Source organism: Fringilla coelebs, assembly GCF_963513975.1.
Source record: "Fringilla coelebs genome assembly, chromosome: 4".
In the NCBI taxonomy this organism is placed as follows: domain Eukaryota; kingdom Metazoa; phylum Chordata; class Aves; order Passeriformes; family Fringillidae; genus Fringilla; species Fringilla coelebs.
In genome coordinates this window covers 48248198-48313189 of record NC_140032.1, presented here as the reverse complement: position 1 = coordinate 48313189, position 64992 = coordinate 48248198, and the positions used below count along the sequence as shown (strand labels likewise).

At 40.6% G+C, this 64992-nt stretch overlaps 1 protein-coding gene across 2 annotated transcripts; it reads right to left on the bottom strand.

Annotated features, from left to right (window-relative positions):
• Positions 1–27294: 27294 nt before the first annotated feature.
• On the bottom strand, positions 27295–62225 carry PPA2 (inorganic pyrophosphatase 2). Of its 2 annotated transcripts, XM_084203760.1 has the most exons (13): positions 61966–62223; positions 60262–60326; positions 58550–58594; positions 50159–50212; positions 47569–47688; positions 45137–45223; positions 43746–43872; positions 35995–36122; positions 34084–34169; positions 33006–33075; positions 32269–32302; positions 28521–28560; positions 27295–27475 (listed from the first exon to the last, which is right to left on the bottom strand). In XM_084203760.1, exons 1-11 carry the CDS (start codon positions 62093–62095, stop codon positions 32270–32272), a joined length of 945 nt encoding a protein of 314 aa, XP_084059886.1. In that variant the 5' UTR covers positions 62096–62223; the 3' UTR covers positions 27295–27475; positions 28521–28560; position 32269. The 2 variants fall into 2 exon arrangements, with proteins under 2 accessions (XP_084059886.1, XP_084059887.1); XM_084203761.1 differs by lacking the exon at positions 32269–32302 and having other exon boundaries at positions 61966–62225.
• Between the last annotated feature and the right edge of the window lie 2767 nt (positions 62226–64992).

Below are 64992 nucleotides of genomic sequence, written 5' to 3'. Positions count from 1 at the left end.
TTGCAGAATTTGGGAGATAAGTCAGCTCAATGTTTCATTTGCCTCACCTCTAACCAGCGAAGGGAGTATTGCCATTAGCACAGAAAGTGCTGCTTAAAGAAACAAAAAATGCTCATTCTTAGAGGGAAGCAAAATCTTGCACTGGGGACAGGAACGTGAGAAAGAAGGAAGAGGTGTGTTAAAGATCTACTGCTGTCCTTTCCGATGGGAAAGGACAACTGAAGATGGAAGCTGCTTACTTGACTTGGATGTTGCAACATGGGGGCACTTAAGCCTCAGACAAATACCACTGCAGCAGAGTGGGGGCCAGGGGCCCCTAAAGGAGGGATCCCCAGATGCTAGGCAATGGAGAAGGGAATTACATACTCCTGCAACATGCTGTAAAAACATCTCCAAGCTTTACTGTTGACTTCAAAAGGTCTCTTCCCTTGCAAATTTGTGAGAACAAGGCACCATTCCATCCTTCTCCCCCAAAAACATTTTGCCATTGCTTCAGGTGCTTGGAATACTCACAGCCTTGGCACTCAGGTCCTCCATGTCTGAACAGATTCAGATCATCATCGTCATTCTAGAAGGCTTGAAGTACTCTGGGATTAACACAAGCACATCCCTCCAACCCCCCGCATCCCACATCACAAAGAAACACTTCCCACCGATATATGAAGGAGTGATGGAAGCCTGCTATCTATTTCATTTTAAAATGGGGTTTAATCCTCAGTGTTAAAACCAGTGCCACCCTCTTATTTCATGGTCCCAGCAAGAAGCAGAACATCACTGCTGGAGGCAGCCACAGGAAGGTTTGCAGGGATTTTTCTTTTACAACCCAGCCAAGCCAATCTACGTTAACCCACTCAAGATTTGCTTCAACTACCACACTAAATACTTTATCTTCATAGTATTTTACACAAGGAAAACCATCCCAGGGTAGGTACATTTCCTCCTAACGTCATGGCAACACAGCTGTACAGTCCTAAATCACAGCAGAAAAGCCAGCCTGGCAGGAACAGCTTGCGATTGTGGTTCAGCTTCCTTTTAGTTTCCACTGCATTAGCAATTGGAGCCTCCTTGCATTTTCAGGCGTAATCATCTTCCTCTTATTTTTTTGCTCCCATTGTGATTATTTGTAAAAATGACAGCACCATTATCTTCTTGTATGTAAGGCTTCATACAGACCACTTTGGTAAAGAGATTTAACTGGAGGGGATGGCTTAAACTGCAGTCTGCTCTGAAAAGGGCTGGGTAAAGTGGCATCCTGGGGCTCCCAGTCTGCATTTCAATTATTGTTGTAGGCCAATGTGCCTGATTTGGAAAGGAGGGGGTGGCATTTCCCCCCCTTCCCCTCCATCTATCCCTCCCCAAACAGATGTACCAGATCTCCTCTGACTGGCTCTTCTCCCCACCTGTGTAGTCCTGGCTCTGTTGACATTTGTACAGGCACAAAGCTGGTCAGATGGCAGCAATCCAGTTATAATTAATGGGAGCAAATGGTTTGCTCTAAACAGAGGAAGGGTTGGCATGGGGGAAGGTGACAGATGTCAAGCAAAGGGAAAACATCTATTAGCTGTTCCATCCTCCACTGCCACCCCAGTGCATTTGTTTTGCATGACAGCCCTTCAGTTCAGGCCCTGGTTTAAACATGTAGACTCCAAATACTGGGTCTGTATTTGAACATTTGCAGCATCCACACAGCCCTCCTAAGCCAGGACACTGGAAGGGACTGTATAAGGCAGAATTTTAAAACCTCAGGCTTGCCTGCTCTTCAGGAATTTATACAGTCTTATAATCAGTAACCCTTGCAAATCTCCCCTCTCTTTGTCTCTCTCCATGAATGCTCTCCATACCCAGAAGCAAGCAAAGCTTTTGTCAGAGAGGTCCTCTCTCTGTTGTTTCTTCTCAAGGCTGAACAGACCCAGCTCCCTCAGCCTTTCCTCACAAGAGATGCTCCAGTCCCCTCTAGAGCCCTTGTGGCCTCTGCTGGACCCACCCCAGGAGCTCCATGTCCCTCTTGTGCCGAGGAGCCCAGAACTGGACACAGCACTCCAGATGTGCCTCACCAGGGCTGGGCAGAGGGGCAGGATCACATCCCTCGACCAGCTGGCAATGCTCTTCCCAATGCACCCCAGGATGCCATTGGCCTTCGTGGCCACAAGGACACTGCTGGCTCATGGAAGGCTCGTTCTCCACCAGGACACTCAGGTCTTTCCCTGCAGAGCTGCTTCCAGCAGGTCAGTCCCCAGCCTGTGCTGGTGCCTGGGGTTATTCTTCCCTATGCATATGGTCAGGTACAGCTGACATTTAACCAGCTGGGAATATTAGAAGCCACTTTCTTCTTCTTCCTAAGAAAGCAGCTTGCTGACAGTTGATAGGCACAAGTTACATGTGGCTGTTAAGTTACACTGTGAAGATCTTTCTACAGAGAAAGCCATGGATCGTCACTCTAGGAAAACCAGTGCTCTCTTTTAGGAGTGTTATACTTGTGCTGATAAACAAACCAAAGGATTGCTGCATATGTGGGGCCTGCCTGCTTGCCTCTAAAGCACAGACCAAGCAGGGAGCAGACACTGTTTGATCCATGGAAGGTCCTGCTGTTAGCAAGTATTCACAAACAACTCCTGCAAAAGAGCAAACAAAGTGCTTGCCTGCTCAGTTAACACCGATCAATCAACTACAGTTAAGAAGAGATTACATATTACACAACCTCTTGCCACAGAGGCTGGAAAGAGATCGCTTGCCTATCACACACACAAACACCTTCCAAAATGCAGCTGGGTTCCTGTTAGGAGGCATGGTTACTGTTTTTAAATGACTACCAGAAGAGATTCAAGCCTTCAGTGCAGGTGAAAGAGCATTAGTCCAAGACACAAACGTCCTCGAGGAAGGGGATTCCTCCTGCCACTCAATCCAAATTATAATAATGCATGTGCTGGGCCAGAGGGAGAGAACTATGCCTAAGGGGAAGCATGACTCTGTAGTATGGGAATGAAGAGCTTTGCTGCCTGTTCTCATTTCTGCTTATGGATGTGATGTTAATATTAAATAGCACATTAAAAGACAGCGCTCAGAAATAGCACTTGACCCCTGCCTTCCTCTTCAGAGGCAAGCACCTTCCCCTGTAGGCTCTCTCCTTTCCCAGCTACAATTTAAAAGCAGCCAAAACAGAGGTGTGATACTTGTCAGGAGCTTGGCTCCCCCGAGCAATGAATCTACTTTGATCACAACTTAAGCAAAGAAACTCTTCATTTGGGGGTCAGGTCACATTTCCCTGTGAGCTGTGCTGTGGGACTCCCATTCTAAGCAGTCCTGAGGGGGTACGAACAGAAATTCCAGCTGGTCATAGATGTCAGGGAGGTTCCTCACCTCCAAGGGTAAGTAGGTACTGAACAGGGAATAGACAGACTGCAGTCTGGATTTCAGCACCTAAACTCTGCTTAGAACCTACTTTAGATATTCAAACCCCTAAACTAAGTTTCTAGGTCACAGCTGACTTCCAAAAGGTTCTGCTCCAAACCACATGGGAATGTTACAGTAATAAACATATTATCAAGTGTTCAGATACTGTGGTAACAGCACCTGATTTTTGTATGCTTGAACTGGGCGAGCTCAACTGCTTTTTTTCTATTAATGTTAACTTTCTTTTTTCCTGCTTTAAACTTCCACTCTTATGAGGTAAGCCCTATTAAAACACTTGGCTTTTCCTCATCTTTGCTTTAAAAGTACCTCCTTTAGAGAACTGTTCTATTGTCAAGCAGTTTATTTTTTAAAAAAAGAAAACGAGTGGGTGAGGGAGAATGAATGAGACAGCTTTCTGTAAAATCTTCCAGCTCATCTAGTCCACCTCAAAGCAGGTATAGACAAGAATAGCTGCTCAGTGTGCGTGTAAAATTGTTTTACTAAATGTGGAAGGCAAAGCATTGATTCAGTCCCACAGACACAAGAAGTCAGGATTGCACAGAGCTGCCATTAGCGCTCTTGCTGCTGTGAAATCTGAAAGGAGTGGAACGGCCACTCGCTCAGAGGCCGACATAAAGGCAATGAAGGAAGCCAAAATTACTCTTCTGAATTTCCTCTCACTGCTGCTATAATTGGGCACCCCAAGGTATTTTCTTCTTGTTCACAATGCTGAACAGTTAAACCCATCACTGCATACATAGTAGGCAGCACAAAACTGTCAGCTTTTTCATTGATTTTTCATAATATGATCAATCAAATATTTCACTATGACCCATAAAATCCTATGTGCATCATCAAAAGATGGGAAAGATGCTGAACAGAAAAAAACCCAATCCAAATCACAAAAAAAAACCCCCAGAAACAGAGGTGCAGATCTACTTACTGCTTTTTCTCCAGTAAAGTCCATACAAGATGGTTTCCTTTCCAATTCTAATCACATCAAGCACTGGTGAGGGGGAAAAAACCAAACCCCATTGGCCAGAATCAACTTTCAACTGGAGAAGTGCCATACAATTCAACAAACATGCTTGTAGTTGCCTCAACAGCCAGAGCAGTGTAACAGGACTGGCTCTCAGCACTACAGGCACACTGTATTCCTTTGTTTGGAAATAACAGCATGAAACACTAAACAAAGCAGCCCCCCATGCAAACTTTACCAGCTGGCAGTGAACTGCCCCAAACAGCAAGCTGAAAAGCGCATCTTACCGCTGGCTGACAGCTCTACAGGCAGAAAGGCCCTATCCCAACTCATCAGCAGTGACCTCGAATGTAGGGAAGACATTCTGTGCTGTCCCTGTGAGCTAGCAAAGGCCTCCAGAAGATAAGGAAGCCCTATATCTCTCCTGAAGGAAGACACCAGGGTTGTCACCATGGAGACAGGATGAAGGAGAGAAAGTTAAGAGATATGGACTCTGGCTAGCTCACAGAGTGACGTGGCTCCCTGATCACCTATCGGGAATTTTGTTTCTCTCTTATGACCAATGGGCACTGAATGTGTATGTTGGATGGGTGTAAGTGTCTTGAAAAAGTATAAAAGCAACATTGCTAAAATAAATCTCTCTCTTGCACCTTTCTGATGGAGTCGTGTACTTTTGTACCGTGTCTTGCTCTAGAACGACACTCAAAGAGCTAATGGGGACTGCAAATGGCCCAGGGGCAAGAGGTGTCTTCTACTCAAGTGTATTCTTTGGCCCATTGGGGTAAGATAATTAGAGGTGAAGACACTGAAATTCTCTTCCTTGAATGTAAATCAGAAAGCAAAACCTCCCACCACTGTGGCTGAAGGGCCATTAATTTTAGAGCTGGACTTGATGATCACTGTGGGTCCCTTCCAACTCAACATTTTGCAAAATAATTAAACAAATCTTGAAGTCTATAGAAAATACATGGCCAAATACACTACAAACTCTTGGAACCTTAAAAGGTTTCAAGCTGTGCATGCTGAAAACCTTGAAAAGCCACCTGATTATTGGAATATAAACAGGTACTTCAACTTCTTTTTAACATCTCACATTAACTAGCCAACACTCAGCTGGTCACTTTGAGAAGTATTTGAGTGCAGACTAACTGTGGATCAGACTACAGTAGCATCCATTTCCATATTTTTTGAAACATTTTTTTTTCTTCCCCCAATTGTAATTGGGGGAAGAAATCTGTAATCTGTAAATCTAAAAAGTAAACCTTTCTTTAAAAAAATTTTGATTGCTCACAAAGCAGTCCAGATACACTGCAAAACTTAAATTTTGGAATAAAAGTAGTAGAGATTCTGGGAATTGGTTATGAAATGCAAAGCTTTCTCAGAGCCTTGCTTTACAAGGCTGAGTTCAGAGAGTGAGAGCTGTTTCAGACAGTGCTGCTCTGACCCTCTTGCCTTTTTAAGATCCAAGAAACTCTCACAACAGCCTAGTTCTCCAAAGGTCCTTCCCAAAAGACAATTCATAAAGTGTGAAAGCACGAAGATGACAGTGGATATGGGACTTGTGGGAAAGCTCAAGGCAAGACAACGCAGCCACTCTGCAGAGTGCAGCAGAATAACCACAAAAGTGTAAGAACTGACAGAGAAGCAAGTGAAGAGCACACACCTTCGCCCATCACTCAGCAGTACAACAGCTGGGCAGAGTTTGCACAACTCCAGCCAGGCTCACCACAGCTTTTACTCCAAGATGCACACAAGCTACACAGAACCAGAAGCACCACCTGGTAACTGCTACCAATCACAGTAAGATGTGGACTGGGATTTCTGAGTGGATCATATGTGACAGAGGAAAGGCTGGCTTGAAAGAAAGAAAAAGGAAAATGCTTCATCTTATTCCAAATTCTCCTTATGGAAAAAGAAAAAAAATTAACAGAATTAGTGAAAAACAGCACAATTCCCGCACAACACAGAAAGAGGAAGGAGAAGGAGGACAGTCCGAGGAGAGAAACTGTGACTGTTTTTTGCTGTGGATGTGACTGCACCACTGCCTGTTACAAGCTGCAGGAGTCAGGCTGAGACAAAGAGGATCATTCACACTGCAAAGACAACCTCCTGAGTGTCCAGTTTCTCCATGAGCCTCATAAGCAGGGACCTGAGCTTCAACCATGACCAGACAGCACTACCTACAGAGCAGCCCCTGGGAACTGAGCTTGGTGCATCCATGGGAATGGCAGAGAAATTGATCCTGGCAGCCAGAATTGTTTTCAGAACTGCAGCACAGGACTACCAGGATGCCAATAAAAACCACAAAAAACTCAATTCTGTGCAGGGCTCTGGAAGTTTCTGCAGCTTGTAAATTCCTTCAGGGATTTTGAAGATTTCCTTCTTTGCATCCATTTTCAGGTGCTGAAGAGATCTATTTGCACAATACATTGGAAACAGATTTCTCCTAAGACAGAAGGAGGGTCTTTTGCAAACACCATTTCCCAGGCTGTTACTTCTGCTTGGGACACCCAGACTTTTATGCATCAGTTACAAGATCTCTTACATCTTCTAAGAAATCCTGCTTTCCTCATCCCTCAATAGTCTGACCTTTGGATCTCATGGCACTGTGACTGCAGCTTTGCAGGAGCCTTTTGGAGCTGTCCCCTCTGCTACGAGGATCACCACTCCGACTCAACAGCATCAGCTGGCAAAGAAATTTTAAGAGCAAAAATAAAAAGCAATTCTGAGAACTATTAGGTGAATTCTACTTGCCATTGTGCTATTTCTGTTCACAGTGGAATATTTTAATAAATTGTGTGCTTGTGCACTACCTTTCATCAGTCGAAAAAAAAGCCCAAACCTGCTTATGCCTTCATGACATTTTCCTGCAGTGGATCTTTAATACTGTGGCCATCGATGCTAATGCCAGGAAATTAACAAAAGCCTTCAGCCATCAACAGGCACTCACATAGGACTCTACAAAGGAACATCATACCAGCTTTTGCAGCCACCAAAATGCTTGTCAGTCAGAGTTTCCAGAAGAATCATACCTTTGAGCTCTCTTCATTCCCCTCCTCTCTTTTTGTTTAATCCATTCTACTTCCCTTTCACAGCAACTCAATGACATGTTTACCATGCCTACAGAAAACATCATCATAAAAAGAATACTCATGACCTATAAGAAAATGAATAAAAAAGCTTATCATGCAAAGTGGCAAGGAATGGGATCTAAACCAAGATCTAAACCTCAAAATTCATTGATATGCATTGTGACCCTTTCACATCTTCCACTTTAAGAGAAACAAAAAATATGAACAATCAAGCCCCTCACTTCAGATACTTTGAAAGGAAAAGTCAGTGCACAACACACTCTTCAAGGACTCCCACATGGGAGCCACACTCAAACTTAAAATTTTTGATTTTAAGACATCTTGAAAATGAGAAATTTAAAATGGACCTGGGGATGACTAATTCCCTTGGGCTGGAAGATGGCGTGATGACTGGATTGCTAATAAAAATAAATTATATTCAGAAAGTCTAGGAAACAAGTAATACAGTCTAATGTAACTAGCAAACAGGAGGTAAGGAAACCCAAGGAGCAAATGCTAGAACTTCCTCACACATTGGAAGCAAGTCAGTCCCACTCTTTTTCAATGTCTTTCACAGGAAGAAAACACCTACAACTTCTGTAGCCAAAACAGACCTCTTGTAAAATGGCCTGACTCATTCTGGATACAGTCAGCAGGCAAGTTTATTTATTTGGTCAACTGGCAGTAGGTTGTGTAAACAGTGTAAGATCACCAGGTTCCTTCACCTGCTCCATGCCAGCCTTGCTCACACTGGGCTTGTCCCTATTGGAACGGGGACATTCCACTGCTAATGAGCACTCCAAGCCTCCACCCTGCCCACCTGGGAGCTGTCTCAGTTCCAATAGTTACACTTCTAACACAGGGTGCTCCTTATCAGCTGAAGGGAGAGGTTTCAGCCTGCAAAGTAAATGCTTGCAAGCTCCACAGGAAGAGAGCCTAAGCTGTGGTTCCTTCTGTAAGGCACAGAAAGCATTAACAGTGTGAGTAAATAGAGAGAAAGGTCAGTAGCAGCCAGTTAATAAACTAATTCATGCTTCTTAACTGGAACTCGGTCCCAAAGTTAGTAAAGATCTAGCTGAAACCTGAAATTTTTCTACATGCAGGCAGCATCTCAGATTTCTCTTTGGTAACCCAGGATTCAATGGCATTGTTCCCCTTGACAGGAGGTTTTACCTGTTTGCTTGGGCCCCAAGACACTAACCTAACTTAAACACACAAGCTCTTGTGCTCAATCACATATTTACTTCCAAAATGTGCTAATACACTAACAAAATAGTCTTACCAATGCTGTATTAAAAACAAACAAACCAACCAACCAGACAATCATTACTTTTGAGAGCATTTAATCACAGCCTGAAAAAGGTTAAATGCAGGAGCAGACTTGTCCATAAATCACAGAAGTCCTTTTCAATGTCCAGTGACAACACAGACAAGCTTTTCACTTTCTCACGGCCCATCAGAAGAGCCTTAATCACAGCCTCACACTCATTCCCTCGCCCATCAAACCAGAGCAGCTGCCACACCCCTCATCACGGCCCATCCTTGCGTTTGCTCACCCCTCCAGGCAAGGAGCCTGGGACAGTATTACAGACCCTCTCCCAGGCTATTTCATCAGATGTGGAGCACAGAAGGAACATGGATAGTTACACCACAACACTACCTAGAGTGGTTTTATCATTTTCCAGCTGGGTTGTGTTTATTTAATGGGTTTTTTAAAATTTCTTTTTTAAAAAGTCATATAGTAAAAACAATTAACCAAAAAATACAATCCAACTATCCTTTGTCAGTTACCAGTTGCTTTATTACACACAGTATTTTCACATGTTTCAGTGATTTCTTTTCTGACAGTGCTGAGGGCTAACAGCAAAGAATTTAGCCACAGTGGGACTTGAGCAGCTCCACAAGTGGCATTGCAGGGTCTAACCAAACACGAGGCCTTGGATGGAACTTGGGACTGTGTCAACAGAATCTTGAGCTCACCCAAACTCCAAAGACAATCAGGTTCCTCAGGAGATGCAGGCAAGCGGCAGAGCCCAGCCTTCCTGAGACCTTCAGGTCTTTATGAAGAAAGAAAACACCTCTAGTCCTCCTTTCAAGGCAGGAGTCATTGCTTTTAGACCACAACTAATTGGGCATTTAGGTGAGATGTGGTAGATTAGGCCTTAAACCCTCTCCATCTGAGAGGAGATCCAATTTCATAGTTCTTAGCTCCCAATAAAACATCCCAACACTTAAGCTAACAGCATCCCAGAGCCTGAGCTTTCTCCACTCTTCCAGTGGCTGCTCATGCATATGGAGAAGAGCATGAAACACTAAAGCCTCCCTCTTCACTTCAGATACAGGCACTCAGACTACAAATCTCTCAGGTTGCAAGATAAATTCAAAAAGTTGGATGAAGGCTACTCCCACTGAACAACCAATTGTTTCCACCTTACTGGAAAACTCAACTGTAATGCAGAAGGTGGGAACTCCAAGCCCTGAGCCCAAGGAAGGAATTAAATTGCTGCCTCCTCACAATTACCTACTACCATAATCTTCTTTCCCCTTTTATTGAGCTTTCCATTTCAGCCACAGCTACCATTTCACAATGGGAATTACACTTCCACAGCACCAGAGCAATGATACCCAAGATGGTCATAAAGAACAAGTCTTGCTAAATCCTGTTAGAGCAGTCACACTGCAAGGAAGAGTAACACATACTCTGAGGTGCAAGCATGGTGGGAAGGGTAAGAGGCAACAGAAAAGACAGCTGGTACTGCTCTGCAACACACTCTTAAAATCCTTAATATTTTAAGCTTCAAGACTTCTTGCCTGTTACACTGCTCAATGCCTTCCACATACACCAGTAGTAGGTATTAAACTGAACTCACCTTCTTGTTTTCCCCTAAAAGCTGCCATGATCTACCTTGGAAAGAGACCACTCCTCCTCTGCTCTTATTTTGAACCTCACTTAAGAGGCAGCAGGTGTACCCTGGGAAGGGAAAACCCTCACTGCTGCAGAGCAGCCCCCAGCCCAGTGCTGGACGAGTACCAGTCACACCCACTCTGCCCAGCTGCACACCCTCTCAATCAGCTAACGGAGAGCAGGTGAACACATCACTAAAAAGATGTAGTATTGTGTCAAAACCAGAGCAGTTTCAGCTGGGTGCTCTTCTCACCAATGCCTGTCATTTTCACCTACAAACTGAAGTACTGTGCCCTTGACTGATTCTGTCTCATAGGTGTGCCAGTTTATCTTTTAAAAAGTGGAAATTACAAAACCTGCTCTTTGCATTCCTCACAGTTAATTGGATTTAACTGGGTGGGGAGGAAGGGAAATCTCTCTGCCCTGGTTTGGTTACTTTCCGTGTAATGGTGTAATTCAGCTTTTCCCTGACACTACAGAACCCAGCTATGCCTTGCTTAACAGCAAACTCCCATTCTGGGAGTCCAGACAGTTTTTGTGGCTCCACAGCAGACTGTCTGAGACTGCTGTCTGGGGCACAGAAGCATAATTATACTAATTAAGAGAGAGAAAAGATAATAGATACAGAAGTTCTTTTCCCTAATCAGCTCTAGGTCAAAGCTTTACCTACAGCTAACAAGGAAATAATCTATTAATGAGCCAACATCAGGAACCGGCATAGTCACAGCAGTGCAAACACAGAAAGTCATAATTTGCAACAAATGGGTTAGAGCTACATTTTAAATAATTGCAGTCTTGGGCTTATTTAGCTAAAGACATTGTTATCTTTAAACTGCAACTGCCTTTGTGCTTGGCCTTAGCTTAGAAATAATGGATCCACCTAAAGCGATGAATACAATATACTGACATTTCAGAGCTAGGGCTACCAGAACAAATGCTGAAAGTCCAAATCAACCTCTGAAAATGCCAATGCATTATACCAGGTATTTGGAAGACAGTTTTTCTTATTCCTCCTACCAAGCATGTTGTTTATTCAAAAGAAAGATGCCATCTATTCTTGATGCTAATGCATATATCACAGGACTCTGGGTGTTAGACCATGATGGGCAGCTTAGAGCTTTCTAGAGAAAGGGGACTGTTTTTTTCTTGTAGAACTATTTTATTGTGTACTCTATATACAGTATGTTGTGTACTGTATATATATGTATCTATTGTGTACTCTATATACAATCTTTCTTAATAGAAGACTAAGAAATTGATTGACAAAAATATCAGTGCAGACTTTGGATATGCTACAGCTGGATTTTTTTTTGTAATAGCTGGTAGACGTCCCACTAGCAGCTGAAGTGCAACAGGATGCAAGGAACTGATTGTCAGTGCTGTGCTTGTAAGAGCATGGTGATGCACACATTAGAAGCTATCCTGGCTATGTCTCATAGCTGTTGCTGTGAATGATAATCTTTTCAGGGTAGCTGGCTGGAAGCAAGCCTTTTTTGTTGTTGTTGTTTTTTCTTTCAGGGAAGAAACAATTGCACAGATGCAAATCACAACTGACAGGTGCTTTGCCGGCAGCCTGCAGTGAAGGTGGGACATGGGGTCTGGGCTTTATGGTAGCTCCTCTAATTCTGTGTCAACTGTCATAATTGTGTAGCTATTGGGGGAGTTAATGTATATTTCATATGTAGCCTGCTGTGAGGAAGGTTTGGGAAGAAAACAGTGCAAAACGCTACCTTTTCTCTGTACAAGCACATACTTCCAGAGTATTGTGGTGTTAATGTCCCCTAAGGAACAAGCTGTTAATCTTTTTGTGGACCTAGGTTTTTGGCACAACAGGGCTGCACAAAAGGACATAAAACTATTGCAGTCTCCAGATTTTGCAGCAGAAGCAAGTAAGTTCCGCATGCAATGTGCAGGAAAGAGCACAGCCCATGTAGACTGCTCCCTGCAGCACGAGCAGGTTCAACCAGCACTGGGGAGCACTGAGGAGGGGAAGCTCCTTAAATCCCCCTCTTCAGGGGCTCAGGCTGTTCATGCAAGGCAACAGGAGGCCCTGCTTTTCATCTGCAGTTCAGCATGCTGAGCTCTGCCCTGCCTACCCCTTTGCTCTCATGAGGAAGGGCAACATTTCTGCTACACAGCATGAGCAGAGGAAGCAGCAGTTTCCTTGCCCTTCCTCAGCAGTTACAGCACTCATTCAGGATGTGGGAATAAAACATAGTTCCGTGTCTATATGCTGGAACTCAGATCCATCTGTTGAGTTTTGCAAGGGCTGAATTTCCTCAGAAATTGGAGAACTGAACACTCTGAACCATTGTGTAAAATGACCTGTCTGGAAGCTGCTTGGATGGAGCACTGCAGGGAGAGCAGCCTGTGTATGGCTCAGGTGACACAGATGTGCCACGGCACTTAGCCATGAAGAAAAAAACAGAAGTGTTTCTGACAATGGCAACAGCAGGACTGTCTAAGTCCAAGGATTTATGTATGAAAACCAAGGATCATACGATTTCCAAATTTGGATGGCCACAAGCAGGCTGCAATAGGAGCTGTATTAGTTCTGCCTGAAGGCCAGGGCTTGTGACTTCCATGCCCCAGATCAGAGGCTGGATAAACAGCATCTCCTATCCATGATAATCAGGCCCACCAAAATAGAGCCCAAGCACCCAGACATAAATAAATCATAGGACTATCTATTCATTCAGAAAATTAAACAAACCATATCCAAGGCCACACTTGCTTCCCTGTTACTTATTATAGTTTCCCAAAAAGAAACAATGCTAAAACTGTGTACCTGCTAATGATTTGCCTGTAATTTCCCATGTTTTATGGCTGACCAGCAATCCAGGATTGCAGCCTGAGAAACACCTGGACAATGATGGTTCTTTAAATACTAACATCCTTTTCTAAAAAGATTTAATTTCTGACGATAATGGGGAACAACTATCCAGAGCCAGGCAAGGCAGTATGTCATCTTGTGTTAAGAAAAGTCTGACAACCTCATGTCAAAGACAGAGGTCATAGCTGCTTTTTTTGTGATCACAGTTCCCAGTTCAGAGACAAATAAGGAAAGCACTCACTGTAATGGAATTGTTAGGTTCAGCTGGGAGAATGGGAGAACTAGCTTACACTCCAAACAGGATAAACCAGCTCCTACCGGTTTACATAAAACACCCTAAATAACAATGCCAACACCATGTGTCAAATCACTGAACCAACAGAGCATAAGATCAAATTGCTGTTGGATAATCAACAGGGCCTCTGAGCCAGAGCGTGCTTATCTTCAAAGAACTGCTATTCACCTAGTGATTCTTTAAGGCGTCTCACGCTCTTACACCCTAGTTTTCTTTATAAAATCTTAGAATGCCAAAAAGATGGCAAAAGGAAAGTGCAAGCATGGAGATATTATGGAGAACTTCTGATCTTCTCTGTACAAATACACCTTTTGTGCTACCACAGGACCCTCAATATACACAGGATGGTCCTAAGCACTGCACTCCTCCCAAGTCCCCTCCTCACAACCCTGCATTTCTCATCTTCTAGACTCTCATCCAGCTGAAGTGACCTTGGCTGGTGTGCAGAAGTTACTTTATATTGCTATATACTGAATTTAAACATCTCTGCAGTGCACTGTGTTTCTGGTCTGTCTGGCTCAGGCAGCTCTGCCTCAGTACGTTCCTGTGTTTTTATTTCTGTACTGCAGCAGCCATTCAGTCACTGCACCATTCTTAAATATGATTCTAAAAATGAAGTCCATTTTTATTTGTACCAGCAATTACTGATCACTGCCTGCTTCTCAGATTTTCGGGTGGTTTGCTTGTTCTTGAGTTTTTGGTGCTTTTTAGGGATAGGAATTCTGTTTTGATTTGAAAACAGGAGAAAGAGAAGGGAAAGTAATTGTTAACCTTAAAAATCTGTGTACATGAAAGCTTTGTGTTCTTTTTCAAGTAATGCAAGTTATTTCCTGCCTTTTTATTTGTGAGTGTAATTATTCTTATGCTGATAATGTAGGAGTCAGAAGCCAATCTGCTTGCTTTTAACTATGTTGACCATGCAAAGCAGATTTTAATCTAAACAATAAGCAGATTGAAGCCAGAAATAAATATTGGTCTCCAAGTAAAGGAAGCCTACAGGATATTCCCAAAGTAATATTTTTCAGGATTGGTTCCACTGATACTTGTTAAGTGAAATAAATTGGCAACAGTTCCCTTATTGACAATAACAACAGAAACCACAGTAATTCTATGATTTCCATTTCTTAACATTTATAGAGACCACTAGTTTTTTGGCTTTTTGGCTTTTGGGGTTTTTTTTCCTAAGTGATTCCACAGCATAGATGTAGTTAAACAGAGGATCCAAAATGCATCTGACCACCTTTGTCAGTGCTGCATTTCCCCTGACTTATTTAGTAAAAAACAAATTACACTCCAGATTTATGGGGTCTGAAAAAAAGCCATTAGTGAGAATTTGATTTGCATAATTGAAGTATCACCATGGAAAGTAAATGTTATTTATTATCACAAAAAAGCAACAAAATTGAAGTGGTGTTATTAGGTGTTCACTTGCATTGCAATGGGGAGAAAGGTCAAAAGCATTTAGCATTTTTAGAAAGCAAAAATATCTTCAAAGTCGCTCACTTCCAAAAACCTAATTCATTCCTAACAATTCACTATAGCTCCCAAAATGTATGAATCCCAAAGATGCACTTAAACATCTGCAATTTCATTATTTCATATTTTATACCATTAGCTTAAATTTTTGACGAGTCATTGTGCAGGTAACAAGTCGAGAAGTTGAATATTAATACTGCAGGAGAAGCAATGAACATGACTGTTCAGCATGATCAAGAAAGGATTATTTCCTGTGACAGGTCATAGCAGAGGATTTTCTTGCTGTTGTTTAATACCTGCAGCAGCTGAAAAAACAGCTGCTTGGTTTGAACATTTCAAAATCCCCCAATGAGAAAATAACCTTTGTTTTTAATGTCTTTTGTGTTTTGAGGAGGCTTGTTTGGTGTGTGTTTTTCAAGCAAAACTGCAGAACTCACAACCAACTTGTCCGAGATCTTTCAAATTCATAAAATCCCACTCCTCCTATACCAAAGCATAGCTTTCACAAAAAACAGCAGAGTAGATGTATCATAACAGCTACATGAAATAAACAAACAAGGCTGTTTTATATATACATTCAGCAAAAAGTACTGAAAGTTTTGAGCATTTCCAGAATGGCAGTGAAATATTATGCAGCCAGTAGTGAAGAGCCCCTCATTCCTGCCCTTCCACAGAAGTGGCCACAGCCACTGGTAGGGCAACATCCCTTGAGGATATCCTCTGCCTTACAGGACTTGCCTTTAGCCAGAGTCTAACCCCTTATTCCAGTTTTCTCTCCCCTTGTAATTACAGGAAGTGAAGCTGATGTCTCAACTACTCTGTGGCTTTCAAATTCACACACTTTCTCCAGGAGTTGCTCCATCACAACCCATAGGTGCCTCTCACATCCTTTTCTGATGTGTTCCGTGAAGCCAAAGAATTACAGGAACAGAACTAAATTAGCCACTACCCTGTCTGCTTCTACCTCCTCTACCCGATTTCTGCACTTAGTGTTGGACTCAGTTTAGAGAAACTGATTCAGCAGTTCTGCTAATGATCACACAAGGAACACCACCACTGGCTTGCCACACCTAAATGGTAACAACTCTTTTTAGAAGCAGCATTCCCTTGTGGCACTGGAGTTTCAAACTGAGAGCAGTAATTCACCAGCTTCCCTTCATCTAGGTCAGGTTTCCCAACCTGTGGTTTCCACACCACGCATGATGTGCAAAGCCAGTTCGAGAGATATGCACTAAAACCAGACCCGCCCACAGTTGCTGCTGTGGAGGAAATAGGAGCAGTAAATACTGCCCATGCAGCTCAATACTTCTTCCTCTTGTGCCTGCCAGCAGCCCCAGACTTGCCACCATGTCTCTTCGTGTGAAAAAAGTTAATGCTGAAGGTGAAAGTCAGCAATCTTTGAGTGTTTACTCATTTGGACAAGACTACTTTTGCTGTCCTCTAGGTCTGGTTTTGTGCACAAGGATATTTATTTCACTGTTTTCACTACCCAGCATGAAGTACAGCACCAGAGATTCTCCCATGCCACATGACAGTGGGTCCCAGCAGTCTCTCTGATTTCCCCTTCCCTGACTTGTCCTTCTGAAGTAACCAAGAAATTACTTAGTGAGGATGTGAATAATGTGACCATGCAGCCATGCAGCTGTGCTCAGTCATCTGACTGCCATGTGGCATTAACTTGGAAGCTAATCTGGATGAAGCTGTCATTTGCTTTCCCTCAGCTCACCTTCCTTCTTTCCCTACCTCATAAGCCTCCTATAAGTTCAAATGGCTTTTTCCGCTCAGGGTATTGCAGCATTAGCCACAAACTCATTTCAACATCAAGAAAGCAAACTTCATCACCAAGTCCTGCAGGGGAGTGAGAGAAAGAAAAAGCAACGGCAGTAACTCCCATCTCCATGCACATTTCCACAGGCAGCAGCATGCTCCCAGAAAAGCACTCCTCTGAGCCGACACCCTGCACCACTTCCCCTTTCCCGTCGCCGTCCCAGCGCAGGCAGCGAGGGGAGAAGCTCTGTGGTTGCTGCCTCGGCCCCTTCTGCCGGGGGGGCAGGAGCAGGCAGGGAGCGGAGCGGCTGCCCGGGGAGCAGCGGCGGAGCTACCCCTGCTGCTGGCGGGCAGAAGTGCGGGGCGCGCCGGCTCTGCCCCTGGCCGGGAGCACCGGGAGGCGGCTGCCCTTCCCCACTGCTCAGGGCCACGCTCCCCGTGTGTAGGTGTTTAACCGAGAGTCACCCAAAGGTCACTAAATGACTCTGTCTGCAAAAAAACTTGAAAGTCCTGATGCTGTAAATCTGCCACTTGCTGAAACCACTAAATCACGTATAGAAATCGACATCTGTAGTAAGTCTTCGGTTTCACAAAGCGTGACCAGGCTTCAAATTTGAGATCTGGAATGCAAGAGACAATTTTCCAAGTACTTCAGGAGGGAAAACTAGACCAAACTTGAGCCCGCTATTTGTTTTTGATAGTTTTAAATTTTACTTAATATTTACATGGCTACTTCCTTTTCATTTACCTGCACCACTGAACTGTGCTCTCCAACCAACTTCCATAAGTGATCACCTTAATGAAATAAACCATTGTCTGTTCTAACTTGTTACAAGGAATTGGACCAGGTGACTGGATACAGGGCAGTAAAAAGAAGCCATTAACAAAAATTTGAAAAAACATGGTGAATGCATGGATCAAAGGTTTCCGCAAACATGGAAGTACTACTTCTGTTCCACCTGACATTTCCAACTGCCATTTTTCTTCCTGGGTCAGTGCATGCATCCTACAGGATCTTTTCTTAAGACACTGTAACAAGGAAAATAACACAAGATAGATTGAGAGCTTGACAGCTTTTAAGAAGTGAATGAATCAACTGTTCCCTCCTAAGATCATGCTCTTTTCAGAAGTGGTTGGGGCCTAAAATAACTGGGGAAGTTGAGGCTACCACCTCTCTAACCCCTCACCACAGTCTGACCATGTTCTCAGAATGAGAAACAAGCTGCTGTGGTCAGTGTGTGTCACAGTGTTTTGCAAATGATACAGAAAAGATGATGGGCTCTGAGACACAAACCCGGGCAAAAGGGCCATCTTTCATTCACTCCTGCTCACAAGTGTAAAATCAGAACTGTAATGCACAAGGTGGGAAAAAAGATCCCTCACAAGAATCTGCTCCTTTCAACTTCACAGTCTCTCGTTTTCATATATATCACTTTCTTTCACCTTCAGCACCCAGACAACTCCAGTTCCAACACTTCCTACAAATCTATGTTCTCCAAAAAGGAGCACACAACCCTCACCTATCGCCCACTATCCCCAGTCTCAGAGAAAATTCTCTAGAGCTCTACTGCTGCCTAATCCACATGGCAGATCAATTTTTCCTCTGTGTAAATTCCTCAGCTTTTCATTCTCCACTGCACAGCTCTTCTGCTGCTTTCTTGTCTCAAAAACAGTCAGCATGTCTCTGAAGGCAGACATATTTCACATGGGATGCCAAAAGTCCATCTTCTGCAGAAATCACTAGTGGCTGGATCATACTATGATGCTAAGTCCTTGTCAGCCCTCTCCATGAACATCTGAAATGGGCCTAACTAGAATTAACAACTTTGGAAGGGGAAAAGGGAGGGAGAAAAGAAAGAAAAAAATTGGCCTAGTGTTTGCCAACAAACAAACCATAAAAGTTCCGTTGAACTTCTCCTTTCTGCCTTCCTCAGATGGTTCTCTTTTTCAGATGGAAAGAGGAACTGTATAAAGAAAGACCTTTCTGATCCTCTTTCCAAACTGGCTTAATGATCATCCAGGGTTTCAGGCTGTTGTTAGGAGTTGGGTTTTAGTGATTTTTTTAAAGGCTGAATGCTTATTCAAATTCTGCACTTCACAGTCACGTCACCCTACCACTAGCTGGGATCCCACCAAGTAATGCCCTATTCCCTACTGTTTAAAGCAAAGTACAGAGATTTTCTTCCTGCATTGCAGTTCCACTTCTGACATAATCTATGAACAGACCATTTCCTCTGGCTGCAACAGAGATGTCCATCACTAACTGTTCATATCATGCTTAGCTCAGTTACCACTTCCTCAGATCTGCTACTTGTTTAGTCTGGTTATTCCTCTGATAGACATTTCTATCAAAATGCCCTTGCTCCAGTTAAATAATCAAAACTATAAAACTTTGAAAGCCTGATCTGAGAGGTGGAAAGCTCATGAGGCATTTGCTACAGTTAGATATTGTGCATCAACAGCCTTTTAGGGACAGTGTACTCAACTGCATCAGTCTTACCATAAAATCTTTCTTCCAGAACTACTGCTTAATATAACATAGCTCAATTGTGCATTGTCAAACGAAAGACATAACATTTTCTAGTCCCCTAAAAAGAGGGAGGGAGGATGGAATAAAATTTTGGATACACTCACCCTCCTATCCCTCACTCTCATGAGCTTCAGGTTCAAGCAGACAACCTCTTGGCATTCCCTCTCTACACTGCTGCACAAGATAAAGTAGTGATTAGAGCACACTTCTAAAAAGAACAGATCTGCCTCAGCCCATTCGAAAAATTAGAGGGGAAAAAAACCCAAGATATACTCAATTGATTATCACAGCTGTTTTTTGCTAATAATACTGTAATTCAGTTAATAAAGTTGCAACTGAGTTTAACTTGGCTCCATGTCCTTTAATGTAAATAATCTGCAGCTGGCATTAAACATGTTAACATTTGAGCATATGGTCAAAACACCACACTTCTACTGAAACAAACATCATCAGCTTGAATAAAACGCCAAATACACAGACTCCTACACCAGAACATCTTATTAATGGAAATCTGCTAACAAATATAGCTACTTATTAGGACTCTATGAATAGTTCCACTTGGATGAATACAGTCTCATCATACAAACATTTTCAGCCACCCTGCCAAAGGGACTGCCTCTAGTTTATACTTTCATTAACATACAAGATTGGAAGTAAGAAGAAAGGAAGGACTACATTAGGTCTGCATTATGTGCAGAAATTTCTTCATGTATTAAAAGATTTTAGCTTCCCACCCCTGCCATCATGTGTGAGGTGAGAGTTCTCAGTCAGTGCTATAGAAGTATTTTACAGTAACACAGGCTAGGTAGGTCAGTAATCGCCAAGCCAGCTCAAAGGTTTTGTAAAAACAATTTAAATGATGCTAGCTTAACCCCTGAAAGGCAGTGACTCTTCACTCACAAACTCTTCAGTCTGGTCACATTAGAGAAAGACATGAAGGTTGGTGTCATTCCTGAAAGCCTCAGGATTCAGCTGACAAAAGGACATAACAGATAGGGTTTAGATCCAGGGAAAAGAACTTCCCTGAGGTAAGTCACACTTTTACCTCCTCTGTGAACACAAGGCTTCCTTTTCTGGACCTCTGCAACATGTGGTACGCAGGTGAGCAAGACATTAAGATACACCACCATGCATTTAAGGTCCCAATATCCTACATTTTTACTATGTAGTGTATGCTAAATTTATCCTGCTTACATGGCTGTTTTGTGTTACAAGCAGCCACTCTCCTCCACATAACACAGAACTATCAAACAATAGCACCATGACGTTGCAGTATGGAAGGTGAGGGGTCAGGGTCTGTATAAACCTCACCTCTTTCACATACCAGCCAGTGCCCCTGAGTAACCAACAGGTGATCACTTGCTCCTCAAGTTCTCTTCATGGCATAACACAAAAAGCATTTAATTCTTCTACCATATCTTACCTTTTTTTTATGCTTATGAGTGTTAGCTCTTTGAGGTGCTATGTATATTTTGATGTACCTACTACAGTCTCTCTGATCTAGTACTAATAGATGCAGAAAATTGTTATGGCTGCAAAATTAGGTTTCTCCATTATTCATATTCTGGAAAGCAGCATCTTAAAAATCAGAAAAAACCAGTTTTTTAGATGCTATACAGAATAAGCATTTTTATGGATACTCTGTATCATTTGATGGGTCAGAATACTTCCGTGCAACATAGTTTTGAAATGAGTAATTTAAAAATAGGCATTTTTAAATAGGAAAATGTACAATTCAAAAATTCAGAAAGCAAAACCCAAAGAGAACTGGGAATGAGTCAGCTACATCTATTCACTATGCAACTAATCATCATAAAGAAACCATTTCTGCTAAACTTATTTTAATAAACTTATATTTAGAAACAGATTAGGCTTTTAAGTTAAAAGAAAAAAATCCTAAAGTTTTAGGAGCTGCTGTGCATATGTTCACTAACTGCTTCATCTTGCTTGGTCCCTTCTTGAGAAAGGACATATCTCCCATCCTACCCCTCGTCCCTATTTCTCCCCCATCTTTGAAGAGATTTCTTTTACACGCGATCACCAGATCGCATACTCAGTGAAAAATATCACGTGCTGTGCAACTTGCATACATTACACTTTCGGGCAGACCAGAAGGATATTGGTATGATTCAGATTAGCTATACTGTGTATGCAACAAAGAACCCCCACGTCACAGAAATATCATTATGATATTTTCAAGAACTGTGTCACTTCTTCCAAGAAGTGTGAATTGAAGAGAGACATCTAAGACTAATTTGCATTTCAGTTGGAGGTATCTTCAACCATTCCAGCTCAAGATAAAGTGCTAAGTGAATCCAAGAGCAGACTTTACAAAGCAGATTAGTAATCAGGGAAGAACACCTTTACAGGGCTTGCAAGTAAGGGACAAAGAGGTTGCAGTGACACTTAGGTGCACAAAAACACGTCTCCAATCTCTTCTTGTACTGGGACAGGAGATGCCATTTCCTTTCCCACATCTGAGTCCCCTTGGTCTCTCTTGTTCTCCCAGTTGCATGACTAGCTACAACTTTCTTGTCATATGCACTTCACAATAGTGCTTATCCTGACTATTTTCTCTTGCAGGATTTCCCTTCTACGTACACACAGCAATAGAAACTTTCTTTGACAGGATCCCAAAACTCCTGAGCACTGAGAAGCTTTATGCTGTCAACCTACAGGGTTGGAGAGACATCTGTTAGTAATAAGACTTCTTTGATCTTTAAGGTTTTTAAGCCACTAATGTCCACGACATTACTGTAACATAAACAAATACTATCCCTATTTATAGACACAAAAAGTGAGGGAGAGGTTTGTGTGGTTTGTCAGTCAGAAAGCTCTTGATTCCCAAATCATAACATACAAGGAATCTAGTTATAGCAAGGCAGTATGAGGCAAAAAGTGAATTCCAGTGAACAGCTGTCAGGGGAATTTTGTCCTCACCTGACTGTAACTTCCCTCTCATCCCAGCTCTCCAAGGAAGCAGGTTTCCACTCAGATGTGATTTTTTACTACACTGTAAATTTTTAAGTAGCAGGATATTTTTACTTTAACTCTTAAGCTTTGTTCCCAGGTCTCCTATGATTTAAAGTTAAAATGCTCAAAACTCCCAGGTGGTCAGGAGTTATACTTTGAATTTGGCATTTCTGCACTCCAAAAAAACCCATGAATAGGCCCATTAGGGGACTTAAAGTCCTGCTTAAAAATTGAGTCTAGTCTCCTTAAGAACTCACAAGGACAAGACACTAATTTATACCTTGAACTTTCATCACCACTGATGCTCTTCCACTCTTAAAATACTTATGCCATCAGACATCCCTTGTGCAGATCAATCTGACTGGCAAAGCCTGCATCTTCAGCCAAATCCTGCAAAAAGCCTGTCAGTATAGCCCACTCCTCACTGCAAACAAAGCTGAATGAATCCTATGTTTTCTGAGACACTGGAAGGAGTTCCCCTCTCAATGCTGGGGCAAGTTTCTTATTAAAAATCAGACCACTCATAAAGGAAACTTTTTCTACCCATTTCACAGGTAGAATAAAGATGACTTGGCCTGCCCAAGCCCACAAGGTATGCTCAAGCCCAATATGGAGAAGCAGAATTTAACGTTAATTCATTGTAGTCCAATGTAAAGCTTCTGACTACAGGTAGATGTTTACTCTTCAGCAAATTAAAAATGTGAAATACAAAATGAGAATCCCCAAACTTGCAGTTGGTACAACAGCAGCAGGCAGATTACATAGTAGGTCAACCAGCTGCATAACATTCCAATATCCCTATCCTCACACACACACCAATAAATGAGCACAGGACTAATAACAGCTATGAAGTGCAGCCATTTCAGTGACTACACTTACTCTCTTCATCCCAAAAGAGAAGCCTACAAGACCATCCAGTGATTTTTTAGAACTGGACACTGCACAGAAAACCAGATTTTCAGGTCTGAAACAAATCCCTTAGTTTTCAGGCAGGCATTAGTACATACACAGAAGCAAACTAAGTGTGCAACTGAACACACAAATTTGCATATGTGCTCTAACACCTGAGTAATGCAAGTATTTTTCTTCCAAAGATAATGAACAAAAAAGTTAGTCTGAATTTGGTGACATCTGTAAAGGATCTACAAACTTTCTGAGGATGTTCTTAGGGAAAAAGCTGAAGGGCAGCAGTGCTCTGGCACATAAGAAATACTCTTCGTGCATACAACAGTGAAATTATTTCTAGCTTCTGCATTTTCCCTTATGAAGAAAAACCTTTTTTTGATCCTTGCAAGTAGAGCAAATCATCAACAAAAATCTTACATACTGACTTAACATTCTGAATCACTGACAAGAGTGTCTCAGTTGTAACTGAGCAGATCTAGAATGAAAATTTAAAAAAAATATGCAGCACTACTTGACTTCTGCCCAGAGCAATTTAAAACTTCTGCTACAACAAGTAGTGAAGAATTAATTAGCCAAAGCTGACAAATAATTGCAAAGTGATAAGCTGCTGCAGTGAGCCTGGCTTTTTTTGGTTTACTCTCCAGACCCCATCTGTAGCTTCAGGAAGAGAACGCAGCAGTAACAGTGAGCTGTGAGAAATCAAAGACTCTGTGTGGGTGTATCAGTCAGTCAACACCGCTGAGCACCCAGGTCATATCTGCATAACCCGAGAGACTCCCAGGAAATCAACAGTATATACAGTTGCTGCTTTCCATTATCTTCCCCCACTCAGGTGGCTAAAGATTAAAGCACTATTTCTGTGCACTTAAGGGATGCAATTACAACTTTTGCGTGGTAGGTAAATCTTCCTTGGCAAGTGCATGCTATTGACCTCTCCAGTTGCATGAAATCAGCATTGTTATGTATTGCTCTTATTTTTTAGGCATGTTTTAAAGCATTTCAGTCATTCATATTTAGAATTCTATTCATTATTTTTATTTGCCTGAACCTCTTAGATTCTTTCTGTTCTCTTCAAAAAAGTGAGCTTTTTTTCTATTTGTTCTCTAAATCCCAGAAATCTGGTCCATAGGGAATGGATCCCAGGTTTTCAAACTTGATAGGATATCACCTTACACTTTACAGCAAGGACAGAAAAAACAAACAAAACACTTTGCACCCTACTGATGTAACACTGGGTCTGCCTTTCCACCAAAATAACTGAAATACAAGCCATTAAAAAGATTCAGTCCCAGTAAAAGCAAAGGGAAGCATGAAACACTTCAGTCAGTTTAATACTGCTTTATGTTGTAGCTCAGAAGTGTTAAATACAGAAAAGTTATGGCAAGGAGCAACATCTCCTCGCATAACATCTATGAACAATTCTCCCAAACATACCTCAGAATGACTTCCTATTCTTCCAGAGGTTTTCAGAGTATATCCATTATTACTAACAGCATGAAAATAACATCCTGACAGGGACAATACCATCCTATTTCCACAGTCCTTTTATTTTCACACTTTAAAGAATAATGAACATTATTTCCACGTAAGTAAAACTCAAACCCCACTTTCAACTGGGGGGATAGATGTGTGAACTCCATGCCAGTGAACGGTACTATTTTGAGCAGCAGCTAATGATTTAGGTAAGTAAAAAGAACCCTCACTGTTACAACAGCAAGGGGAGAAAAAAAGTAACCTCTCCTTTCTCTGCAAAGAGGAAATCAGGATGAAAATGTATCTTGAAAGAAGTATGTACTTGTGAGTATTATATATTCAACACAGAAAAAAATACAGTTAGGATGGATTTATTTTCAGGAGAAAAAAAGTGATGTTTCTCTTCATGTCCTCATTTCCAGGAGATATTAGTATCAGATATTAAAAAGTTCCTTTCATAAAACTATTGAAAAGTGGATACTGCTACACTTCCCTTCCTGCTAAAATGAAACTAATTTTAAATAGAACAATATATGCAAATAAACACAAACAGAAGACCTAGCCTGTGAAAAAAGCAAAAATAAAACAAAGAAATGCTTATTTCAGACTTTTTTTCCTAGGACCTGAAAAATATATTCTAGTTTCTCGGTCCTGTTTCTCTGTCCCGTCTCTCTACAGCTTCTTCATTACACTTAATTTCTGAAAATTTTCAGTGGCATCCAGTGCATTCTCTCAGCAAAGCTACGTGAAGCAGCACATCTTTATATCCCACCTGGGAAAAATCTTCAAAGAACGGACATGAACACTTGCCTTTCCTTCAAACTACTTTCACCATGACAGTCATCTGCTTATATATTCAATATGAAAGAAATACGTCAACATTTTCAAATTTATGGTAGTATTAGGCATCTCTGATCACTTCAGTTTTCAGTTTTCCCAAGTACTATTTGTTATTTCCCTGCACAAGGCCTTATCTGATTTAGAAACTTATTTTTGCTTCTGAAATACATAACCACATTCCATAAATATACTTAGAAATTAAAGAATACTACTAAAATTTACGTGAAGTGGAAATGAAGTAACTTATGGCCTATCTTGACAGTTCAGCACGGGTGCATTTGTAATCAATATGTGGTTTTCACATGGGTACATTTTTTAATGCTATGTCTAAAAAAAAGGTAAGAAAAAATGACAGCAGTGACCATGTAGAGGGAAAATAATTTGATTTTACACAGTGCCATTCATTGTTCAGCTGTCCTTAAGCACTTCACAAAACAGCAAGCCTCCTAGGTGTACTACCATATGGGAAAATACAGCAGCTGTTCTGCGAGCTACAAGAGCTCACCTCTAACCAGAGGAATCTCATCCTGAGAGGCTGCATGCCAACACAAGGCACTCAAGAAACATTTACTCTGTTTAAGAAAATCTGGGGATATAATGCTGCAAGTACTTAGAATTCCTAAGTATAAAAAAAAGCATGGGAACTCAGTGCTGTAAATGTTGGACACAACATGTCTCTTGACTACAAAATATAAAAAGTAGCCCCTAATATCTGAGGTTTACGTTCCATTTCTGCTATCACACTTAAACCCTGAATATAAAACAATGCAAAACTATGCAGATAGGAGAACTTCATCTCTTCTAAAGTGCTGAGGCCCAGAAAGAGATCCCAAAGTGGCTGGTTCTTGTACACTAAACAATACACTAGAGGAGTCTAAAGAAGGGAAATTTTACCCTAAAATCAAAGAGACATTCCCAAAGGTGAGACCTTTCTTACTAAAAACTTACCCTTTATAAGGAAAAGTTAATTCTTTCTGGCAAGCCACAGCCTAACTTTTGCAGTTCTTTGTCTTCCATTTCCACCCTATATCAGCAGCGCTAACCTTCTGTTTCCGTCATGGGACAAAGCAGACAATGCTCACCTTTGGTCATAGTAACAGGCTGGAAAAAGCTGTCTGTCTATATTATCATTTCCTCTCTTTCTGCTTAATAGCTGCCTTTTTTGTCTTTAATGAACACTGTGGCCAGACATAATCCTGCAGTAGGAAAAAATGGCAGATATTTGTACCATGAAAGCACAAAGCTCAGTTCTGTACATTTTATTAATCTTGTCTCATTGAACAAATAATTATCAAAAGTATACACAGTTCTAAAAATGGAAGCTTTCCATAAGGAAAAGCCTTCCTGTGTGATGAAACACACAAGTTATCAAAACAGGATGTAGAACAGAGAGCACACGTGCATCCTTACTTCAATTGTTATGGCATTAGTCCTTCCTAGTCAAATTAATCTTTGGAGGAATGTTGTATTTTTTTTAAAGCAAGCATGCTCTGTTCCTAACTCTATGAAGCCTGCAGAGACAACTGGGCACAAAAGTAAATGCAACTCAGGAAACAGTCACCTATCAAAGAACATGGTAAACTCCTAAGCCTCTTACATAAAGATTACTGTCAACTTCAAATGGATTATAATCAGGGTGGCAGAAAAGCCCCGAGACAAAAATTAACACCCAATGGTTCAATTATTCCAAAATCTGGAGAACAGGGTTGAAGACAACTTATCTCTCATCTCATTTGGTATACTTCATGAGGGGATAAGAGCAGTTCTGCAGTTCTGAGAGTCAGAAACAAACAAGCAAGCAAGCCCCTCCTCTTCCCTCTGCTCCACCCTACACAGACATAGAAAGGAAACATTCATTTTATAATGACAGAGTTTATTTACATTAGAGAAGATAACACAAGTTGAAAAGTTGTTTCAACAGGAATCCAACAATCGGTGCTTTTCTCCATCTTCAAAGAAAGGGACAATTTTTAAGATTTGATGATGCACCTTCAGAAGACCTTGATGATCACTTGGGAAAAAAGTACCAGGAATCAACTAAAACAAACAAACAAAAAAGACAAAGTGACATTAATTATATAAAATTAGTCATACACAAACACTTTAAAAAAATAACATTCTGCCCTTTCAGCTACCCTCCCTCCTATAACAATACCGCTATGTTAGCAGTATTAGCTGTGTTAGCTCTATTCCCCACCCTGTGAAAAGCATGGCCTCAAAATAATATCAGTTCATTTGAACAGTTTGGCTGTACCAATCCTGCAACAAGTTCTAACACTGTTGTGACCATCCCTGGGAAACATCACAGATCAGGCAGATGACTATCTGTCAGAGGTCTGAGATCTAATACTTTGGTAAATAAATGCTATTTATTGGCATGCCATATAAAGGCAAATGGAATGCAACTTGCTTTCCCATGACATGGGCTACACAGATGTTGCTTCTCAAACACTTTGGCACTTGGCTCATGACTAAGTTTAACTTAGTATTTCTGTAACTCCCTCCATCTCAAAAAGCACATATGCATTCTATAGTTCCTGCCAGTAGAAAAATTTTTTTTTAAAGTACTTAAAACTGAAAATGTAGGATGCATTCTTATTTCTTAAAGAAAAACACATGTTCTGTTAACATGAAAAACAGTCGTAACAGTAAAAGCATAAAATTTTGTCTTTAGAACTTAACCTTACCTAATTTTCAAGTGTATGTCAATTTGAGGAAAAGGAGCTATTTGATTAGTTAGCTACTGTGAGGAATGACAAAAAACTAAGGCAAAGCAGCCAATCTCCTTTAAAAAGGATAAATGTCATGCATTGGCCTTGCATGATCAGTAAGAGAAAATTTTTGTCTTCTTATCTTTTTATGTGGACTACACTTTCACTCAAAAGTAATCTTCTCCCACAAAGCATTCATGAATTTCTGTTCATGTTCTATTTAGTAGAAGACAGGCAATACCATATGACAGGATATAACTATTATAATTTTCATACACACAAAATTGCCTTTTTTCAACATAACAGTTTTCATGTCAATTTGTAAAGCCAGCAATTAAGAGAAGTCATATGACATCTGAGAAAAAAGATACCTTCTGGAGAAACAGGATCTCCATTCATAAATGCTGGTGCCTAAAAAAGAGAAAAACAAAGATAGGGAAGAAAAACTAAACCAACATCTCAGGACTTGAGGTTTCATAGATAGCACCAAATTTAAAGGTATTTTAATGCTCAAGTCAAGAGATACTAACTAAACCAGAATTTTCTGTTGCCCCCACAGGACAATAGTCTACCTTATAGATTTCTCAACCCCACTGTACAAATTTCTTTGTTGCTCATAAATGACAAAACAAGCACAGGAACAATGAGTGATAGATTAACACCTTACCTAATGCAATGGGGATTTTTGATGACTGTATCACCTTTGAGAATAACAGGATTTGTTGCTAACATCTAAAGAGTATAATAACTAGAAAGGTATTTTTACATGTTTCACTGTCAAGTATGCATGTGAATACATTCACACACATACAATTTACATTAAATACAAGCAAATCATTTTAAATAAATGTGTGATGATACTTTTTTACAATTCCATTTTGACAGAATAATTTATATCCGTAGAAAGTGACCATTTGTTTTAAAATTCAGGTCTGGCATTTCAAAGCCACTATTCAATCACAGGAGTGCACAGCCTGTCTTGTCCTGTAACTTAAAGGACAAAATTAAAGACACTTTTAAAACATCTGGAATCACCCTGCCTCATGATGAGGATGTAACAACTTTCCACTGCCCTTCCTTAGCACAGCAGACTCGTGCAGGGCTGCACTAGTCTTCCTGCATCTGAGCAGGCACAGGGCTCTAAACACTGAAGAGCAGAACAAACCCCTGAGGAGGGAAGTAAGAAGCAGGATTCTTCTTCCCACTTTACCCAGGATAATTACCTGCATGGGGGGGGGTTATGTGACTGGTCTGAAAGGAGGTAGCAGTATGACAAACATAACCCAGATCCTAGCAGCAGAATATCCCCTCTCTTCCCAGCAAAACCAAGCTTTATCTCATAAGGCAGGGAGATCCAGAGGTCACCATTTATAAGCAGGTGCCTGCCACTTTTGCTCAAAAAGCTTGAGATAAGGACTCAGTACTTTCCCACCATGACCAGATCAAAATCTCATCTCACTGAACTAAGAATCTCATGTTCATCTGGAACACCATTATAAAAACCAAATAAAATATTTAATTAATAAAAACAAACCACAGACTAAAAACTTCACCAATCTTTTGTTTCACAACTGGCCACCACAAAAAATTCTACCTTTACTAAATCCCAAGTGGAAATGTCCTCACAGAAAGTGTGTAGGGAGAAATGCAGCAAACAAACCTTCTTGCTTAGATCTGAATTATTTAAAATACATCAATAAATATACAGATTCAAATTTGATTGGAGATTTCTTTAAATCATCAGGAAAAGTCAATTATTTTTCCCCGTAAAGCACTGTTCTGCATTTTATCAAGGGACAAGCAAAGCTTTCCTAGTTCACTTTCCAGTATTATAAGAAAGAATTATGTGGTAAGTCTGAGAAACATTGCTCTACTAACTATTTATAGATTGTCTTGGAGATTTTCCAACTTGCAAAGTCCCCAGCAGCTTCTTCACCGAGCAAGTAATTCTTAGGATTAGTATTAAACAAAGGCTTGGTGGTTCTGGTCAGTTTTACAGAAGCCAACACTTAAAAGCCTGAAATAAACAGTGTATCTTAGCACTAACACATTCATCTACAAAGCTCTAGGACTCCTGGGTTTAGTGTGCAACATAAACTGACACTGGAGCTGAGACACAGATGAAACAACTTTCAGAGGCTAGAGAACACCAGAAATGTTCACTATGTAGTGTTAAAATTCATCTAGATTTGTAGTTGCAGGGGTCTGGTGTAATTTTGGTTGGTTCAAATGTTCAGTATTTGCTCTTAAATGCACAGGTTATCTTCTATCTCTTTGGAACTGATGGTCATGGCAATTTACCTGCAGTGGAATCATTCTTAGCTTTCCCCCAACATGCCATCCATCTAGAAACTCCCTCAGTGGAGTGGAAATTCCCCAACCCAGACAAGCCACTCTAGTTCCTCATCTGTAAAGTACAAAAAGTCAAATAATTCTGAGAACAACTGGACTACCCTGGGAACCACCCAGTCAAAATCTATAGGAAATTCTGATGAGTGCACACTTGGTAAGGATTTGAATGTTTTCTGTTTGGTTCTGTTACAGTTCTCTTGCTCACCATGAAAACTCTTCCACAGCAATAGTGAGCATTGCCTCTTGGCTTTTGGTACCCTTGGGGTTTTTTTTTTGTTTTGTTCCAGGGTTTGAGAACTCAATACATATCATTTAAGGCAATAATCACTCACTCAAAAATGCTGCAACTGAAATCTGACGCTGGAAAAAGAACTGTAGGGAACCAGCTCTCACTGCAGAAATAGCTCAGAAATTTTGCAGTAGCCGAAACACATTTCTCACTGTATGTGCATACAAGATCTGCTTCAGCTTTCATTATTTTGTTTTTACCCAGGACCTAATAGATTGATATAAATTAGAAGAAAATGTGTCTGCTTTTGGTTTAAATTAAAAAAAAAAAAAAACCAACACCAAAAACCCAAACAAAACCCTCTGCAAACAGGCAGCTTTCATTTGAAATCACCAGAGGCATTAAAATTCTGCAGCCAACACTCACGTACTTTCACTTCAGTGTGAAAGAGAGAATGTCTGACAACCAAAGCATGCAGTGTAGTGTATTAGACAAAAAGATGCCTGCTTAAAATGTGCAAGTCAACCTCCTTGCTTACATTTAGAGTTCAACTGTCCATGATTCCTATCTCAAGGCCATTTTACTTTTTTAGTTATTGCAGATCAGCAACTGCATGCAATATGAACAACAGCATTTATAATAGAGTATTGCATATTTTCCCTGTCTGGAAAGCACCAAGAGGCAGCACCCTACAAAGATGTAATTAAAATACTTAGACTGAACTGAAACAGAATGATGGAAAGGACTATGTGGAAACAACTTCACAAAAACACCACTTAAATTAATGTGAGGCACAAAAAAAAGACAGGAAGTCATACTATTTGATAAGAAGGGAAGCTTTCAAATAAGAAAGGCATTACAGTTTGATACAAGGTATCTATTTTATGAATTGGTTTTACTAACTTCCTCCCGTCCCCAAAAACCAGAGGAAAAAAAAAGATTTGTTATTGAGAAACAAAGACATACTGCTGATTTAATGATTATTTACTCTGCATGCCTCAAAGTACAAAGAGCAGAGAATGCAAAAGGAAATATTCCTTTGCACATTTGTCACAATTCAAATATATTTGGACTTGAAGTTTTAGTTACATTTAAAGACTCATAGTTATTGTAAATTTGGAAGTGCAGAGAAGGTAAATACTTGCTTATAGCTGTGACTGACATGTCTAAAATTGTATTTCAATTCCAAAATGAATTTTTCTTTCATTTAAAATTTAAAGTCCCATTAATCAACATTCACAAATGCAACACAGAGATGCTTTAAAAGAAGTGCTGAAAGCAATGTATCTGAATAGAAAAAAAAAGTTTGGTTTGACACATCTTTATGACTTAAACCAATATTTCTTTCCAATTGAGACTCTTATTTGCTTGTGACACAACAGCATCCAGGACAACACATTCTTACTAGAAATGCTGTTGGAATGTTAACTGCACAGACAGTGGACAGCATGTCCTTTGACACCCGAACTTGCATAATTGCTGTGATTGTTGAGGCAAAACACTGGGTGCCCTCTCAGCCATGCACACATGCAAAGTACCTCATGTGGTCATGAGTACAGGCTCAATCACAGCCTATGTTAGAAAAGAAAAAGTAATACTTGGGGGCACATTTCTCCATGTAATTTCTGGTAACCTTGCTTAATTTCTGGCACCAAAACTACTGTATTTTGAAACGAAAAAAAATCTCCTCCACTAACATTTGCACATGAAAGCATCAAACCTGCAGGACATTTTTCTTGCCCGAACAGGAAATCTGCATGTTTTAATTTTATGTTAATTTTCAGAATGTGACAGGTATTCTTTAAAAAACATTCAAATAAGCATCCCCTCTCTTACAGTATTGCATTTAATTATGCAAGTAGACAAACAAAGGATCTGTTTAGTGATTAGGGACTACAGTGAGCTTGTCAATGAGTTCTAACACTGGGTGGTAACTCATGGCAACAGGGGAGACAGAGAAGACAGCAGGCTAGATACAAATAGCAGTCCATCTTGCTATTCAGGATCAGAAGAAACAGCACCAGAGAAGGAGAAAAAACAAAAGAACTCCACCAGAACAGTAATGAACCTTCCAGAAACCACAGCTGGACCACTGCAATGAAAGGTTTATATCACAACACTTACATTTCCCTTACAACCTTTCTGCTCCTCCTTTTACTTAAATTTTTACTTAAGGAAAGACCATTTCAATTTAGCTACTTTATTTCAGTTTTGGAGTCTCTTCCAATGAATCATTAAAAGAAAAAAAGGGGTGAAAAAATGTAAATATCCTTACTGACTGCACAATCGATCGGGCATCCTCCTCACTGCAACAGAATGGGCTGCCACTCACCAGAATATTTGTGCTGAAAAATAAAATTAAATACCTGATTTATGCATCAGTGGAAAAGAGCCACACACAATTCAGTACTTATGGAAAAAACCCACCATCACATAAAGAGCTCAGAAATGCGTATCTGCAAGAGATGAGGAAGCGAAAGCCACAAAGTAAGGCTGGAAGGAACAGGTGTGTGGAAGGGTGTTCTTTGTTTCGCTGTGTTTGAGGAGGTGTCTTGGTTGTGTATTCTGTATTAATGCAAGCAGTGCTCACACAGTGCTTCTGGCTGCTAACTTGGGTACAGTGCAGAGGACCGCAGATGAGAAGCTAAATCCCCCAAGAAGTCAGCAGAAATAAACTGGCACTTCCCAAGGGAGCTGAGGAACACCTAGATCACTAGCAGAGATGATGTGAGTACACTCATCTCTTGTGCCTTGCAGGATAGCCAGATTTGGAGGCAGATCATGGAAGTAACAGCAGGTTACTTCAGCAACCCACCTGTAGTATCCAACAAGAAGGAAAAACGGGTCAAAATTCTGCATGTACATAAAGCAGCAGATATCTATAGTATTTTCAGACAAACTCTGGGACCACATCCTTGGCAGAAATGTTTCCCTATGAATCTGTATCCTTTCACACCAAAAATGAGTTTGATCATGAGTTTTTAAGGTCCTACAGAACAAACTGCACAAACTTCAATTCCCCAAAGCAACAGAATGAACAGTGACAAGCGGCCCAAGATTCTCCCAAAACAATTCTGAATAAAGACTCTGGGACCATTTCTCAACAGTTGACGTAATGAATGTCACACATCTATGTAATCAATACATTTCTGGAGCTACTTACCAGTAAATCCTCATCATACAAGGAGCAATTAGTCAATCATGCTTTATTATCAATTAATTATCAAGCCCATTAATATTCCTGTCATCTCAAATTAAAAAAAAATCTAAGCAGTTTATGGACAGCTGCAACTTGTTGAATAGCACCAGTATAACTACAATATGAAGAGCATGAGATGTGACTGGATACATACCACTTTATAGCACCTCCATCAACTTTTTTATGAAGCAAAGCTTTCCAGTGTTCGTGGGTAGATTTAATAATTTCAACAGCAAAATCCTAGTTTACAACAAGGAAAGTTTTGTAAATTAAAATGTTATTAAACAGAAAAAAGCCACAGAACTAGTTTATTAAAACATGCTATTTCCTATGTTATTTTAAGGCACCTCCTTTGAGGCCTCATTAATTTTCTGGAGAATATGTAAAGAAACAAACTTCACTGTTTATCAAATATATTGGCAACACATTCAGGACTTTCCATCAGTCTGCAGCCACAAAACACAAATGCTACGTGAAAGAAATGAAATCAGCACTAGATGCTACAGAGATCCCTACTGCTGTAGAAAACTGAACCAGGCTCTAACTGGGATCAAGTACGTGAGCAATGACTCCACCCTTACAGATGCAGGTCACAGTTCGGGTTTCCCCTCTAGAGGCATAATTTGCATTTACTTTATTAACGCCCAATCATATACTTAATACATTTGTACATATACATATACATATAATACATATACATTTGTAAGAACATAACGTGTCAGCTGCTTAACACTTTCTGCTTGTTTGAAAGAAAAATAATATTGGGGGTGGGGCTGGGACGAAAAAGCTTCCAAAAATTCAAGTAAAATAAGCCCTCGGTGTCCAGATGATGACTGCTAGACTTGCAAAAAGCTGCCAACTGAACATTCACATTTGTTAACAAGGAGTGACTTGGAAAAGTGCCACTAGAACACTGTGAACTTCACTAGAGCTGCTGGAGCATAGCCACAGCTGCCTCACCACATCCTAGGTCTCTAGAAATGCTTGAGAATTATTCAAGTGCTCCAAACCAGCTATGTCAGGGCATTTAGCACCTCCAGGCTCAACTTCAATGGCCTGACAGGGATACACTGGTCTACTGTCACTCTACCGTGCAGGAACACCTCTAAGAGCAGTTCCTGGGAAAACAGGGGAGAGATCAGGTTATCAAGCCTTACAACTCCACAACTGATTGATTTAAAAGGCAGTTTTAGTGCAGAAGGGAGTTAGGGCATTTCTTTAACCAGACAAAGCTTGTTAAGTTGCCTGAGCTGGTTAGAAGGCATCACGTAACTTTGACAGCACCCTGCAAGGCTGAACTGGCTGACACATGGACATCATTCATGAGAAACCTGTGATTACTTGCCAAGAATAATCTACACAGAGCATACAATACACAAGTTGCAAAGCAATTTTACTCAAATCACATCCAATTTCTCTGGAAAAATCCAGGTATTTCCTTCAACAAAGTCTATTCCCTAGTCTGATCTCCTTTCAAACACTGGTCATTCTTACTGTTAGTTTAAAAAGCTAAAAAGTTCTTTCTTTCCTTAAAAAAAAAAGAAAAAAAGAAAAGAAAAAAAAAAAAAAGAAGCAAGTAATTTTTCAATTTTTCAGCCTTCAAGCCAAACACTTCAAATGTTTTTACAGAGGTTTACCAGAAAAAAGTATGCCTTGAGCAAATACAAAATATGAAAAACTCTGTAACCCATTGTCTTAGACTGCATAACCTAAAAACAAAAGTCGGAAAATTTTACCAACAGGACAACAAAAACACCTGAAAAGGCAATCTGTTCATTACTCTGACACGGAGAATGAAAATGCTTTGAAAAACATCTACAAACACACAGATGCATGTGTAAATCTCATCAGGATTAGGACTAAATTTTTTTCCAACTTCATTAATGACTTATGCATTTTTCCTGAACAAAATGAAAGGCAGAAAACATTTCATCCTAGCCTAATAAATTGTACGCAGAAGTCCTCCCATCAAAATTCTTTTCATTAAGGCTCCTCCTTTACAATTCCAAAAATTCGAGAGTCCCCATAACAGAATTATATATTTTTAATTTTGCATTATCTTCACCTTGTTTTTAAATTCTCCATTAAAAGCAAAGTGATTTTCTGGTTTACCATCAGGGACTTTATATAATTGGAACCAGTCAATTGTAGCCTCAAGATAACCCGGTTTGTGCTTCCTGACATCATCGATATCTGTAGGTTAAAAAGATTAAAAAAAAAAAAGGCTGATCATTATCACTCACAGGTTTCAGAACATTAATTTTTTTAATTTTCCTAAAGAATCTGCAGCAATTTGATTTCACTGAATACTTTCAAAGTCATTGGTAAACTTCACTTTATTACAATAGCTGCCCATAGTTGCTACCTTATGATTTTACAACCACACTAAGCAGGTAAAGCAGTCATCTCCTGCCCTTCATTAATTAAGACCCAAAGGCACAATGAATAAAAGGACCATATTTGTGAAAGGAGAAGAAAATTCCATATTTATCTCAGTAAGTAGCTTTGCAATACTTAGATTATTTGCTGATGCAATTTTTTCCTCCAGCAACTGCAGGGACTATGAGCATTTTTGGATAACGGAAGAATAACTATAAAAACAATTTCAACACGTGGATCTTTAAACCAGCACCTCTAAACAAAATACAGGCTTGACTTGTCAATATTATATTAAAAGGCCCTTTTTTGCTCACATTAGTCCCAAATTCATCCCCTTCAAGTCATGACAGAGACGTGCCAGGAGCTCTAAACACTAACTTCACTGATAACCTTGCGGTATTCTGCATACTCACAGTGATAAACAATTCTGCCTCTACAATCCTGATGGACAAAGATGTGACAGGACACAAAGACGAACGTATTCTATTTGTGGGACACCCTTGTGAAGCAGAGATGAATACTGCCATGGTGTGTACAGAGATGAAAGATCACGGCAGTTCAGCTTGAAGACTATGCTGCCATATCAACGATGCAGTTCTTCATCCTCCACCCCTTACCTGCTGTGCATATCAAAATTTAACGGGCTGTCCTTGGAGACTACCACCACTTCTGTCACCTGCAACAGCATGGTCCTATCAACCCCTTACAAATTAACTCCCTGGCAACATGTTTTCATGGAAAAGCTTTCAACACTGTTCTAATAATTTTAATGTAATAAAGGATTTTGTCCATCCCAGAAGCCAAATACTTTGTAACTGGTGTGATCTTCTATTTCCACAGTCACTTCTGATGGAAATGGGAGCTGACTTTTTACTGCTGTAGTCTACCAACTATTTCATAACCTCACTCTGCTCAGGCCACCTTCCATGGTGTTACTCTCCTCTAGTGTTTTGCAAGTCACTTGCAAGTCTCCCTTCCTCATTCCTTCTTGCTCTTTCTCAATACTGCCTGGTTCCTTCATTATCTTCTCCCATAGGTATGCCTTGCTTGATGACATCTGGGCAGCAGTGATTTCTGCTAAGATAATTTTCTGCCTATCCAGTCCTATAAAATCAGAGTTGCTTAGTCCATGGAATTGATACCTAGTCATGTGCTTTCCATCTCTAAGTGCCTAAATGTCTTTTAAAATTTCACTGTGAATCTGAACAAAGACATTAAAGTATTTCTGAAGAGAACAATAAGAGAAGAGAAAAGGTCTTGTGCTACAGACCATTCAATTCTCAGTAGACCACCAAGAGAGATGACATGTAGACTGAAGTGGGAGGCCAGACCCATGTGAGAAGACATTCTGAGTGTTAATAGGCATGTCATAGATGCCACTGCCAAATTCCACTGCATTACCACTACCCAAAGAATAAAGCATAAAACTTTGAAGAACCCCATGTAAACTTTTGTTTTGCACACACTTTACAGGGCTACGTGTTTATGGGCTCAGAGTAAAACACATTTTGAACTTGGCTGCTGGCCATCTGTCTGTAGGAGATCAGGGAATTTCACTGGCAGAATCCCAGAAAAAAGCAAGGGCACATAAGGCTGTGCTAGAGGCAGGTCTTCTCGCTAAAATACGTGTTTAAGAGCACAAAAAGCTTCTCACTAGGGTGGGTGGGCAAGACCAACCAAGAAGGAATGATTTAGAAAGAGTGGGATCTTGGTTGGAAGCTGAATGGTTCACTTGGGCACTAATAAAACTGCAGCTCCAATTCAAATCAGCTTCAGGACTCCAATGTATCATCCTATTCTCTCCAAGCAACAGAACATCCCTCTTCCAACTTGAGACATTGTCATCTCCTCCTCTTGTGAAGTTTGAATTCATGTCTAACACTTGCTGAAGAGACAGTATCTCCTCAAGTTTGTAAAGCAAACCAGGCCGCTGCAGCAATTTCCTTGGCTCCCAGCAGTGGACAAACTCCAGACCTCTATCTCCAGACACTACTTAAATGCAAGCATACTTTCTCACACTGCTGTTCCTTTTTCCTGGTTCCTATTCCAGCAAATGTCTCTTCTAACTCTGCTTCTCCACTCCCCCTCCTTGGTTATTTGCCTCCTACTCCCATAAAAACTGTTCATCAAAAGTGCTTTACAATCTACTAACTGGCACTTGGTGCTCTTCTCCATCTGCTGTCCCTTATATATAGGTTTTACCTATACTTATTTGAAGGACTCAAATATTAGGATAGGCTTTGAGACAGACTTTCATTATGTCTTTTTTTAGGGATTCTATCTTCATGGATAGAATTGTCTCCCTGAATTTCACACTCTCTCTACTGGAAAATACGTTCCCTAAGTAAAGTGACTAAACACAATCATACTACAGCATTATATGGATGGATTATACTCTGGTTTTGAGGACTTAAGAAGGGGAGCATTGGTTGCTTTTATTTCCTGGGTTCCTTGCAAGTTATTGTCCTTCATCCCTATGCTTCACTTCACTATTCTTTACTACAAAGGACAGCTACTGAACATCAAATGAAATTTGAATGCTTGATTAAAAAAAAAAAGACTCCAGAACATCTGTATTACAAAGGAAGTTGGTGGCAAGCATAAGAAAAAAGTGCAACAATGCAACAAAACAAACCCCAGAAAATTATCAATGCCTGTTGCTGTGGAGTCAGCATGTAATACAAAACACCAGGAAAACAGCAGCTCTTGCATCACTCACTCAACAGCCACCTCTCCAGTTCATTAAAAGTCACCACAGAAAAACTTGAAAGACATTTGTCTTCCACTGAAATCTAAACAGCCTCTTTGGGATATCAGGGGGGAAAGGAGAAAAACCACATTCAGAAAACAAAAAAGTAAGCAAAGAAAGGTAAAAGAAAAGATCACACTAAGCAGTACAATAATTTATTACACTAAAATCCATAGAAGATAGCTTCAAATTATGGTTTTTATAAAAGCAAACAACTCAGATGTCTTTTCTGCAGGAAACACTGTCAAGACAGTCTTTTTTGACGTTGACTGCTTATCTTCCTTCAGAGCTATGTACTCACATTGATGTTAAAAGGGGCAGGTTGGGGAGCAGCAAGTGTTTACGTGGCCCAAAGTAGTTTGATCTTTGCTAGCAAGCCCTGCTCAAGGCAGCAGAGCAGGTCAGGCTCCCACAGCTATGTTATCAGCAGGTCCCCACAGGGCTCTAACTGGGAATTTCTCTACACTGCCTGCATACAACCACAGGTCTCATTTTTCTGGGCACCAAAGTTAAGTGCCAAGGGTTAAAAAGAGACAGTGGATCACATTAAGGGCTGCAGTTCAGTGTCCATAAGGAAAATCCCTAGAGGCTGGCACCATGAACTGCTGCTACCTCTCTGTCAAGGGAGTGAGCTAAAATAAATGCAGACCCCAATTCTAGCTGGCTTTACAGAAGAGAGCAACAAAAGCATTTGTACAAAACTACCATTTTTAGTACAACAGATGCTGCTTCTTGCAAGCAAAGCTAAAACAACATGTTTGCAGCAAGCTTTTTAAACAAGGTCTGAGGGAAGAGAGGACATATGTTTTTAATAACATCTTATAAACATTTAGAGGAAGCTGCAGCTACATTCCATATAAAGGCATTTGGTGTATTTTGTGCAAGGGGTAGGAGGGAAGCCTTGGTACAGCAAATTAATTTTTTTATACTGAGTGCTTACACAAATCCACAACAAAGGTCTTCTGGGCCTCTGCTGCTTCTCTGTGAATAAATACACTCACATGCAAAGGTCTGTAACAATATTTAGTACAAAATATACAGTATGCCTTCATTTTGCCATTTAGGGTTTGATCACTAAACCCTATCTTTAGAAGTGTATTGTAAAAGCAGCACAGCAACACAGCACAGTTAACTACACCAGTGCCAGCAAAAGGCAGCACAATAAAGCCAGCAGACATCACCAACTGCTACTGAATAGATCCTGGCATCTTTCCAGTGAGCAATGGCAGCAAAAATGGCTGCTAAGATTCCAGGCCAATAAATCACCTCCAAAATGCCATGGACTAATACATGATTAGTCCAATTTGCTGAAAGATGGCAAAATGACCTTCTGAAAGCCAGACTTCATATACTGCTTCAAACACAATTCCTACTTCAACTACCAGTGATTTTTAAAACTTCTTGTCCAATATGAAGATGCCACATACATCTAGACCAAATCACAGCATAAAATTACCACTCATTCCTTCTGAGCCCAAACTAGAAAAGCATTAGATATACAAGTGAACTCCAATATATCCAATATATTAAATTCACTCCAAACTATGAAATAACCAGACAAGCAACCTTTTTACTACAAAAATTTACTTCTCCTCTTCTCCTCCTGGCTATTTTACACACACACCTAAAGAAAAAAAAAAAAAAAAAAAAAAGGAACAACAAAATAAAGAAAACAACCCAGCCTATTACACCACCAAGATTTATTGCTTCAGTTGTTTCAGTCTGCAAGGAGGAGCTTTTAGGTCTCAGAGTTGTTTGGTCTAAAGTTGCTCCACTAGTCCACTAACAGCCATCTGCCTAGCAACTGCCTGAGCAGAAACACAACAGCCACAAAGACAGATCTTAATGAAATAGTTGCTTTTACACTCCAACTAGACATGTTCAGATTTATCTTTCTCACACAGATGTCTGCGTCTGACATACCGCTTGTATTTGGTGAGAGATTGTCCTCATACCCACCAGAATTAAGTGCTATTATTTCAAACAGATTACCTTACAAAGTCAGTCCAAAAAGACACTAAGACCCTGCTATTCCTCCTGATGACACAGTTCCCACTTAAAACAGGTGCTAAGCATTGCCTATCATTCCTGTAAACAAGAGTTTCTCACCGCTCTGTGTGAAACAGACAGTTCTAGGCAGGGTTTCCAATTTTAACCAGTATTTATCAATAAATGCCTGCACAACACAGTCCAGTGGAGTGCTATGAATAAACAATGAGAAGCACTCAGAAGTTGTGACTTCTCAGTTCTGAGTTCTGTGAAGTCTCAGAAAAATCAATTGCACTTATGAGAAAGATGGCAATCCTGGAAGGAGAATATCCCAGGTACCTGGGGTGTGCTTAAAGAGGCAAGGGGAGTTACACACAGTGCAGGCTCAGGACGGGGTTTGCACGTAATCACCACTCTGGTGCCTTGAAATTATCTTCTCCAAATGTTCACTGGGGGCTCTGCACATACTGAGCTGAAAGCAAATGTGATGATTCTCAGTGCAGTTGGAAATCTTTAACAAATGATACAGAAGTGACTGGACAGGATTAGAAGGCAACACTTAGCCTCATCTTCCCCAGGAGGCCACCTCCGTAACACAGCAGCACATCAATTACAGAGGGAGAGACTGGTTTTATCCGTAGCTGCCATCCCTTTATGCTGAAATAATTAACAACTTTGGGAAGGGGGAAAAACAAGTATAAAAGGACATATTGTACTGCCTGCTCTGACAGATTTGTTTGTTTTTAGACTGAAGAATGATTGCTGTTAAACACTGCAAGCCAGTCATATTTTCTGAAAGCAGACAAGGGCTTTTTTTCTCCCCTTTTTCTTTCTTCTGTAAATTTTGGGCTGCAACTCCAATCCCAAAGGGAAATCATATTGAACTGGATAAGTAGTTCTACACTTCTCTGAATCTCAGGATAGTTCTCTTCTTGAAGTTTTGCACATATTCCCTGATGAGAAAGGATGCACACAGGAATCAACTACAGGCAATAGTTTGCCCATTCCTCCCACTACTTTCTCTTTTTTTTTTTAAGACTAAATCTCTTACTCCTCCCCTCCCAAATAAACTAAAGCTGTAATAGAGGTGATATAAATCAGTCATAACCTGGGAGAAAAACAAGAACAAAACCAACCCCAAAAAAAACAGAGAGAGCTTTCAAATACAGACAGTTAACCCCAAATAATAAATAATACTGGAATACACCACCACAGTTTTGCCCCTGCTTAGCGGACTCCTGAATTCTCTCATTCACTTTTCTAACCACATTCTCTCAGAAACTGCCAGGGAGAAAACGTATGTCTTTAAGCAGAACAGTGTCTAGAAATAAAATGCTATGCACTTTTCTTTTAACTACTGACACTTATACTGCATTTTGCTGCACATTAGAGAGTGGTTTAAATTGATACTGACATTAACAGCGAACTATTACTTACTCTTTCCTTAAGCTGAACTTCTTAATCTCTAACTGTCAAAGTAGTTAAAGAGTCATAAACACTATGCAGCAATTCATCTGCCCAATGATTTTAATCAGCATCAACCCAAGAGTTTCCTTTTCCTCATCTCTTCTTCTCCCCTTCTTTCCCCACAAGTCAAGTATTCTCCATGTGAAAGTAACCTGCAACAAAACTGAGAATGAAGGGCTAGTCCAGTGATATACTTTACATTCAGAAACCATGAAAAAAACCTCAATGGCTGAGCAACATGTGTCTTTAAAAAGCTACTGGATTGCTCTATTCCTACAGAAAGGCCACTCCGCACCTTGGTGCTCCCTTCCCAACAAAGAGCAGGCTCTCATTGTACATACCTGATGGCATATATGGTTTTTTGTTTCCTAACTATCAGTTTTAGACAAACCTCCTCACTTAAGATTCATGATTCCCAGTAATATTCCATTTGAGGAAGTAAATCTCCATTTATCCAGAGAAAAACTGCATTTTACCTGTGCTATGAAAACTTCCTGCAGTTTTAACACATCAGAATTACACCTCATGTGCTATTCACATGGACACACTTCAGTATTCAAGTTTCATTTGGATACCAGAAGTCTGATCACAGGGAGGACAAATTTGAGCAAGATATTTCCCCCTGCACAGCTCATCATCAAGGCTGATTAGGGTAAGCTGCATTAGCAGTTTATTTTGCCAATTTTCAAGCTAAAAGGTGAAACATAATTGTTCATACTAAGCAAAGAACTCTGGAAGCAATCCTCTTAAAAGTGGCAAGACATTGGAAATGCCTTTTCAGAATGCAACACCATGCCTGTAAATATAAAAGGAACAAACACTTTCAAAAAGGAAAACAGTAGTGTTCTACATAACAGAGCAGGTAAATACGCACTACTACAGAGTACATAAGCCTGTAATTATTGGAGGTCACTTTCTAAGGCAGTTGTGTTTCAGAAGCCAAAAAACTTTCTGCATGCCATGTCCTCTTGAAAATCCAAGCAAACCATTTCAGAAGTTTAGTGTGAAAGCATATATGTCCTACTTGAAGGTAGCCCCTGACCTAAACAACAACAACAACAAAACCAAAACAAAAAATCCCAAACAAACAAAACCCCCAAAACAAACATACAAACAAAAAGTCTTGCCTTTTCACTGTCTGCTGCTTCTTATCCTGGGAGGCCTAAACTCAGGTACCATTCTGCTGTGCAAGTTTCTGACATAATTGCATTAGGAAAGACAAAAATACTTGCCATGGATTTTCTGAGCTTCTGGGTCATCTGCACTGATGGCAATTATCTTCCAATCTGTCTCTCCTTCATCAACAAGAGCTAAAACACCCAAGGCCTTCACCTGAATAATCTCACCAGAAGAACGAATCTGAAACAGAAAGTAATGCCACAAAGATTTGGAAAACAACATGTAAAATTTCTCTTTTACCTTAAAAAATAATTTTACATTTTTGACTGGCAGGCTGTAACAAAACTGCAAGATAGGCTAGAAATACTAAATAAATACTAAATACTAAATAAATACTAAAACTGGGTTTGCAGATCTTTCTCCCACCATTACTATTGTCCAATCCTCAATTCTTCAGTCAGCATTTATTTAAGTAGACAAGTAGCCAAAATTTTTTTCCTTCCCTTTTACTGTAATTCCCTCACACTTTGTTGGTTTTCCCTCCAAACTCTAAGTCAGAAGTGTCTCATACTCATTTTTTAACTTCTTCCTTGGCTCTACTTTCTGAACTCAGGATCCTATTTGCTGTCTTTCTATTCCTTCCTCTGGACTCCAATATACACACATAGCATACAACCATAGCACTCCCCCAGAAATACCAACACAACCATTTTTGCATTTTCTTTGGAACCTTCTCCCTCCCAGCTAATATTTGCTCTTTAACTCTTTCTGGATCCCTTGAAATTAATCTTTAGGTTTCTTACCCCAAATTAAGCCACTTTCACTGAAGTCATCAATTAAATTTCCCCTTACCTAAACATCCTAAGAGATCTCTCTTTCAAACTCGTCCATTTCATAATCTCATTTTCAATACAGCATTGCTCCATTCTTTGCTGCTTCTATATATGTAGAATTTTCTTTCAGAGAGCTAAACCTTTCCTTTATACCTACTAATGCTGTTTGCTGCACCTCCTTTTCAGCTATCCATTCCATGACTCATAACTCTGCAACACTGCAGCAGGTTCCTGTCTTCTAGAAAAGAGGATCTACTTCTGTTAGCACCCATGAGAAAAATCAAACCTACCTCCTTTGTGGGTCTGACTTTATAATTCTAATATGCATGATGCTGTCATATTTCCTCATTTTTCAGCAACCTATTCCTAGCTGCAATACTGCTAACAGGGAAAAAATAAATAAATATTTTCCTTCCCCAAAAATCTTAACCGTCACTTCCTTCACCCAAAACTTTCTGTCCAGCTACACAACTTCAGGATGTTGTTATTTTATTTTCCCTTTTAACCAGTGCAAAGACTTGACCAAATCTTACTTTCCTCCTCCTTTTTAAAAATCCACCATTTTCTTACCTATTCTCTCCTTCGATCCTCTACCGATACTTTTTTCAGAAGTTGCTACCAAATTATTAAATTAACCTTGATAAATTAAATTAATCCTGATAAATACAAACCTTTGAACCTATTTCACAAACATCAATAGGATCATTATCCCCACAACATCCTGTAAGGTCATCCGTATGGTTTGGATCTTCCCAGGTCTGCCAGGGAAAAGAGAACTATCAGTTGGCTGCTGAACTGCAATCACAACTCATCTTACCACTAAATTACAAAGATTAGCAAAAGCAACAATAAAAACATCAGCTTTCTGAGAACAGGCTTGCTCAATGGGAGGATAAAAAGCAAACAGCCAGTGGTCTGACACTGAGTTACTCATACTCAGGACAAAGTGACATGAGGATTACTGAGGACATATTTTTCCCGTGTCAATGACTCAACAGATACACTTTACCCAATTGCAGCGATTAAGGCATCAGAGGACCCTGAACATGGATTTTTCTAGTTACTAGTGATAGTGGGATCAAGCTAGGACATCTTATAATCACATTTTTGTTATACTTATTAAATACCATGATATTAACATAAATTCTTTTCTAACACATCTAAGTTTTGAGCAAACCACACTCCTATACATACATTTGTCAGCACCCAATAAGCTTTTTAAAGATTTTAGATTTAGGTATGAAGTATTTCAGAGTATTTGGAGATATGTACATTCCAAAGGACAGCTAAGAGTTTAAGACTGAAGATGCAAGTTTAAACCCCTGCTCTGAGCACTGCACAAGCAAGGAATCATAGCTGAGTTATACTAACTTAATTACTACACAAGTACTTGTTTCTACTTTTACAAGTAATGAGTAATTCATTCTACAGTTTAGAAGGTATTCTGTTAAGAATTGACAGTCCAATTAGGTGTTGTTGAAAAGATTATAGAAAACTTTCTTTTCCAAGGAGCTACGCTGCTATCTTCTATGGTCTGTGACCGTAACTCCACCTCAAACTTGCTCTTGAGAACTTGACTGATACTGGAAGGCAAAATGGTGAAAAGAATATGTTTAGGTAGCAGAATCATTACCAAAAAACTGCTGAAGTGAAATCAAGAGAGAATTTAAACTTAATATTTACTTTTCCAGTACTCTTCACGGAATCAACTAGGTTGGCTGGAAAAGATCTTGGAGATCATCAAATCCAACTTGTGACCTAACAACACCTCATCAACTAAACCATGGCTCTGAGTGCCACATCCACTCTTTTTTTAAACACCTCCAGGGACAGTGACTCCACCACCTCCCTGGGCAGCCCATTCCAATGCCCAGTTAGTCTTTCTGCAAAATTGTTTTTCTAATGTCTAGCCTAAACTTCTCCTGACACAGCTTAAGACTGTGTCCCCTCGTCCTTCCAAAGTGCTTTTTATTTAGGGCTGCATTATACCAGTACTTCTCTTCTGCCCAGTCACACCTCTTCACCTCTCAGACAGAAGGAATAGTATTGCTCTCTGGACAGCACAGCAACTTCTGCTATGATAGCAAGTAGTCTAATATAGTAAAAATTCAAAATGACAATTATGTTCAGCCCTCCCCAGCTCACCAAGTAACCAGGGATGCCAAACATTTCTCCTGAGGAAAGTATTCTAAGTCCAAAATAATGCACTTTTTGCAGGAAAATATTCACATTTTCAAATAATTCTAGCTTTGAACTAAGGAACACACAAATTACAAAACATTAAATAGAGTTGCTGGTTTCCAACTATACCTACTTGGATACTTTGTCTACTGACACTGCTGACTGGATAAGATCTTCACTGCTGTATTCAAGAACCTGCCTAGTTATCTCCTCTCCAGGGATCAAACATATAAGCAGATTTTTGGGACTCAACTTTCATTGCTTATAAAGTTACGTGCAAAGAAAATAAATTACTCTTTTCAAGCTCCATCATGTTCTTCAGTACTAATTGAAGTCTAATGTGTTATTCAGAGAAATGAAAAAAGTTTAAGGCTTTTCATTATGCTCACAATTTCAGCCATTAGATGGGCTTTTTCAAGGCTCAAAGTTTTCAATGTGTCATGATCAGTAAAGTCTCACAGTTCAGAGAAATGTTAAGGAAGGTAGTTGAGCTTTCATCTAAAAAAGAACAGCCTTTGTGTTCCTCTTTGTTAAAGATATTAAGAAATCCCAATTAAAATTTAAGCTGTGGTACATGAAAATCTTAAACGAGTTTTTAAATAAATGCCTTGTTTAAGCAGAAAAGGTCTATTTGACAAAATATTTTTGAATGGCAGACATGACAATTTGATTCTATCACTACAGTATGGAGGCACAGACTAAAGTTTTGAGATTTCTTGATAATTTAACTCCTTCCTGAAAACACAGATTCTGATCAAAATTTATGGACACAATAAAGTTCAACATAAAAAATCCTAATTTACAAATGTATCAAAGAGAATCACCCCTCTTGCAGCTGATTTGCATTCAGGCAGTATTCACGATTTACAAGGCAATTTACACAGAAGACAGAAAACTTTCACCATTATAACAAAAATGTTACCTGTGGGAGGGCACCATAATTCCATATATAACCCTTGTGAGGAAAGATATTTGCTACATATCGAAGCTGGCCTTTCTTTGCATCATGTTTAATGGGATTCAATGGCTCCTCAGTGGCAATCTAAGCAGGTCGTGAAAAAGGGTGGGGGAGCAGGGAGAGGGAAAGAGAGAAGGAGAATGTTAAAATGGAAAGCAATTAATTCCATACCCAACCAGTGAGAAAGATCCATCTGGCAGCACATACTTGTGGTTTGAGGACTATTAAAACTACTATAGCCTCACTCTGAACCTCAAGGGTCATATTCAAAAAGCAGCTTATTAAGGTATTAAATAATGCTGTAAAGTATGCAAGAAAAAAATGAATCTAGAAGAGAAAGTAATAAATTTCTAAGGAGGCTGTCATGGTCAAACATAAAAACTGAAAGAACTTAAGTCAGAAGCTCTTGCGCTTTATAGTACAAGTTCAACAGACATGTAAATGGTGGCATAACATCTTTCAACAACAGGGGCTTTTGACAGCCACAGAGGAAATGTTTCATGTTCTTGCCCTCTGCTCCTTGCACTCCAATTGCAAACACCCCTTCTTTCCATCACCTCTCAGCATACAAATGCTTTTTCCCAAGCACAAGTTCCTCATAGTCAGCAAATGCCAACTTAATGCAGATTTAGAACAGTTAAGCTACCACTTGAAGAGGACATTCTTATTCCTAAAGAAGACCTGACAGAAGAGCTGAGCTACAGCTGAACAGTTACATCCTCCCCCAAAGCCCATACACAAACCACACAAGTATAGCCACTGCCTGAGTAACCCACCACAGCTAATTTGCACCATAACCACCCTTTGACACTCCACACCACAGTCCCAACCCACCAACCCACGTCAGCTTGGCTCTTGCTTACAAACATTCATCTGAGCGGCAAAACATTTGTTACAGGCAAAGCATTTGTTACAGTTGAGCACATAGTTGAGTGTGCTCAACTATGCACACTCAAATGGTGCATAGTTTCCCTGCAGAAGCACACAGCCCTCAGTCCATATCCATTTTATATCCCTGGCCTTTACCTGGACACCATCACCAAAGCCATCCCAAAGGAATTCCACCTTTCAGAACCACCAACCTCAACAGCATGCACTGATTCCAAAAGTAAACCCTCCCCAAGAGCCAAGATGAAGGTTCACACATTTCTGGCTTCACACTGGATTCTACCTTCTTCTGGTCATAACCTGACAGCGAAGAGCTCAAACAGGCCACCTGGGACACTGATGGAAGTGGAGCTCAGCAATACTTTTTGTTCATGGAAACTGGGACAAAGATGAGTAACTGAGGGCACCAAGGGAAGAAGAACAGAAATATAACAAGCTGAGGAGCAGAAGATCTGTTGCAGGAAATGTAACAGTGGGTAAATATTCATACTAATGCAAAGCTTAATGTCCTGAAGTCTCCATTGCATGTGAGGAGAGATGAGCAGACAAGATCTGGTAATAGCAGGCATTAGCAGCTTACCATGGTCTGGACTGCCAGGACACAATGGCAAGGCAAGACGATTACCTTAATTGATGCAGCAAATTTTAAGGCTATTAAAAGTTAAATATTAGGAAACTACATCTAGCCTCCTCCATCAAACCCAAAAAGCCTAAAATCAATGATTTCTAAACCTAACAGGAGAAACTTTTCTACCCTTGACATAATGTGCTGAAAGAAGCATAGGGAGAGCACCCTGAGCTTTAGGCAGAGTTGAAGTAGCACTGTCAAAGGGATCCTCTGCAAAAGAGAACTCAGCTGCCACAATATATCATGAGCTTAAAATAAGGGGTAGATATCTGAGGTAACCCTGCTTGAAGAGTAACAGCTGTAATGGCAAACACAGTTCTATCATCAGCAAAAGGAGAAAAAATTCTCAAATAGCAGGCTAAGAAGGTTCTTTGGTATTATTTTCAATAATTAAGAGTTAACAGCTCAACCACGAACTTCCTTAAAAGCATCTGGGAAGCATGCCTAAAATGAATACAAATGTTCGGGAAGACAGGACATATCCCCTGGTGAGATATGTTGTTTCACAAACACTACAAATGCTTTTACTACTTGTAAAATATATCCCTGCAGGAGTTCATACTTTCAATCAGTGAAGTCCCCAAATATTTTTTTTTTGGTCATAAGGAAATGCTCTTTTAGTTGCAACTCCATTTGTTGGGATTTGGCCTAACACACTATACACTGGAAATAATGAATTAAATCATCTGAGTGGAATGCTCCATAAGGAAGCAAGAGTTAGTCTAAATGCTGGAAAACACCCTAAAAGTCAGTACTCCAGGACTCTGCTGCAAATATGCTGCACTCTACAGTGAGAGGGTTGTCAAGAAGCAGTGCCCACCTGCTTTTCCTGTTTCGACCAAGAAAACAATCAGTAGCTCAACACTTTCTGTAATCGCAAGGAAAGTGTATGCAACACTTCAAACCAATTTTTTAACAGAGAACATTTTTATGTGCAAAGAGCAATCCAAACTGTGATTAAATTCTGCCTACTGGAAGTCACTACATTGTTGTAACTTCCCCAAATTCCTATATAATCAAGGTGCTTTTCTTAATTACCTCCATTTTTGCGTTAGTCCAACGAGGCACTTCTACAATCATATTAAACAGGACCTAAAACAAAAAAAAAACCAGTGACGGAACTGAAAATAAATTCCACTTGGCAATTAGTATTTTACAGTAACACAAACTCTCTCCTGTGCATTCAGCAGCAACATACATCACATTTCTCTGTTACAGCCACTTTTATTTGTACAGCTCCTTTATATCAACCTCCATGGATCATCCCTTCCCTACCTCACCCCTTTAAGAATATGGACAACAACAAGCAATGGAAATACTCCTGATGTTTTTTGTTCCCGTACCAATACCACCCTTCACAAAATGTTCAGAATGTCCATGGAATGGTTTGCCATGAGGCAGAGGTTCAGTCTACTTGTCAGAGAGGATTGAATGTTTCTATAGGACAGAGTTAGCATCCCTTAAGCAGTGGAAAGGACAATGTTTTGGGTTTTTTCCCCCAAGGATTTATTCCTTCAGGCCCTCCTCTTTTGCCTTACTATTTTTCAAAAACTCATGCAAATGACACTTCTATTTCTCAGTCAAATTAGGTTCAAGTGAGCTGATACTAATCCAAAAGCGATGGCAGAGGAAGGGCATGGACAAAGACACCTCACATTTGTGTTAGGCTTCTTCCTAACAGAAGCAAAGCAAAAGTTTTTTAACAAGGCAGTGTGGGAGGAAAAAACCCAATAAACATGTAAACTTTCATGTTGTTAGAAAAAAAATAAGCAGACTACACCTTCTTACTAAGGAAGTCAAAGCAACATTTTCCAAAGAGAAAAATTCTGTGTAACTGCCGTAAGATTTCTTCTTATGAAGCTGAGTTAAGCCCTACCAAGGAGCAGAGTACTACTGAATTGGGTAACTAGAACAAACTATCAAGCAAGGTCTACCACCAGTTTTAGACTACTACAATAACCTCAAAAATATCACATTGCCTGGGACATCTCTTCACAGCCAAGGAAAACTCACACTGGTATTAGCAATTGCAACAGGTCAGGAAAGACAAAATATGCTTGTGCAGAAATTCATAAGAAAAAAATATAAAGTTGAATCAAATGAAGACTTGCACTGATACTCTAACTACACCACAATTAAGGCTCCAGTGAACCCTTAAATATTTGTATTTTTGCTCCTTGCACCCTGCAGCTGCAACAAACAAATAGCATTACCAGAGTCAACATCACAGTCTGATTAAAGTAATTCCAATGGTTCTGTGATCATCTCCTCCCAAACAAATCTGGAATGTGGAAAGCATGAAAGCAAAGGAAAATCCCAACTGTCATTCAGCATTTCTACTCTGAGATCACAAGCTATGCACAATACTGACAGCCAATTCCCAATAAATTTAAACTATATTTGCCATCCATAAGTACTGTGCCCATAATGCAATCAGTGGCATATCAGATGGAGTCACTTCTCCCAATCAGGTCATGACCAAATAAAAAAAAGATTTAAAAAAAAGAAAAAAAGGAGAAAGGTTTCAGATAAGTCTCAGTTTCATAAAATACACCTTATGTATGTAAGAACAGTTGAAACTAAAGTAAAAAGGGCTCAAAAATGTCAGCACTGAGCAAGCAGATAGAACAAAGCAACACACATGCATGAGCAGGTAAGAGAAGGGTTGGGAGAGAGCCAAATAAAGTATGCACATCCATCTGGGAAATACTTGGAAAAGAGAAATGCACAGTATGAAAGCCAGTGCTGACAAGAAACTCTTAGGAAACTGCCAAGCAAGCCAAAAGATTGTTCTGACTGGTAGCTACAGGCAGAAAACTTAAAAACCACTGGAATTATACAGGATGTCTTCCCTCCACTACAATTCTATATTTTTGTTGTTTCGATGCTGCCATATACTTTCCTGTCCATGAAGAATGCAAAGGCTTCAGCAGCCTCTATGCTTGGTTTTGAGCTTTCAATTAGTCAGCAGTTAGTTCAGGTCTTCACCAAACCAACTGTCAGGGCTGGACTACACTGGTCTGAAATTAATGCAATGCTGCTCTCAAAAACATAATAAAACCACTTGGATTCAACTCAGCTTGAAGACCCAGCCCTCATAATTTGTGGTATCAGTCAAACGTGAATTGTCAAGAGTCTTAAATCTGACAGCCTGACAGATTAATTTGTATGCAAAAAAAATCCCCAAAAGTACTCTCTCTAATGCTAAGCTGCCACAAGCATTTACAAAAGATTAATGACTTCATTCAGTGTTTACATTTAAAAATAAAAAGTTTTATTTATAGGGCAATCAAATTTTCACAGTGGTAAGACTAGATTCACTCATGTGGAAAGGAGAGCACATACTAGATATTTTGACAGATTGAAAGAGAACTAGACTACCTAGTATTATAGGGGTTTTTCCCTCCTCTTTCCTATCTTGTTTTCCTCCTTGACTAATTATCACACAGGAATGTTTCCATCACTCTTTTTCCCCCAGACCAAGCACCTATTCTTTCTAACCACTTGAAAGTTGTCCTCCATCCCTTGCTGTAAACTGTCCCTGCCTCAGCTGAAAACAGAAATGCAAGCATCAGACACCACCTGTCTCCACAGATTACCATCTGCATGTGTCATTCAGCAGTTAGTTTTGGCTGGTGAATGCATCTGGTAATTGATATTTTTATCTTAAATCAGTAAAATAAAAAATTCCACCTCACCAACCCCCTAAGTAAGCATTTCTACCCCCTCAAGCGACAGCAAGACTTTCAACAGCCCATCTGACACACCTTCAAATCACAGCAAAAAGATCTCTCATTAAACAAAAACTATTGCTTGCAAAGTTTACCATTTAACTGCCTTAGTACAACAGCAGTCAACTGGCCTGCCTGTGAGATCACTGCAGTCCAGATTTAACCCAGCTCTGCAAGTGCCTCATGTAGAAGGGACTCCATGAGTGCTGACAGTGCAACAGGCTGGCTGACAGTTTCCTCAGGACAGTATTCCTGGAGCATGCAAGAAAAGAGGAGGAAAGTGTCCTAGATTCAGAAAAAGGGACAGAATCCATCTGCTAGGAAAAGGGAGCTGAAGAGCCCAGAGGGACACTTAACCCAGGGTATTGCGTAGCTTGTTTGACTTTGGGTCAATGTGAACACAAGACAGCTATTTGTACTTACACTCCGTTATACCTTGAAGAGGTGATGGGGCAGAGGAGGTCTGAAATCTACTTGCTCAACACAGAGAAGTCAAAAGTACATTTCCTAATTCCTATAACTGCATAAGAAAATTGGCAGAAAATTACATCAGTAGGAACAACCAGTATGTGTAAATGATATCCTTCATTTCCTAAGAACTACACCCTAAGTAGATTTCATGGGAACTAACGTAGGTTTTAACTGTTTGCTTTTTTCGGGTGTTGTCTCTAACACTTCTTGCCAACTTACTGCATTCCATTGCAGCTGAATATCATTTTTAATGTATCATGATATAGTTTTTGTTGAGACAAGCAAAAATGTCTCTTTCACACAAAAACAGTTTTTGGTTTTTGAAATTAAAAAAACCATAAAAAGATAAAAATATATACAAAAATACTTCAGCATATTTGTACAGCAAGTATTGAGAAAAGCAAGGAAAATACAAACTGTTGTACCCAGGCAAACTGTTAGTCATCATTCTCTAAGACTGATGGCCTTAAAAAACAACTAGTTTTAACTAGTTAAACTACTTTAAAAAACCAACTAGTTCTGGCTGTACTGATTCTTACAGAAAATAACTCATTTTGATCCGGGGTTGTTTTTAGAAACCTGAGTTTCAGCAGGAAAAAAGACCTTTCTGATGCCTGACTTTTTGGACTGCCTTATATCCCTCTCAAAACCAATTCTTCCTTACTTAACTTTCCCTTTCTTGTTCAACTAGTTTCTTTCCCAGTCATTCCAAAGTTCCTTACTTCATACACTTGAGGGAAGGGTTTTGAATAGGTATGATTTTGCTCAAGGGTTGCAACCCTTAATGCTCAGCCTGGAAGGTTCTGATAATTTGAGGCAGAAATGGAGTAACCTCTGTAGATTGCAATTTGCCATTACCATGCATGACAAGAGATATGCTAAAGCTTACAGTTACTTTGGTAGTTTTTATAGTAGAATGCTTTAAAAAAAAATCTAAAAGCACTAGAGGTAGCATTTGAGGGCTGCTGACTCTTTGTCACAGAGAAGTTCTGAGTCCAGAAGAAAGAGAGAAGAAAAAGCAGCTACCATTTCCTTTTTTTTCTGTCTGCTCATTTACAATCTGGCCGGGATTCTCATCAGTCATCAACTGAATATGGTAGCACACACCTGAGGACTAACAAGAATGAAAATCATAAGCTGCAGTCTAGCAGTAGTGTGAACAAAGGGTGATGTTTAAAAGGGAGAAAGCAAATAAAAGAAAAAAGGAGGAAAAAAGGAGAAGCTATATATGGACTGTCATTAAATATATCCAGAAATAACTAGAGTGGGACTTCCTTATCAATGAATAGCCATGTTATAAGTATTCCCAATGTAACACTTGCTATAAGATAGTTGCCAATTAAAACAACAAACCAGATGCCAACAGCATCTGGACACCAAAGAGAAAGTGGAACTTCTCCAATATAAATTAACATGCCACATAGCAAAAGAGGAATGCAATGTCCAGCATAAACACAGAGCACCTGCAATCTCTTCCCAGTGTACTTCCCTCCTGTTATACTGGAAAGGGAATCACAAACACCATGTAAGTACAGGTAGGTTTTACACACAGGAATCTCACTGGTGTCAGGCACCTTCTCTGACAAACCAGTTATGGGACACATTCACCTGCAAAACTATGCCATGTACAACCCTGACATAGATAAATAGGAACCACTGGCTTTCTCAAGTTTAAGGAATCGTTTATTTGAGGTTAAATTGGATCAAATCATTGATGTAAGCTTCTCAGTAAACCAACAATACTCTGGGTAGATTTCAACTGGACTGATGAGTGAAGATTACTTCCACTCTCAGCATTTGTTCATCCGTAGGAACACAAAGCAAGGCTGCACCAATGGACACATCCATAGCAAAAGTCCGTGCAAGTTCAAGCATCAAAGTGAAAGATTAACTGATAACCTAAAACTTGGAATGCAAATCCCTGACTACATAATAGACACACTATAGCCCAGGTCACATATTTGAAAAACTGTCTAACATCACCACGGACAGTTACAGAGACTGTAGTTAAGGCAGAATACAAAGTCAGCACAAAGTGTGCACCTGTTCTGCACAGAAAATGACAACAGATTCTCCTTTCCTATGAAGCATACCAACTTTACCAAATGACATCTCTGACACCAGTTTTGAACACTGCTGGAAGCACAAGGTCAGATCACCTATGCAGACTGCATACCACCCTGATGAGCCCTTAAATCTCACCTGACTAGTTAATTTATCAGAAGTTTTTGGCTCACAGAAGCATCTCAGCTGAAGTCCACATGGGCATCCCAGCAATGTGTAATCCACAGGATACAAGACAAAAGCTGTCTTGTTTTTCTTTCTTTCTATGTTTTTTTTTCAAATGCTCTTGTGAATGTCTCCAAATTAGAGGACTATAATCTCTACATGTTTGGACAGACTCCTCACCAGAGCCAGCATATGAAACATTGTATTTCAAGAAAACCTGGATCCTCTGAAAGAGGACACATGTGAATACTTCTCCAAAGATAGACAATGACAAGTAGATTAGAAACCCTTTCAATTACAGCAGGGAACAACATGTCATGTTGGCCTTGAAAAGAAAATTATGACCTCTTCAAGCCTTCTTCCTGCCAGACAAGGAAGACCATATTCAACAGTCAGGCTCTGACAGTTTTGACTGTAAACTTAGTGGAAACATTCACTTTTCCAGAGAGAGATGTGCAACTTTTGAAACCTGTCCCAGAGATTTACTTGTGCAGGAGTGGATTCCAAGGGCTTAAGGCAATGCAGGGGTTCAGACTCCTGAAATTAATAGCAGGCTGCTAGTAATTTTAAGACTGGAGCTGAATATTACTTCTTTCAGTATAGTTTCTACCTCAAAATAACTTCTTTCTTGTCAACAGCCAAAAACCACCTGCAAAAGCAAAAAGGTCAGTTGTCTGCAGCATCTGCAAAGCTAAATTTAACTGAGATTTGGGAAGGTCGAAAATGTTACAAGAAGTGGTTGAACTAGTGAAAACAGTTAATACAGAAACAGGAGAGTGTTTCCCTTAGAAACTACAAACTGAAACTGCAAAACAGCTGATGCAGACGTGTGTAGGATTCTATCAGCTCTCTATCCTACAAACGTTGAAAGCTGAAACTCCTGTAACTTTGAGACCTTTTCTGACATTAGGAACACCAAGGACGATTTAAAGTAGATTAGACTGACTAAAGAGACTCTCCCAAAATTATCTTAGTTTTCCATAACTAGACTACCATCTGATAAACACCAGTTCAGCATGATTGAACAAACTACATTTAATTTAACTCTTAAAGAGGGTTTGCTTTTGTCTGGAGTAACAAATAACTGCCACCCTGAAAGCATAAGTTTCAAAGTTGCATTTCCAGGACAAGAAAAACTTTCACTTTCTAATTCTGGTCAAATTCAGCGAAGAATCAACTGAGTAACAAGAGGTATCAACAGCAGCCTTTGCATTCCTAGACAAGAACAAGGAGGCTAGGGCTTCAAAGGTCTTCTGAAATCAGTACATGCAATTAAATTCCTCATTTTCCCTTTATTCCCTGATTAAGCTATGCTTTCCCTGCATACCAGCACACAAGGATGCATCTCTCATCAGGCAAGGTGAGGAGAGCTGCTGAAGAGCCTAGCGTAAGAAGAAACTGCTTTCCTGAACACAAAGATCCCCCTGTTTTCTCTCTCCTCCCCAAATCCCTAAGATCATTATGAAAAAGGTGTTCTCACATTTTACCACCTAAGTATGTTCGGGAAGCTTACAGCCTACACATCTGTTTGCCTAATTGTATCAAAAGCCGGCTAGGACTAAAATGCACATTTGCCTTTGCTCATTTTCTGTAGTTCTACTAAACCACAGTCCAGAGCTGTCTCACAGCAGGTATTATGTGAAGCAGCTCTGGAGGCTACACTGGCCAAGGAAGCAAGAGCTGCTCAGCCTCACTGGCATTTTACCCCTCTTTCCACAGGCTACTAGAAACATGGTTTTCAACAAGCTACCATGCTTCTCACAGCACAGACAAATGCAGTTTTGAACAGTTTCAGATGCTGCATGAAATGTCTTTGCACCAGTCAGTATTTATAAGCAGCTAAGACACAGAATACTTGACTTGCAAGCAGGAGCTGTAAATAAGAACTGATGTTGCAAGACAATGTTTTTTGATAAAAGTCTACTGGCACATACTCTTTCTCCTGAATAGTTCCTCTCTGAGGCATGATTCTGCATCTATTAAACAGTACCTAAATGGGCATCAAGCTACAGGAAATCTAAAAAGCCTTACTTAGGCATTGTAGCTTGAATGAATCACAGAGCAAAGGGAGAGGAAACACATAGTGCAGGACTGTGTGAGGACTGCTGTACAGCGCAAGAACCAGTGCTCCACACACTGGCTGCAAAACTATGAGAACCCAGACAGTTAGGACTGTTCTTTCACATCAGATGGGTAGCTACAGTTTTGCAATATGACTGGCTAAACAGATAGGAGAAGATAAGGATTGGAACACACACTTGCCCACCCACATGTAATGGCCTTAAAGCATAGTTTGGCTCATTTTTTTCTATCACATTCTTTTACTAAGTTTTAGATGAGCCTATGCCAGGCAAAGCACAGCAAAAAAATGTTGTATTTTGGAAAAGACACTTGAACAAACAAATCTTGTTTCACAGTAAAAGCCTGAGCAGATCTTTCATATTTTCCAGGCTTCTATCAGCCTTAACTTCAGTGCTGGATAATGCTGAACCCTTAGCAGATGTGGTTTTTCTCCCTTTGGGCTTCCCAGTTGAGTACAGAAAACAACATAACTTCAGTTCTAAAAAGCAGATACTCAGTATAATTTCTGCCCTAACATACTTAGGATTTTTGAAGTTCTGTATATAAACCAAAGATTATCCACAGTCAGAGAATAATGAATATTTCATTAAGGGAGGTTTTACTGCAAATATTTCTGAACATAATAGCAAAAAAGATAACACATCTACACAGCAAAAGTCATAACAAACTTTTGAAAGACTGGCATAAGTGTTTGCCTTTGAGAACATCTTGATGAATAAAGGAATTATGACATTTCTGGCCCATTCAAAGAGGAGAATATTAAATCTCTTTAAGTCTTCTCCTAAAAGACTTGCATTTGAAGATATGTAAACTATATTCAGTGACAGCAAGTTCACTCTGCAGAAAAGTGATGTTGGAAAGGAAATAGAGGAAATAGTTGAGGAAAAAAAAAACAAGAAAAGAAACTTAGCAGTACCTCAGATCCAGTAGTCTTTGACCTCTTTGCAGGAATTTCTTTATCCTATAGGGAAAGAGTGAAGTAAAGAAGCATATAAAGAACATTAAAAAGCAGCACTGTTTTCACATAAATACAGGCAACCATACTTTGCAATCCAATTGAAACAGCCCTTTGTGAGCACAAAGGCCTAAATTATAACTTTTAAAAGTAAGTACTCAGTTCTATTTCATTGTGAAATTCTAACCTTCAAGACATTAACAAGGGAAGATAAAAAAAGTACAAGGACACATTTATTTTCTCCCAGCTACCAAGAAATTTAAGCAGCAATTTAGGCCTGTACTCAACTGATTAAAAACAGTTGAAGAAGACAAAAACCAATCTAAAATAAACAAAACCAGTACAAAAAATAAGTCTGGATTTATCCATCATAAAGTCCATAAATCTTAGACAAGGGGATGGAAAGACTCTAGCATACATCCTTAAGTCATCCTCCTGCAAACAAGGCAAAATTAACAGAGACCTTAACCATGACTTCCCTTCTTGCTCACCCTTCAGGCCCTATATTGGGTAGAATGCTATTTCTGCACTCACACACCAAAATGAAAGTCTCTCCACACTGATCAGACACTGCTATACTCTAATTTAATCTACTGGCAAAATCACAGGCTATAAGCTACTCCCACAAACTTTTAACTCTAAGTGCAGGGACAGCAAGGCCTCTGGGAACATGTGATGAAAATGCTCATTGCTTTCCAAGCAATAGCATGGACTGAACATGGCATCTTAATAAGGATACTCTGAATGGCCTGCCTCTCCCACTGACAAGCACTGGGGTCTGCTGATCAAAAAGGTTTCATTCAGATTTCTAATCTCTTGGATTTAATAATTTAAGAGATTGGTACATCAGTTCAGGAGTCTCCATCTGAACATGTTCAAACTACTGACCTTTTGCACCACTCATATCACCCACAGAGACTCAGCAACAAAACAAGAAAACGACTAAAACTCCCCCAGCCTGTTTGTGTCACAAGCACCCTGTGATAAGCAACCCTCAGCCTAAACTAAAGACTGGCAGTTCTCCCATCAGTGACAGACTAAACAGCCGTTTCATTATTGCTGTAATGAAACCCCAGGGAGGGCGGCTAACAAGACGTGACAGTGCTCAGCTGCACCTCGCGCACTGTGAATCTCCAAAGGTGTGATTACCACTTCTCCCCTGGGCATTGCTGTTGGCTTCCAATTCTAATGCTCCTTTTGGGAATTAAAGACATACACCATAAGTTATGCAAGTGTGTGCTGTACATCCACGACAAAGAAATGTACACTTTTAATGGCAGGTGTAGAAAACTGCTAATTCAAAAAGAGTAACAGCAGAAAATTAATTCAAGCACAAACCTAAACACAGAGAATTATTACAAGATACAGTGAGGATTCTCCTGCCCTCAATCACTTAGAGACTTAAATAGACACCTAGGCTTGTATAAACAGCAATCATTATGTTTCACTGCAAGTTACTAAACTTAGCAGAGAAAAATTGGTGTAGTCATTGTGCCTGCGTTACATAAGGCATCGGTCTGGGTTAGAGTGGCCCTTTCTGGCACTATACATTTCTCTGTTGATTACCAAAAAAAAAAAAACAAAACTGTTTAAAAACTGCACTTTTATCCAAAGAACACCAACAAAACTATTAGCATTTTGAAATAATTATGTTTCAAGGCATGAAAACATACCTCTTTAGATCCAGCAAACAAGGGAATGTCATGGAATGGGGAAATATATTTACCATCTGCATTCTCTGAAAGACAAAACGAAGTAGCATTGCAAACCTTAAGTTATGGCATAAAATGTTGGTGTTGCTAAACACCACACAATATTGTGCATCGGTTAAACTTTTTCTGAAGTTCAATTTCAGGCATGTACTGACATGGAGGACAAGGAATTAAGAGTATTTTGACAAGGAAATATTAGAATCAAAGTTATTGCTTTAGAATTCAACACTCTTCCACCTGGCAATACAAGCTATACAAGGATGAGAAGATTTTTTCATTCTTTTCTACTCCCTGGTCATACACAACCATTAACAAATTAAAAAAAAACAAAACAAAACAAAACACCCAAAGGAACCTCATTTCCATCAGTAGTAAGTGAATTCATCTGGGTTTCTAGCAATGTTACCCCTGTGATTGCACTGTATTTCTAACAAACAGAGTTTCATGACCACAAATTCCCCCAACATAACAGGCCAAATTCTGATCAAGAGTAAGTGAGGGATGGGATAATTGCTCTAAGCTCTCAATATGAAACACCACACCTTGAAACCAGCAGAAATTGATCTTAACTTAATGGGGGCCTAATCTGCATCTCAGCCTTGCCCCCACTCTAGAAAGAAACTAATTTCACTGGAGTGTATGTTTAAGTTTTTCAAGTCCAAGCATCACATCAAAAGAGTGCAAATACTGATTCAAATCCCAAGGAATTTCTCCTCTGCTAGCACCCCTATTCATACTAGAGGAGAAAGCAGACAAGGCACTTCACTCAGCTTTGGACTTTTGACCGTCTCAGCAAAGAAGAGTAAATGGAGTTGATGTGCGAATCCTGGTAACCTCCCAGATGCTCCTCCCAAATAAAACAAAATTTTGTGGTAAGCTGTTTATTCCCATGAAATAACGTGACTTTCTCTAGACGATCTCCTGCACTGGCAGCCCCATGAATGAGCACAAGGGAGCTCTGGCAGTGCTGCCAAGCGGGCACACGCCGCCTCCGCTTCTCCCACACCAGCAGACGTCAGAGTTGACTGTAGGTCAATGGACCAGAAACGTACCAACCCACTGCGAAAGGACTGGCACACAAACAAGACAACACTGTTACGAAAATGCGTAATACTGAACACGGCACACCCTCAGCTCTCGCTGGGTCTTGAGACGCCTCCTGGAGCGCTGCCCGTGCCCTCGCACTGCCGCTTGCCGGTTCCCGCTCGGGGCTGCAGCCCCACGTTTTGGATGCCAGCCTCCCGCCTCGGTGACGTGTCTGGTGGGAGGGAGGGCTGCCCTGCTCACAAGGGACAGGCTGGGCTGTCGCACCCCAGAGCCTCCACGGCTGTCCCTGGGGTGCCACAGGCCCCCGCGGCCGGGCTGCCGCCACACGGCACCGCGGCGGCGCTTCACCCCCGGCGTCCTCCGGGGCTCAGCAAGGGCACGGCCGGGCCGGGGCTGAGCAGGCCCACCATCCCCTCCAAAAGCCGGGATGGCTACACGATCTGCTCTCACTCTCTACAAAAACACTGCTCTCCCCCTGCAGCGGCGGGAAGGCTCGGGGGCGATACCTCAGCCAGCCCGAGGAGCCGCCGCGGGAGCGGGGAGCCGCCGCCGCCACCTCCGTGCCCCCCAAGGGCCGGGGAAGGAAAGGGTTTATGGAGTCCGGGGACTGCTACTTACTAAAGTAGAGGCGGTAATCGGGCGAGTTGGGCCGGCCCCGCTGTTCCGTGCTGTAGCGGGACATGGCGCCCAGGCGCCCCCACCCCCGCGCCGCCAGCAGCAGCCGCGACAGCCCCGGCGGCGCTCGCATGATGGCGGCGGCCGCGCGCCGCCTTCCCTCCCCTTCCTGCGGCCGCCGCCGCGCCGGCCCTGCCCCGCCTGCTGCGGGCCCGGCCGGGCCCGGGGTAGCTTCGCGGAGCAAGAGAGAGGTTCTGGGGTGCACAGCCTCCAGGGAGGGCTCCACCGGCTTGAAATTAACAGTAAGGAAAGCCAGCCCCTCCTTGAGGCGGTAGGTGACCCCAGCGGGAGGCTGGCGAGGGTGTGCCCAGGCTGAGGTGCTCGCAGGCCGCCAGCGCTGCCGCAAAGGGGGATGCCGAGAGCATGGAGCCAGGCTCTTCTCGGTGATGCCTAGCGCTAGGACTCGAGGGAGTGAGCAGAAACTGACACACAGGGAGTCCCACCTGAACTTACACTGGAGCAGGAGATTTTCATGATGGCCTCATACTGTTCCCTCATGTACTCCTCTGAAATGTGTCAGTTGGTGCTCTGGATCTTTGATGGAGCTGTATTCTAGTGTGCGGATTTTCCATTACAAGAAGGCTCTGGGGAAAAGAAAAAAAGCTATGGTCTCTGATTTGTGCCACTGCTTGCTGCATTTGTGACAATAGAGATCTCCAGGAGAGCAGAGAGACAATTTTGCAAGGCCATTGCCCACTTCTGCAGAAGCTACAAAATAATACTTCACATTTCATCAGAGAAGTTGGCATCTGAGTTCACCAAATGCAAGGTTTTCAGGGGTAATCTCCTGAATCGAACATGTAGGGGTGAAATTCTTCCTAGAATCATAGACCTGGGGGGAAGGGTCCTTAAAGACCAGGTGGTTCCCCCTGCCATGGACAGGGACACCTTTTAGCAGACCTGGTTGCTCAGAGCTCCATCCAACGTGCCAGTGAACACTTCCAGGGACGGGGCATCCACAACCTCTGGGCAACCCATTCCAGTGTCTCCCTCACAGTAAAGAATTTCTTTGTTATATCTAATCCCAGACATACTCTCTTTCAGTCTGAAGCCATTCCCCCTTGTCCCATCACTACATACTCTTGTAAGAAGTCCCTCTCCATCTTCTAGGCTCTCCTCAGATACCAGCAGCTCTCTGTAGTTCTAAGTCTTTTGTCTAGACAGCAAACAATCTGTTTTTCATGTGGAGTAATTAAAAAAAGGAAAAACCTATATAACTTTTTTTTCTATTATAATAAAACCCATTATGTGCTTTCTTTGAGTTGGCCTGCTGCTGAAACGGGCAAGGTTAAAAGAAAACACGTGCCATAGGCCTAGCATTCTGCCTCTGCTTAGTTCTGAGGAATCTGGACTTAATTTATGGAAGGTCAGAGCCTTTGAAAATCATTTACTGAGAATACACACAGGATTTTTTACACTTGCAAAGCTGACAGATGGGTATAAGGTTATTCTAGTAGGAGTCCAATTCATATTTATTTTCCTCTGCGAGCTGGGAAGTGAAATACACTGCAGTGTCCAGGAGTCCCCGGTAAGATGCACAAAGCCTGAACACAGAGTTCTCCTTTGCTTTGTGGTGTGAACATGGTCTTACCTAAAACTCTCTCATCTGTAAAGGGAAATCAGCTGTGAAGCACTTCAAATTTATGATATATAAGTGAGTTTCTGTGCAGGCACTGTTTAGATGCATAAATAAATGCCATCATGTTACCTAGCAAGGGTAGATGATATAGCAGAAAATCACATTGAAAACCTGCTAATGCTACCAGACCAGAGAAAATGATGCTTTAGTACTCTAAGGTATCCAAAATTATCTTAGTACTACAGAAATATTAATCCTTTTGCATTTGATTGCATTTTTCAGTATTGTGCATTATATTACATAGAATACAGCTGAAGTACACCAATACTTCTCAAGTCATATTTGGGTAAGACCAGCTCCCTGGTTAGAATAAATTTACCTACCATCTTTTAAATCAATGTTTTGGTTCCAGTATTTATCTTGAGCAAATTCTCCAGAATTACCAAGTCTTTTACTGTCAAGGGATTTTTTTCACATTCATTCCCAAGCACTTTGCATCTAGCTCCTTGCATATCATTCCAGTTGGGCCAGCAAAAAGCATTTATAGGACTGATCCCGTTCATTGACCTTGTAACAGCTCCTGCTGAAAAACAATGAAAATATTGCTATTTATTTCAATGGAATTAGAGCCAGGTCCTTAAGACTTAAGTAGAACTTACATGGTGCTTAGGTTTTATGCTTGCCCTCTGCGCAGGGGTGAATCTCATTCCAGCAAAATGCCACTGGAGTATAGCAAAAACTCAGCAGCAATATAACCATCTAAGCCTGAAGGACGTCCTTATTTTAAAAGTTTGTACTCTGCAGTGTACATTTACATGGATTTTAGATAAATTTTTATATACACACATAATTTTTTAAAAATTAATGTTTTGCCCATTAAAATGCTGTGCAAATTAAATGCAGAAAATATTATCTATATTATAATTTAAGGATACCCATCCTCCTGAATGAAAATAATTTTCATCTTTTCACCTAATAAAGCTTTGAAGAATTTCATTAGTACAACTACGTGCTATTTCAGTGCGTTTGCTCTTGGCTGGTGGTCACATCATTATCATTACATTTTGCTGTAATAGAAGTTCTGTCTCCATGGCTTATAAGACCGTTAATCTGAAGGAATCAATTCCTGCCAGCCTTCGGTTTTGCTGCTACCTGTGTGCAAGTTATAGCCAGGCTTCCTCCCTGCCTAGCCACCTCAGTGGAACAGGTCACTCCCTGGGCCTGCTGGCCCGTGCTCTCTCGTTCAGCCAACACCATCTCCCCCACCTGCCAATGGATCAGCTGGGACCAGTGCTCCCTAGGGCAGATCAAGCCAGGCAAGGCTAGCTGAGGCAGTTTAGGGATTTTGGGCTAAGTTATTCAGGCTGCTTTTTAGCCAAAGCAAGTTAAGG

Bases quoted from the DNA above. Each gene is read 5' to 3' on its own strand.
- PPA2 (XM_084203761.1), bottom strand. From the start codon at position 62,095: ATGCGAGCGCCGCCGGGGCTGTCGCGGCTGCTGCTGGCGGCGCGGGGG. The intron at 45,224-47,568 runs GTAACATTTTTG...TTTCCCTGGCAG, and splicing joins ATTATGGTGCCCTCCCACAG to ACCTGGGAAGATCCAAACCA. The intron at 34,170-35,994 runs GTGAAGATAATG...GTTGTAAACTAG, and splicing joins ATGGAGAATTTAAAAACAAG to GATTTTGCTGTTGAAATTAT.